This window comes from Tamandua tetradactyla, chromosome 6 (assembly GCF_023851605.1).
Source record: "Tamandua tetradactyla isolate mTamTet1 chromosome 6, mTamTet1.pri, whole genome shotgun sequence".
Taxonomy (NCBI): Eukaryota; Metazoa; Chordata; class Mammalia; order Pilosa; family Myrmecophagidae; genus Tamandua; species Tamandua tetradactyla.
In genome coordinates this window covers 142,916,111-142,988,199 of record NC_135332.1, presented here as the reverse complement: position 1 = coordinate 142,988,199, position 72,089 = coordinate 142,916,111, and the positions used below count along the sequence as shown (strand labels likewise).

The 72,089-nt window shown below is 39.9% G+C and overlaps 1 protein-coding gene and 2 long non-coding RNA genes across 7 annotated transcripts; 2 read left to right on the top strand and 1 right to left on the bottom strand.

Annotated features, from left to right (window-relative positions):
• Positions 1–21,315: 21,315 nt before the first annotated feature.
• LOC143686398 (uncharacterized) lies at positions 21,316–39,052 on the top strand. 2 transcript variants are annotated; one of them, XR_013177121.1, is made up of 4 exons: positions 21,316–21,812; positions 30,187–30,238; positions 31,750–31,887; positions 32,106–32,782. It is a non-coding gene; the product is annotated as an uncharacterized LOC143686398 (long non-coding RNA). The 2 variants fall into 2 exon arrangements; XR_013177120.1 differs by lacking the exon at positions 32,106–32,782 and adding an exon at positions 38,834–39,052 and having other exon boundaries at positions 21,323–21,812.
• Positions 39,053–42,687: 3,635 nt separating this feature from the next.
• Positions 42,688–50,178, bottom strand: OSR2 (odd-skipped related transciption factor 2). Of its 4 annotated transcripts, none has more exons than XM_077167314.1 (4): positions 49,812–50,178; positions 45,159–45,912; positions 44,009–44,108; positions 42,688–43,252 (listed from the first exon to the last, which is right to left on the bottom strand). In XM_077167314.1, the coding sequence occupies exons 2-4, from the start codon at positions 45,812–45,814 to the stop codon at positions 43,070–43,072; spliced, it is 939 nt and encodes a 312-aa protein (XP_077023429.1). In that variant the 5' UTR covers positions 45,815–45,912; positions 49,812–50,178; the 3' UTR covers positions 42,688–43,069. The 4 variants fall into 4 exon arrangements, with proteins under 4 accessions (XP_077023429.1, XP_077023428.1, XP_077023431.1 ...); XM_077167313.1 differs by lacking the exon at positions 49,812–50,178 and adding an exon at positions 46,218–46,294; XM_077167316.1 differs by lacking the exon at positions 49,812–50,178 and adding an exon at positions 46,218–46,294 and having other exon boundaries at positions 42,688–43,170.
• Positions 45,779–48,291, top strand: LOC143688893 (uncharacterized). The gene is made up of 3 exons (XR_013178352.1): positions 45,779–45,945; positions 46,693–46,778; positions 48,126–48,291. It is a non-coding gene; the product is annotated as an uncharacterized LOC143688893 (long non-coding RNA).
• Positions 50,179–72,089: the final 21,911 nt, after the last annotated feature.

The following is a 72,089-nucleotide window of genomic DNA, read 5'->3' as shown; positions in this document are numbered from 1 at the left end:
ATTCATTCATTCAACAAATGCTATTTAAGTACCATCTAATTGCTGATCACAGCACTAGCCCCTGGGGAATAAAAGGTAAATAGTACATAGTAACTGCCCTACAAAAGAGTTTAGCTCAAGTTTTTCAAACTGCAGGTTATGACCCATGGAGAGAGTTAAAAATCAATTTAGTGGGATTCTGACCAAAAATTTTAAAAGAATAAAATAGACTAGAACAGAATTTTAAAAACTCTTAGTGCATCATACATTTTAAAAGTAGGTATTGTTGCATGAAAGTTTTGTTTCAGTTATTTACCTATGCATATGTGTACTGGGTCACACTGTAAAACTTATTTTATACTGTGGGTCACAGTCAAAAGTCTGAAAAACCCTTCTTTAGAAATGTACCTAAAAGAAATTTTCACAAAACAGTCAATTCTATAAATAGGGTCACAAGTGGATAACTTCAAATATTCCTATCCAAATTAACTGACAAGACCGAGTAACTACAGAATAGGTAGTAAAGCACCAGCAATGTCTTTCTATTGAAAAATGTTATCTTTATTTATATCTCCTTTATTAAAATGTTCACCAGTCAATCACAATGCTATGCAGTTCCAACCAAATATTTTTACCATTAGTTAATGTAGCATAAAGTGAAATGAATTTGATTTCTTCTCACATGCTTGGGACTCAGAAAAAGAGAATTTAACATAAAGTTAAAATACTCATGATAACATTTGATTAGAAACATTATATTCTAAGTTGATTTGCAAAGGCTACAAATATTCTTCAAAGAGAGTAAATTACTTTTATATTAATCAAGAAGTACATGATATAAAAATATTTACATTACGAAATGCTAAGTTATTTAAACTGTTCCAACAAAAGGTTGAATAGCCAGTCATACCACACTTTCAGAGGCTGATTCATTCCAGCTAAACATATTTGAGATCCATAGAGCTTATGTCTGTTTACTTACTTTTTTTTAAATATTTGAAGTAAATTCTTACTAAATCCTAAACTACTTGAAGACAAAGAGCACATCTTCTTAAATGTTTTATATATACACAGAGAATGTTAAATAGTTATTGTTGCTATTAATTTATTTTGTGTTTTCATTTTATCATTTTACCAAAATATCTGGATCTACATTTCAGATATCTCTATATAGAGAGATATATTCCCTGAAAAAATACATAAATCCATATGACCTATAGTTTTTTAATCCTTAAATAACTTAAATCAATAAATATTAATGGCAATCAGTTTGTCTTAGTAAATACAGACACAGAACTAAATCTCAGGAGAGTTTCAAGGCCACTTGACCCTCCCCTTTTTACAAATGAAATTGGACCTCAAAGGGGTTCAGTGATTTGCACAACATTGTCCAGATAATGTGTACAGGGCTAGAACAAAAACCCAGGTGTTCCAATTCCCATTTATGGTCTTTCCATTATAATACACTATTTTTGGTCTGCCTCTACATCAACAATTTTTTTTCATTCTATATTACTGCCCTAGGTAATCTGGAGATTAAAAATTAAGACAGTCTTTGGCATCAAGGTACTTTAAAACAGGATATACAAAAAGATATGCAGAAATTTGTGGGGAATTAAGTCTTTGCAAAACTACAGTATTCCATTCAAATCTCATATCCTCTGAAAAGTCACTCCTGACCCAAATCTGTACTTTAAATCAAAGTCATCCATTTATGCACCACAGGGTTGCCCATCTAGTATCATTGTTTTTGGCATCTGGCCAGGACTCTTACCTTACATTTTTTTTCCTCCTCTTATTCCAGGATCTCCCTGGTTACTTTCTCAGGCCATCTCTTACCCCTTAACAACTGAACTCAATTTACCTTGTTTTGACCCTCAGCACTTTTTAAAGAACTTTATTCGTACAGACCCTCTGGCTCTTCCTAAGCCTGAACATGTCAGGAAAATACTCCAATCTCACCTACCTCTGACCTTTGGGATCCAAGACTGAACACCTGTACATCTGCAGGGACACCAACAAAGACATCATGACCCTTTAGGCAATTTTCCATGTATTGATTTTAGGTATTTCTATGATTACAATACTGGTTGCTATTTAAATATTTTATCATTTAACTTTTTATATACTTACAGGTTCACAATCCCCAAAACAATTAAGTCAGATGTATTTTGGAATTCAAAATTTTTATAAAGCACATATACCATGTAAAATGTAACACCACCATAATCAAAAGCATTAATATATCTGCAGTAAAACATATGAATATTCTCCTTAATTGGAATAAATGGATGATTATAAGTAGTTTGACACCAGTGCAGGTCATGTATTTCTGCCAGATGAATTAATCTCAGGTTATATTTTACTACCGAGTATGATAAAAAAATCAGTTTCAGAGATATTTGGATTTCAGAATTATACACAAAGGATTGTGGACCCTAATAAATAACGTGAACCTTAGTAGGATCGTCTTGTATCCCCAATTAGACTGCATATACCACAGGAACCACGTATTTTATTTCATGCCTCTGGAAAAGTGTCTTACACAACATTCAGCAAAAACAGTTGATATTTATTTGAAGAATTTTTCATTGAGTGTGTATCATATGCCAAACTATACTCAAAACTTGTAAGGCATTAAAAATGCTTACAACAAGCCCCTGGGAGCATTACAGTATAAAGGGGGACAAAGCATAAAACAAACATTAAAATGCAAGTCAGCAATTAAGTGCCAAAATTAGGATGTCAAATTGAGAACAGTAATTATAAGTGTAAAAATTATAATTTATTTTAAGAGTCAGGAACTTTCAATATGTCACAACTGCCAAAGTTGTCATACTGATTTATAGTTTGGAGAGGAAATAGTATGTGCTTCAGTAAATGAGTTCTATTAGTCATAAAAGGTTGTTGTGAAAATCGTTTAAACTTTTGCTCTAGATAGATGGTTTTTCAGGCAGAATTTCATTCACACTGATTCCAGTAATGGGCATTCATAGGAATGACTCTACGGACTTAAAAATGATAGAGTGTAAGACTGTGGAGAATCAGCACTACAGCACTACGCAGAATTGCCCTGGATGACAACCTAATTCTGTGCAAAGAAGACACTATTTTTGAAAAAATGAAGTTTCAGCTCAATTTTTTTTGTGGTCATTTAGACCTACTTTCAAAAGAGTGGTGGATTCTGGTCAAAGTTCATGTCTTCTTGAGCCAAGTACAAATAAGGGTTTTGGGGAAGACGGTGGAGTAGGGAGCTCCAGAACTCAGTCCTTCCACCAAATCAGCTATTAAGCAGGTAGAAACTGAAACAACTGTTTTGGGGCTTCAGAGGCCAGAGGAACACTGGACCATACCCAGGTAAGAAAAGGAGGAAGAGGCTGATAAATTATGGTAAAGATCAGTGTGTTGCTCTCTCTGTGTGGCAGCTACCAGTGACCATCCCTTACTCTTGCAGCAGTCCACCTTGGGGTCCAGTCATTGCCTAGATTGCTGGGGACATGAAGTAACACAAAAATTTTCTTTCCCAAGAACAGGGGTGGCCATGGCAGATCACTAATCATGGCTTTTTTGAGATTGCTGGGCCCTGGCTCTGAGCTAGTGTTTCAACCAATCCTGGGTAAAGGCTGCAGCAGCAATTGCTTCCACTCTACAAAGGACAGGTATAGAAGCACTGGAAATTTAGAGACACAATGTTTCCTCAGGGCTCTGGGTGATGATTAGCTGAAGGACTGCATTTGCTGAGTAGACCAGAAAAGCACAGATTTGGGGAGCTGTCAACAAGGCTTTTGGTGCCATTCTTGATCATCAACCCAGGGCACTCTAGAGCTGATCTGCACACCTTTCAAGTGTCCCTGGCTCTGTTTCGGCTGGGAATGACCAAATTGGGAAAATCTGACCCAAGGTGACCCTCGTCCCAGAATTTGCCCTCCACACAAAAGCAGCTAGAGACAATGAAAGGAGTATAAAAAGATAAAGAGGTAAAATTATGGCAAACAGAACAGATCAAGATTCCCAAAGAAGGAACAGAAAAAAGGAAGCTTTCTCCTGAAAGTGAAATAATTGCGCAAAAAGTGCAATCTTAAAAACTGTACCACATATACAGGGCAAGAATCAGATGAAAAATTCAATCAGTTAAACACATGCTGTTCTAAATATACAGATTAAGGTGGACTAAATGTCAAAGAAGAGTCTTAACACAAAGCTAATCAAGAATAAAACCTTAGAGGATAGAAGCTGATCTTTGCAGTAAACTCATCAAGATAATCACATGCCTAGACATCAGCAAGAAACCGAAAGTTATAGTAAGTAATGGGAAAACATGGCACAGTCAAGGGAACACATTGAAACTTCAGAGGAACCACCAAATTTGGAACAACTAATCAAACATGTTCAAAGAAATCTCCCAAATCAATTCAAGGAGATGAAGGAACATATGGTTAACAAGATAAACAATATTAAAAAGATAGAATGAATTTTAAAATATAAAAAGAAACCACAGAAATTATGGGGAAGAAAGGCACAATAGTAGAGATCAAAAATACAGCATCAAATTTAAACAGGCAGAAGGGTGGGCCACGGTGACTCAGCAGGCAGACTTCTTGCCTGCCCCACGGGAGATCTGGGTTCAATTTCAAGTGCCTGCCCACGCAAAAAAAAATAAAATAAAATTAAATTAAATTAAAGAGGCAGAAGAAGGTATTAGCAAAAGAGAAGATAAGACAAACAAAATCTTACAGACAGAAGAACAGATAGAAAAAAGACAGGGAAAAAATTGAGCAATGTCTCAGGGATTTGAATGCCAGCAAAGAAGATAAAAATGCACATATGGGTATCCCATTAGGAGAAGGGAAGGAAAAAGAGGCGGAAAGAATATTTGAGGAAATAATGCCCAAATATTTTCCAACTCTTATGAAAGACATAAATTTACATGTACAAGAAGCACAATGTACTCCAAACAGAATAAATCCTAGCAGACCTACTGTAAGACCCACATTAATCAGAATGTCAAATGCCAAAGACAGAGAATTCTGAAACCAGCAAGAGAATAAAGATTCATCACATACAAGGGATCCACAATAGGACTAAGTGCTAATTTCTCATCGGAAATTATGGAGGCAAGAAAGAAGTGATATGATATATTTAAGGTAATGAAAGAGAAAAACTGCCAGTCAAGAATTCTTTATCTGACAAAATTATCCTTCAGAAATGAGGAAGAGTTTTAAAAATTCACAGATAAACAGGAACTGAGGCAGATCATCAACACGAGATCTGCCCTACAAGAAAATACTAAAGGGAGTCCTGCAGGCCAAAAGGAAAAGACAGGAGAGTGAGGCTTGGAGTAGTGTAAAGAAATGAAGATTACCAGTAAGGGAAGCTAGAAGGGTAAAAGGAGGCACAAACACACATACACAAGATATGACATACAAAAACCAAAGGATAAAATAGCTGAAGTACTGTCTTTACAGTAATAACATGGAATATTAATGGATGAAACTCTCAATCAAAAGACACAGATTGACAGAATGTTTAAAAAACATGTTCCAACTATATGTAGTTTACCAGAGATTCACCTTAGACTCAAAGATACAAAGGGGTTGAAAGTGAAAGGTTGGAAAAAAGATATTCCAGGCAAATAGTAACCAAAGGACACCTGGGACAGCTATATGAAAATTGGACAAAGTAGACTTTAAATGCAAAACTGTTCAAAGAGACAAAGAAGGACACTAAATCTTAATAAAAGGGGGGACTCCACCAAGGAGAAATAGCAATAATAAATGTTTATGCACCTACCATGGTTACCCAAAATACATGATACACTGGCACAACTGTAGGAAGAAATAGATGTCACTACAATAATAGCGGGAAACTTCAATACACTCTTATCAATGGACAGAACATCCAGATAGGAGACCAATAAGGAAAGAGAGATCTTGAATAGCATGATAAATGAACTAGACCTAACAGACATATGCAGAGCACTGCACCCCAAAATAGTAGGATATATTTTCTTCTCAAGCACTCATAGATTGTTCTCCAGGATAGACTACAATGCTGGTTCACAACACAAGTCTCAATAAATTTTAAAAACCTGAAATCATACAAAGCACTTTCTCTGACTACAATGGAATGAAGCTGGAAATCAACAATTGGTGAAGAAATGGAAAATTCTCAAATATATGGAAGTTAAACAACATACTCTTAAATAAAGTGGGTCAAAGAAGAAATTGCCAGGGAAATCAACAAATATCTCAAGATGAATGAAAACAAGAACACAACATATCAAAACTTATGGGATGCAGTAAAGGCAGTGCTGAGATGGATACTGATAGTCCTAACCACTTACACTAAAAAAAAAAAAAAAAAAAAGAGTTAAAATCAAAGATCTTGGACACCTGGAGTAACTAGAAAAGTCACAGCAAACTAGTCTCAAAGCAAGCAGAGGGAAAGAAATAAAAAAGACTAGAGCAGAAATAAATGAAATATAGACTAAAAAGACAACAGAGAAAATTAACAAAACCAAAAGTTGGTTCTTTGAGATGATCAATAAAGTTGACAAACCCTTAGCTAGACTGACAAAGAAAAAGAGAGAAGATGCAAATGAATAAAATGTAAATGATAGGGGGGACATTACTACTGACTCCATACAAAGGATCATAAAAGTATACTATGATTAGAAGGACCCACCTAGCCCCCAGCATAAAATATGGCTCCTAGTCTTACTGAAATCACACTTATTTTCTGCCCAGGGTTTAAAACTCTTTAAAAATTTTTAAAAATAATACTATGAATATACTATAAATATATATATTATAGTATTATAAATAATACTATAAATATGCCAGCAATTTAGACAACTTCGATGAAATGGACAAATTCCTAGAAACACACAAACAACATTGACTCTAGAAGAAACGGAAGATCCCAACAGATCAATTAAAGGTAAAGAGATTGAATCAGTCATAAAAAAAAAAACTCTTAACAAAGAAAAGCATAGGTCCAAATGGCTTCACAGGTGAATCCTACCAATTAGTCCAAGGGAATTAATATTGTTACTGTTTAAACTCTTCAAAAAATAGAAGAGGAGGTATTGCCCTCCCCTCTATGTGGGACATGACATCCACGGATGAAAGTTTCCCTGGCAGCATGGGAGATAAACCCCAGGGATGAGCCTGGCCCTGGCACTGTGGGATCAACAATGCCATCCTGACCAAAAGGGGGAAAAGAAGTATAACAAATAAGGTATCAGTGGCTGAGAGAGTTTAAATAGAGTCAAGAGGCTACACTAGAGGTCACTCTTACCCATGCTTCAGTTAGACACTGCTACCTCTCATAACTTGCCAACCCCCAACCAAAACCATTCCTGCCAATACTGAAGAATATGAAGATTCTACAATGTTTCCATGCACTAGGGTATGGATCCATCTACAACCTCCAGATGGATCCCTGGACCAGATAAATCCTGAAATGCAGAGGGGCCAACTTTCCAGAACATCAACTAGCTCCATCCCCCTATGCCATATTATTGACAGCCCCTTCCAACATGAAAAAGTTAGGTGAGCCTAGCCCAAATACCCTTAAATAGTGGGAGAAAGATCAGAGGTGATGTGGAGTTATACAGAGAAGGCTGGGTTTAACATATGAGTATGAGTGCTGAATCATTATACTGATATTTCTTTTAGCCTCCAGTACCTTAGAGAAGCTAGAAATAAAAACCTAAAACTGTGGAATTGTAAACCATACCAAACTCTGAAATCTGTTCTACAATTATTGTTGCAATGTACTTTGAAATTTATTGATTTTATGTATATATGTTATTTAAATCGAAGGAGGAATATAACAGAGAAGATAGGATTTAACAAATGATTATGATTAATGAATCATTATATTGTATTTCTGTTGGTCTCCAGTGTCCTGGAGCAGCTAGAAGAAAAAAAAAAAAAAACCATGGAACTGTAACCGATACCAAACTTTAAAATCTGTCTTGTAAGTACTTGTTAAAATATACTTGAAATTTATTGCTTTTTAATATATATATGTTATATTTCACAATAAAAAAAATGAAGAGGAGGGAACACCACCTAACTCATTCTATGAGGCCAACATCACCCTAATACCAAAGAAGAAAAGAAAATTACAGACCAATTTCTCTTATGAATATAGATGCAAAAATCCTCAACGCAATACTTGCAAATAGAATCCAACAGCACATTAAAAGAATTATACAACATGACCAAGTAGGATTCATCCCAGATATGCAAGGATGGTTCAACATAAGAAAATCAATTAATATAATACAGCGTATTAACAAATCAAAGCAGAAAAACGAATGATCATCTCGATTGATGCAGAAAAGGCATTTGACAAAATTCAACATCCTTTCCTGTTGAAAACACTTCAAAGGATAGGAATAGAAGGGAACTTCCTTAACATGATAAAGGGAATATATGAAAAACCCACAGCTAACATCATCTTCAATGGGGAAAAAACTGAAAACTTTCCCCCTAAGATCAGAAACAAGATAAGGGTGTCTACTATCACCACTTTTATTCAACATTGTGTTGGAAGTTCTAGCCAGAGCAATTAGACAAGAAAAAGAAATGCAAGGCATCAAAATTGGAAAGGAAGAAGTAAAACTCTCACTATTTGCAGATGATACGATACTGTATGTCGAAAACTCTGAAAAATCCACAGCAAAGCTACTAGAGCTAATAAATGAGTACAGCAAAGAGGCAGGTTATAAGATCAACACTCAAAATCTGTAGTGCTTCTATTCACTAGTAATGAACAATCTGAGGGGGAAATCATGAAAAAAATTCCATTTACAATTGCAATCAAAAGAATAAAATATTTAGGAATAAATTTAACTAAAGGGACAAAAGACCTATATGGAGAAAACTATAATAAATTGCTAAAAAAAATCAAGGGAGACCTAAATAAATGGAAGGGAATACCATGTTCATGGATTGGAAGACTAAATATAGTTAAGATGTCAATTCTACCTAAATTGATTTATAGATCCAATGCAATACCAATTAAAATCCCCAAAACTTATTTTTCAGAAATAGAAAAACCAATAACCAAAATTATCTGGAAGGGCAGGGTGCCCCGAATAGCTAAAAGTATTCTGAGAAAGGAAAATGAAGTTGAAGGTCTCACATTACCTGACTTTAAAGTGTATTACTAAGCTACAATTAATTGATGATTAATTTTTCGTCAATTGTAACAACGGTAACTACTGTTAAAAAAAATACAGTTATTTTTAAAATGCTATAATTCAACTGTTCCACATCAATGCAAGGTGTCAAAACAAGTGGTCAAAACAGCATGGTACTGGCATAAAGATGATATACTGACCAATGGAATTGAATAGAGTGTTCAGATATAGACCCTCTCATCTATGGACAATTGATCTTTGATAAGGCAGTCCAGCCAACTCACCTGGGGCAGAACAGTCTCTTCAATAAATGGGTGTGCCTAGAGAACTGGATATCCACATGAAAAAGAATGAAAGAGGATCTGTATCTCTCACCCTATACAAAAATTAACTCAAAATGGATCAAAGACGTGAATATTAAATCTAAGACCATAAAACTGTTAGAAGAAAATGTAGGGAAATATCTTATAAATCTTATAATAGGAGGCGGTTTCCTAGACCTTACACCCAAAGCACGAGCACTGAAGAAATAAATAAATAAATGGGAACTCCTCAAAATTAAACACTTATGTGCATCAAAGAACTTCATCAAAAAAGTAAAAAGACAGCCTACACAATGGGAGACAATATTTGGAAATGATACAACAGATAAAGGTCTAGTATCCAGAATACATAAAGAGATTGCTCAACTCAACAACAAAAAGACAGCCAACCCAATTACAAAATGGGCAAAAGACTTGAACAGACACTTCTCAGAAGAGGAAATACAAAAAGCCAAAAGGCACATGAAAAGATGCTCAACTTCCTCTGGCTATTAGGGAAATGCGAATCAAAACCACAAAGCTATCATCTCATACCCACCCAGAACAGCCATTATCAATAAAACAGAAAATTACAAGTACTGGAGAGGATGTGGAGAAAGAGGCACACTTATCCACTGTTGGTGGCAATGTCAAATGGTATGACTGCTATGGAAGGCAGTTTGGTGGTTCCTCAGGAAGCTAAGTATAGAATTGCCATATGACCTGACAATACTATTGCTAGATATCTACTCAGAGAACAGGAGGGCAAAGACACAAACAGACATTTGCACACCAATGTTTTTAGCAGCATTATTTACAATTGCCAAGATATGGAAACAGCTCAAATGTCCGTCAACAGACGAGTGCCTAAACAAGCTATGGTATATACATACAATGGAATATCATGCAGAATTAAGACAGAATAAAGTTACGAAATATGTAACAACATGGATGGACCTTAAGGACATTATGCTGAGTGAGATTAGCCAGAAGCAAAAGGACAAATACTGTATGGTCTCACTGATGTGAACTAACATTAATGAATGAACTTGGATGATTTCAGTTAAGAACAGAGGTCATCAGGAGATAGAAATAGGGTAGATATTGGGTAATTGGAACGAAGGGATACACATTGGGCAGCGGGACGGATTGTAAAAATTCAGAAATGGATAGCACAATACTGCCTAACTGTAGTACAATAATGTTAGGACACTGAATGAAGCTGAATGTGAGAATGATAGAGGGAGGAGGCCTGCGGGCAGAAATCAGAAGGAAAGATATGCAATAAAGACTGAGATGGTATAATCCAGGAATGCCTAGAGTGTATAATGATAGTGACTAAATGTACAAATTAAAAAATGTTTCTGCCTGAGGAAGAACAAAGGAATGTCAATAATGCAGGGTGTTGAAAACAGATGGCAATTAATATTTTAAAACTTTAACTTAAATATGAGACTAAAGCAAAAAAAATGTTTATTTGGTACAAAATTTATATTTTGACTAGTGCATTTCCTATTATAACTTATGCGGACAGATTAATTGAACACCATAAGTACTTGGAAGCTTGAACAGGGCATGAGATTTTGTAAGTTTCTCCAGAGTGATGCCCCGATAAGATTCACAGTGATGTGAACAGTGAATAAAAAAGTATTTGCAAAGTCCCTTTGGGGGAATGGTGAGAAAGGGGGAAAATTCAACTTCCCCAAGAGAAGAATTCTTGATATTCTCACAAGCAGTGCGGACAACCAAAGCTATAGGCTGAGCCCTGAGTCTTGGCGTTTGTTCATATGAAACTTAACCCCGCAAAGGACAGACTAAGCCTACTTAAAATTAGGCTTAAGAGTCACCCCCAGGAGAACCTCTTTTGTTGAATGACAAGCAAACTCACTGCCTTCCCCCCTCTACATGGGACATGACTCCCAGGGGTGTGGACCTTCCTGGCAACGTGGGACAGAAATCCTAGAATGAGCTGAGACTCAGCATCAAGGGATTGAGAAAAACCCTAGAATGAGCTGAGACTCAACATCAAGGGATTGAGAAAACCTTCTCGACCAAAAGGGGGAAGAGTGAAATGAGATAAAGTGGCAATGGCTGAGAGATTCCAAACAGAGTCCAGAGGTTATCCTGGAAGTTATTCTTTCGCATTAAGTAGATATCACCTTGTTATTCAAGATGTAATGGAGAGGCTGGAGGGAACTGCCTGAAAATGTAGAGCTGTGTTCCAGTAGCCATGTTTCTTGATGATGATTGTATAATGATATAGCTTTCACAATGTGACTGTGTGATTGTGAAAACCTTGTGTCTGATGCTCCTTTTATCTACCTTGTCAACAGAGGAGTAGAACATATGGAATAAAAATAAATAATAGGGGGAACAAATGTTAAAATAAATTTAGTTTGAAATGCTAGTGATCAATGAAAGGGAGGGGTAAGGGGTATTGTATGATTAAATTTTTTTTTCGGTTTTCATTTTATTTCTTTTTCTGAATAGATGCAAATGTTCCAAAAAATGATCATGATGATGAATATGTAACTATGTGATGATATTGTGAATTACTGATTATATATGTAGAATGGAATGATCAAAATAAGAATGTTGGCGTTTGTTATGTTTTTTCATATTTAAAAAAATAATAAAAATTTTTTAAAAACTGAAGATTTCTTACTTCAATGGTCTTTGTCAAAAAGGTAAAAAGGCATACTAATCAATGGTACTAAACGTTTGGAAATCACATATCCAATAAGGGTTTAATATCCAGAATACACAAAAAAGGGTGCACAGATGGTCAGTGGTAGAATGCTCACCTTCCATATGGGAGAACTGGGTTGGATACCCAGACCATGCACTCCCCCCCCAAAAACACAAGGAAGCAAACAAAAGAATACATAAAGAAATCTTATATAACTCTACAATAAAAAGACAAGCAACACAATTAAAAATGGGCAAAGGGCTCGAATAGACATCTCTTGGAAGAAAATACACAAATGGCCAAAAAGCACATTTGAAAAGATGTTTGACATCAATAGTAATTAGGGAAATGCAAATCAAAACTACAAAATGAGATATTATTTCACACCCACTAGGATGGCCAGTATTAAAAAAACAGAAAACTACAAGTGTTGTAGAGGATGTGGACAAATAAGAACACTCATTCATTCCTGGTAGGAATGCAAAATAGTGCAGCTACTGTGTAAGAGTGTTTGGTAGTTTCTTAGGAATCTAAGTATAGATTTACCATAACATCTGCCAATTCAGCCATTAGATATATACCCAGAAGTGTTGAAAGCAGGAATTCGAACAGACATTTGCACACCAATGTTCATTGCGGTACTATTCACAATTGCCAAAAGATGGAAGCAACCCAAGAGCCCATCAACTGATGAATGGATAAACAAAATGTGGTATATACATGCAATGGAATATTATTCAGCCATAAAAAGGAATGAAGTCCTGATGCATGTGACAACATGAATAAATCTTGAGGACATGATGTTGAGTGAAATAAGGCAAACACGAGGGGACAAATATTATATGATCTCAGTGTTATGAACTAATTATAATAAGCAACTCAAAGTATTAGAATCTAGAATCTAGATTACCAGAAGATAGACTGGGATTAAAGAATGGAGAGTTGATGCTTAACTTGTACGGAATTTCTATTTAGGTTGATGGTAATGGTGTGGAAATGGATGGTGGTGATGTTAGCACATTATTGTGAGTGTAATCAACAGCAATGAACTACAGAGGTGAACATGATTAAAAGGGAACCTTTAGAAAGTATAAATTATTAGAATAAAAATTTAAAGATAAACATAAGATTTTACAACACAGTGAACCTTGCACAACACAGTGAATCTTATTGTAGACAATGGACTACAATTAATAGAACAAATATAAGAATGTTCTTTAATGATTTATAACAATAAATTAGCATAAAATACTAATACAAGGTGTTAATAACAGGGTAGCAAATGCGGAAAATGTTCACCTAATGTAAATTATGGATAATAGATAATAATATGATTTTAATAATTTTTCATCAATTGTAACAACGGTAACTACTGTTAAAAAAATAGTTATTTTTAAAATGCTACAATTCAACTGTTCCACATCAATGCAAGGTGTTGGGGGTGGAGTGGCATATGGGAGTCCTGTATTTTATGTATGATTGCTTTGTAAACCCACAACTTCTCTATTAAAAAAAAAAAGAACAAACTAGAGAGGGATAAGAACATTCACTTAGACTGCACATTATTTGACTGCTAAGCAACTTTAAAGGTAGAAGAAGTAATTTAATATTGGCTGATGAATGATTGATAACAGTGTATTTAATTTATTTTATGATGGAACTTATCTGGTATTCCATAAACCAAAATTTTAAATGTTCCTCAAAAGTGATATCATTATGCCTATTTTACAGATGAAAACCTTGATCCTGATGATACTGAAGGCTGAAGACCAATTAGATAATCAGTACATAATAATACGTTTTAAATATAAGAATCTTAACTCACTGAATTAACCACTTATCGTCAGTAACAAAACCTAGACAAAGCAATTTGAAGTTTTGATCTCTTCTCCCAAAGAATATTTGTAACTCCTTAAGTAGTCAAAAAAATCAAAATAATCAGACTGATTTGTTCATTAAAAAACTGCCTAAGCCTTACTTGTAAATTCTTTCCATCTCTGGAACATAAAGAACTGTGACTAGGAAAGTCATCAGACAAGAGGTAAAGTCCATTCTGTTCTTTCTTGTTACATCCTCCACATCATCCCACACATTAACATTCTAAGTATGAATTTATGAACCAAATAATAATCACCTGCTTTAGATAAACCATTAACTATAAGACAGCAAAATTATTTTTGCATTATGACCCTCTTAACGAAGCTGAATTCATAATGTAATATTAAGGGAATTGTGAAGTATTTTTAGATGAATTTTTTTTTCTCAAGTGAATAAGGACTAGGAGACATCCTAGCTGTATAAATGAGAAGAACAACCTGGAAAAGAGTATTACTGGTGAAAATAAAAGGAAGCCTATAAGTGATATCAGATGATATCTTCTACGGGTTTATTTTGGTGGTGATATCATCTGACATCTTCTATAGGTTTATTTGGAATGAGTGTGACATTTTCTTAATGAGAAGATTAGGAAGTTGCCCTAAAAGACCCTTATATAATATATAAGGCCAAGGAACATATGGATAAAGTGTTGCTGGAAAAGTGTAAATATGACTCTCGAAGTAGTAAATGAAGGTTAAACATAAACAGCTGGTGCAGGGGAAATGAAAAGGAAAGAAAAGTAAGCTGCCTGTGCTTTAGATTGGTGTCTCACTCAACAGTAAGTCATCTTTATCTGTTTTCTATTTCAAGTCACCTGGCCAAAATGTATTGCATTTCAAAGTTTAAGAAAATAAACTTTTAAAAGTTGCTTTCATTTAGAGTCAAATGAACCAAAAAAGACATTTTAGTATTGAGACCTTACATTTTGAGCTGCACAGAAGTTTTTATTCTCTGGAAGAAAAAAGTACTATTTTAGCTGTAAATTTATCTACCATATAAGTACAAATGTACTAAGTACTCACATTTTGCTCATTTATATATTAAATATTAGACAACTGGGACCATGCACCCCCAAAAAAACATATTAGGACACACACATACACACACCTGCCACACACATACCTACCACTTCAAAACTATATCTCAACTTAATTTCTGCAGTTTCTAGCTCAACATCCAAACACTTGGTTCAGGGACACCAAGTCTTCTATGGAATTTGAAAATCAACATAATATTACTGGTTGCTGGTTACTCCAGATGGTCAGCAGTAAACTGAATTAAATATAAGACTCAAAAATCCCAACAAACATACTACTGATTATTATTCTGAAGAGCCTGCATATAGTGCTCAACGTGGCAAGATAAGAAATAAATTTCAGTTATACAATTTATCTACCCTTGGTTCATTTCTTTCAAGTGGTAGCCATGTATATGTGAAATACTCAGTATGAAAAATAAGAATTTCCCATGAGACCAAATCATATCCTCCTATTGAGAACAAATTATATCCTATTTGGAAGCAGAACAAACGAAGGTGAGAAATTCTTCATGTCTCAAATTGCTTTAAAGGAAGTAAAAAAAAACGTTACTTATGACAGTATTTTTCATCTTGCCATTAAGCAGCTAATTTATTGCTAGAGTTAAAAAGAAAAAAAACTAATGCAATATCAGTGAATGTTAATCAGTCCTCCATCTCTGAAAGACATATGCAATGGTCTTGTTATAACACACATTTCTGCTCTTTATTATTTATGTTAAAAAAAAAGTTGCTGTAAATATAATGGTAAATGCTGGTTTTATTTCATGAAACAAAAAATTGCAGAAAATACTGAATGAAAATATTATGACCAATATTGAATGTATAAAGAATTTTTCTATTTACCATAACATGTATAAGTAAGTTATATAAATTTATATTGGATAGTACGTATTGACAATTTGGGTTTTCACTTTGTTAATATTAACTAAACAGAGTATGTGCAAGGCATTTTACAATGTAAGGTATCTACAAGAAGCATATAATCTGGAAGGCAAGATAAAACATGTACACAAATAATATTTATACAGTTGAAATTTGATGAATGCTCTGAATGAGAAACACAGACACACCATGAGAATTTAGAGGTGGAAGAGATCTGGGAAGGACTTCATGGAGGAGATAACATGTGAGTCAGGCCTTGAAGGACAGGTAGAATTTCCAAAAGAGATGGGGTAGAGGACGGTATGCACATCATTCATCTATGAACTATAAATTACACCCACAAAATTCCAAGCAGTACATGAGGAACTGAGAGAACAACTATTAACAAGATGTATAAAGCATATTCGCTGCACTCATGGAATTTATAGTCCAGTGGGATATGTACTCCAAATAGCAAATAAAAACAGTACTCCAACATATAAAACCAACAAAACACACAAATAGCAGGAGGGGTATTGCAGAATTATGCCTATTTAATATAGAGGGTATTTAAGTGTTGTTGGACTCAACCGTGTAAATTTGAATTTTTGCTACATTTTAATCATTCACACCTCCATACTGAAAACAGATTGTATAATTTGAGAGAGATCCTTTAGGAAGTTCAAAACCAGTTTTTAAAAATGAATCATGCAAAAGGACATAAAAATATACAAATACATAAAAGGAAAAATTTCTACCCATGTCTGGGGTTCAATCCTAGCACTACCACAAATTAGGTACATGAACTTGAATAAGACAAACCACTGTGAGTCTCAGTTCCCCAAACTATAAAACAAACATAAAGGTATCCACTTCAGAAGGTTTATTGTGAGAATTAAATAAAATAAATACATTTTAATAAAACTTTGTAAGTTATAAGATGCTACACAAATGCAAAGTAATATGATTATTATATATCTAACATCTCATATAATTTTATTCAATAAAACAGGCAATCCAATCTAAACTACCTGCATGTCTAACCTAATCCTTAGCAAATAAAAAGAACTATTCTATTTAACCAAGATTAACTTTTACCCACTTTGTGGTTAAACTGTTCAAAGAAAAGGTAGAATCCACTATCATAAATTTGTACAGCACGTTAAAACAAAAATGTGAAGGAGGGTTTCCAGGAAACTATTAGCCTCTGTTTAAACTAAACCATTCTCCCCACCCCACCCCCGATTCCTGTAGATTTTAAGTTTATTGTTCTGAGGTCCTGAAATAGGTACTTGTTAGGTTTAGAAAAGCATCACGTCCAATGCACACCACCACAAAAGGAAAGTCTTTTTTGAAAGAAAAGTTTTATTTGGAAATTAGTTCTTCATATATATATTAGACCAAACTTTAAGAGGATATAAAATGTCTCCATATATTTCAGTCGTTTTGCATTTATAATAATTGCTGAATAATTCTCCAAATTACATTTGAAAACCAGGTCCAGGAATGCAACTTCAACCATGAGGCCCATCTCTCTGAGGTCGAGACCACAGACGGAGGAAGCCCCACTTAATCCCTTCATAGCTCCAGCCATTCATACACAACTCAAGAGTTTAAATAGCCGATATGTACTGTTGGTTCTGGGATTTTCCTAGAATTCTGATGTTTTTCACATATATATATGTAATATGTGTATATATATATAATTTTCACCTATATGTATATATATATATATATATATTTGTTTCTACAGTTAAGGAATAAAACTTAAATAATACATGGCCTTTTTGCATAACTGCTCCAATCCCAGTGGATGCATTAATGATTCATAGGTCAGGGATGGATTCAGAAACTGTAGGATTTTTATAGTTCAACAGCGATAAGCAAGACCTTTATAAATACCTAAGAATTAGAATCTCTGCTTTACATGTTCCTTCTGAAATGCGAGGTAAGCAAATCTGAAATACTGTTTCCACTTTTCAACCTCTTTCCTTTCTGACTATCCCATCTCGCATGTTCGCCCGCTCGCTCCCACATTCATTTTAAAGAGAAAGAGGATGAGGTGGCGAGGAAGGAGGGGAAAGAAGACCCGAAAACCTAAGTCGCTGTTGGGGCTGACGAGCACGCTCACTCAACTGAAAGTGTAATAGGAATACTGTCGCTGGATGCGAAAACGTCACCCCTGAGATCTTGGCCTTTTAAAATTTATCCATGCAGCGCCTCCTGCCGGACCCAAAGGCCACCCCTCGCGGCCGGGTACAGGCCTGGGCCAAGTCCCCAGGGCGCGGAGAAGCGCGGCAGCCGCGGACTCCGCCGCCCGCCCAGACACCGCCCTCCTCCAACCGCGCAGCTAGGCGCGCTCGGGCCCGGGACTGCACGCGAGAGGCGGGAAAACGCTAGCGGCTTCGGTGCCGGCCGCTGGATGCCAAAAGGGAGAATCCGACGCTGAGCCCGGCGGTTTGGCTCTAACCTGGAGAGGGAGCAGGGGGCCCTCAACGCCCTTCTGGCACACAGTTATCCCGTCAGGCCTCTGCTGGGCCTCTGGCACGGATCCAAGGCGGGCAGCGGCCTCCGCGTGGCCTCAATTGCGCGTACCGACGTCAGGCTCCAGTCTTAGGGCCGCTTCTATCCGGTAGAGGTCAAACGCCTCGCTGAGGTTGCTCGGCGATCTGTCTGCTTGCGCCCACCGCCTGCGACCGGCGACCTTGCTCAGGGCCCCGGCGCTCCAGGCCTGCTGGGTGGGCCGCACGAACTGCGCTCCGCTGTGTGGAAGAGAGTCCCCACGCGCCACAGCCTGTCTCCTGCGTGGGGCGCGAACCCTGTCTCCCACGAGCTATCGATATTCCTGTTTTATCTCCTTTACTTAACCATAATTCCCCCCCCCCCCCCCCAGAGGGGAGGCACTGCCGGTCGCGTTCCCTTTTGAATCCCCCATTGCGCTTATCAACGTATGAACAGTTAACAGTGTTGACTGACAAGCTGTGGAGGAACGTGCTCCAGGGCCCTGTCTCGCAGGATAAGCCCTGACTTTGCGAACTCTGGGGCCCGCGCCGCGGTCGCCTCAGGCTTCTCTTCAGCCGGACCTGCGCCTTCCGCCGCCGCAGGAGCTTCCTTTCCCGGCCGTGTCGCGGCCCAGGCCGCGGGCCCCACAGCGTCACCCGCGACGTTGGGGTCCCCGAGCGGCGTTCCCGAGGAACGCGCCGAGCATCGCTCGGTCTCGCCCCCCTCCCTCCTGGGGTTTCCGCGCCAGTAGAGCGTTGTCCGGTAAAGCAGATTCGGTTTCGTTCAGGCAGGAGCCCGCCACGCCTCCAGCCTCGGCGAAGGCCCGGGAGCGGGAAGGCTCGGAGGCCGCAGTGTGGGGCGCTATCGGGGTGCTCTCCGGGGGTGTACTTGCGGGCTTGTAGAATTTCCTAATGGAATAGGGCGGTGATCCGCACAAACTTGGCCTCTCCCTCCCCTTCTCTATTTCCGCCTACTTCCCTCCACCAATCTCCTCACTATCCTTCCCCCTTCCCCCTCTAGCATTCTTGATCTTGCCCTCTCTTCTTCCCTGCTTCCATCTCTCCTCCCTCTTCGTCCTCCTCCCCTTCTCCTCTCTCTTTCTTCTGTCCGTCTTCTCTCCCCATCTCTCCCTACCTTCCCAACTCTTCTCCAGGCCCCTCCTCTGACTCTCCTTTCTCCTCTTCTCTCTAAATTCTCCCGCTTCTCTCCCCCCCACCCCCGCCATCCAACTCGTTTCTTCTGTTTCCCTTCTCTCTCCCCTCTCTTTCTCTCTTCTCCCTTGTCTCCCCGTCCCCTTCTTCTCCCTACTCTACTCGCTCTCTCCCCTCTTTCTTCCCCTCTCTTGGCTTGCTCTCCCACGCTCCTGCGTATCCCCAGGCACCCCGTACTTAGACTTACTTGAGCGCTGAGTACATTTTACCCTAATTTTTTCTTAGTTTATATGGAAATATACTGTCCTCAGAAATGAGGGCAATTTCGTCATTTTTACCCACAGTGCATAACGCAGTTTCTGGTACACAAAGGACGCCCCATAAATATCTAATAAACTGAAAAAGGAAAGAAAATGGATCTCCACACGCAGTAGTTTTCCTCTCTGTTGGTCAAGTCAGAGGTTCTCATTCGCCATTGGTGAAACAAGAGAGGATTATACATTGATTAGAAGACCATCCCTTCGCAGGATCTCTGGCTCCAGAACTGTCTCAGGCCGTAGAAATTCAAAGACAGGCAGGGAGCTGCCCCTTATAAAGCAGCAGTGAGAACCTGAAGGCGTCGGGCCGAGGCTGGTAAAACGGCCCCACCAGCCACGAAGGCGCGCAGGTGACCGGCTAGGCCAGTCTCTCCGTAGGGTCCGCTGCCTGTTTAGCCACACTCGTGTCCAGAGTCCGGTCCGAGCCCCGAATCTATGGCCCAGAATGCGAAGGGGCACCCGAAGGTGAGGTCAGCCCTGCTCGCTCGCTGCAAGACAATTCCTTCTAACCAGTTCCTGAAAGTTCTGCCACGGCAAGCAGAGGAGAACGCCTCCAGGTTACTGGGGCTGCCTGCTGCTGCCCCTGCAGACACCGCGCGGACTCTCCTCCTGATGTCACCTCTTTGGAGAAAGGCCTGATAGTAGCGGTGACTCTGTCCAGTCCTAGGCGCAAGGCAAGCTTAGAGTCCATTGGCAACCTTTCTGTAGAGAACCATGACTGACCCTTGAGCATCGACCACGTGGCCGCCTTCTGCTCTGGGTTTGTATGTTGAATATATATGTATTATATTACATATGTATATGCATTTATATTTGTTGATTACCTGGGCTTACATAGATAGAGATGTATTCAAGGTGGGCAAAAATAGAGAAAGTCTCCAAGGAAAAAGTTTGTAAAGACTGGAATTTGGGGGACTTATGACCTAAATTCAGCTCTCCTTTCTGCTGGTTAAGTGAGCTTCAGCAAGTCACTAGCTATCTCTTTCCCCTCATTTCCTTATATATTAAGTAAGATTGCTGGGTGTAGTATATGATTCCCAAAGTCTTTTCCAACTCAGAGACTGTCTCCCACAAGGAGGCTTTAGTAATTTTTTGAATAGCTTTTGAATTAGTTGATTTTGTTTTTCTTCTTTTTATCCCTCTTTATTTTCTATTACATTAAGAGGAGAGAAGGGAAAAGGCTTAAAATTAAGGCAAAAACTTTGACAAAAGTCTGGAAAATGGAAAAAGAGGAAGAAAGTGATCAATTACTGTAATGAAGAAATTATCCAATCTCCCCAGAGAAAATAAAACCAAACAGACCCCTTGAGAACTCAGCGTTTGGTTCAGGATTACACAGGAGCACTAAAGCTCATATTTGTAGAGGGCAGAGCATGTATTCACTTGGCAAGTCCCAGTCACACCAGCTCATCTCTCTAGGCTGCCAAATGGAATACTTTGAGACTTCATTGGTTGTTCCACAAGGTGTGTCTAAAAGCTGTTGTGTTTTTGATGTTCCTAAGGGGTGGTGGAACCTGGCCCTAAGTAAAGTGAGGAGAAAGGATTGGGTAAGAGAGAAATGACGTTTAAGGAATCTCCAGGCTTCATTCAAAGCCCTGCCTTTCTGCTAGCTTCTTAGTTTCAAACACAACACAGCCAAGGGTTAAAAACTCTCCTCTCGAATCCACTTCTTCGTTAGCCAGCAGTCTGCATCTGTTATGAGCTTGGCACTCAGGGTTACGTGCTAGGGACACTATATTCAATAAACTTGGGATCCAGTTTACAGGCTGATGAGAGAGCTGGGTAACATGAAAAGTCCTGTTACATAGCAACATATGGGTGTCACAGAAGCCCTAAGGAGGAGCATCAGAGTCAGTATCCAAGAAAAGCTCTCCAGAGGAATGCCCCTCAAGCTGAGCATTAAGGAAAGAATTTAAAGGGGGAAGTTGAAGTGGGGATGGGTGAGTACCCCAAAGGGCACACATGAAAGCTATAGCCTAAAAATAGCTTCCTTTGGAGAAGGACAAATAATCCTTTAAAGGAGACACTAATGGCACAAATTAAAAATAAAGGAATAGTGGAAAATATACCTTAAGAAAGGATTGTATCTTGAAAGGCCTTGTATGTATGCTGAGTTTAAAATTTGTCCTAACTAGTATGGGAAGCTTTTGAAGGCCTTGAACTGGGAAATGCATGATATGATTTGCTCTTTAGAAAGATTATTTTGACAGTAATATTCAGGACAAATAGGAGGGTTGGGTATATTGTAGAGAAACCAGTTAGGAGACTATTGCAGTAATATCTAATAGAATTGATGAGAATCTGAATTTAGGCAGTGATAGTGGCTGTAGAAATAAATTGAGGGGAAGGGAGGCAGAGAGATAATAAGAAGAGGGACTTGATAGGACCTGATAACTGAATGTAGGGGAAGAGTGAGAATGAACCATAGAGAAAGAGTCCCAGGCTTTTGGCTCGGGTATCTCTGAAGAGTCAATGAAGCCACTTACTGAGAGAAAAGCCAGAATTGGAACAGAGAATAGAGATGTCAGATGTTTGGGGAGCTGGGTGTGGAATTCAGCAGTGATTTGGACTGAAGGTTCAGATTTAGAAGTCACCAGCATAAAAAAAAGTAGTTGAAGTCCTGGATTTGGATAAAACCACCAGGGGAGAACTTTGTTAAAGAACGAATTTAGGAAACGCCAATATTTTACAGGCCCTCAGAGAAAGAGGAACCTTTGATGCATATTAAAAAGGAATGGATGGGGAAGGGGTATAGATTCTTTGCGGAAGAAAAGGAAATGTCTTCATATAAATTATGGTGGTGAAGGCATGTCTATTTACTTAGGTTGGATTGTATGATGTGCAAATAGAACTTTAAAAATGAACAGAGAGAAACAAGTGCTAGAGAAAACATGGAGAAAGAGATGTACCTATTCACTGTCAGTAGGGAAGCTGAGAGGTGTAGCCCCTCTGGAGGGTAGTGTGGTGGTTACACAGGAGGCTAGGGGTGGGATTGCCATATGATCCTGAAACTCCATTGCTCAGTATATACGTACAGGAACTGAGTGTGAGGACACAAATGGACATTTGCACACTGGTGTTTGTGGCAGCAATGTTTGTGATTCCCAATGGATGGAGGTGGCCTAAGGGTACAAGGACTGAGAAAGGGGGAACAATGGTGTATACATACAATGGACTACTGAGGACTGCAAAAAGGAATGAAGTTGTGAAGCATGCAACTAGGTGAATGAAATTTGAGGACAGTATGTTGAATGAAATGTCAGAAACAAAAAGACATGTTATCATGCCTCCCCCATATGGGCTAACTATAATATAAAAACTCGGAGAACTGAAGTTGAGAGCATGGGTTGTCAGGTTGCGGCCTATTGTAAAGGGTCCTAGATTGTAAGCTCCTACAGCTGTCACATCAATTCTGGAGTTGTAAGCGTTATTTCTAAATTCTGAGACTCTGAGCTATTTGTGTATAACCTGGTTGTTCCCAGAAACCTTGGGTATTTATGTGACATCTGAGACTCAGAGTTAGAGCTCTGAAGCTATGAAAGTCAGAATTACCCCATACAGGGACTGTTTAATAAGTTGAAGAAGTGATCAGGCTTCGACTAGAGATATGGATGAAGCTGAACTGGATAGGACCAAGGTAAATCAGAATACAGGATAAAGGATGATATCGTCCATATTTTAAAACTTCAACTTCTGTGTGAGAACAAAGGGAGAGATGTTTATTTGGTGCAAAATTTATATTTTGGGTAGTACATTACCTAATTTAACTTGTATGGTCAGTTTAGTTGAATACCATAAGTACATGGAATCTTGAATAGGGGCGCGAGATCTTGTTGGTTTGTACAGGTTAGTGTGATGCCCTGACACATCCCAGAGTCATTTGGTCATAGAATAAAAAAGTATTTGCAGAGTCTCCTTGAGGAACTGGGGAGAAAGGAGAAAAATATTAAGCTTCCCCATCTGGGGAATTCCTGATATTCTTGCAAGCAGTGGGGACAACCAAATCAATAGGCCAAGCCCTCGATCTTGGGGTTTGTCCCTATAAAACTTATTCCTAGAAAGGCTAGGCTAAGCCTACTTATAATTATGCCAAAGTGTCACCCCACCACCCACAAGAACCTCTTTTCTTGCTCAGATATAGCCTTTCTCTCTAAGCCAATCGGTAGGTGAACTCACAGCCCTCTCCCCATATGGGTCATGATTCCCAGGGGTGTAAATCCCCCTCATAATGTGGGACAGAAATCCCAGGATGAGCCAGGACCTGGCATCATGGGATTGAGAAAGGCTTCTTGACCAAAAGGGAGAAGAGAGAAATGAGGCAAAGTAAAGTTTCAGTGGCTGAGAGACTTCAAACAGGGTTGAGAGGTTATCCTGGAGGTTATTCTTATGCATTGTATAGATATCCCTTTTAAGTTTATGGTGTATTGGAATGGGTGTAGGGAAGTATCTGAAACTGCTGATCTGTGTTCTAGTAGCCTTGATTCTTGAAGACAAGTGTATAAAGATATAACGTTTACAATGTGACTGTGTGATTGTAAAAACTTTGTGTCTGATTGCTCCTTTTATCCAGGGTATAGACAGAGGAGTAAAAAAATGTGGATTAAAAAAATAAATAATAGCAGGGACAAAGGGTAAAATAAATTGAAGAGATGGAAATACTAGTAGTTAATGAGAGGGAGGGGTAAGGGCTATGATATGTATGAGTTTTTTTTTTTCTTTTTATTTATTTTTCTGGAGTGATGCAAATGTTCTAAAAAGTGATCATGGTGATTAACACACATCTATGTGATGATATTGTGAGCCACTAATTGTATACCATATATGAACTGTAAGTGTGGAAGAGTTCTCAATAAGGATATTTTAATAAAAGAAGGAATGGCCAGCTGTACATGTTTCCACAATAAAAAATTTTTAAAAAAAAGAAGTGGCCAGAAAGGTACAACACAAATATAAAGATAAACACCATTTTGGAAAGATCTGTTACCTTCTAGACAATGGGCCTGGATCTTTAAATACATTATTTCATTGAATCCTCACAGTAGCCCTAAAAGGTAGATATTTTCAAATAAAAAAATCAAGCTCTGAGAAGTTGAGTAATTTGACTAGATTATGTTCAGCTTCTGAAGTCAGATGAAGCGTGGGTTCATTCCTCTTCCCAATAGCCATGGGACTTGTGCAGATACTTATCTCTCTGAGTCTCAGTCTCCACATTGCAAAATGGGAACAATAGAACCTACCTCAGATGATTGATGTGAAGATTAGATGATAGCACATATGTAAAATGCGTGGCACAGAGGAGGCACTCAATAACTGATAGTTATTATTAGTAACTATAGTCATATATCATATATTAACATGCGTGGTTACTGTCTCTTCTTTAGCCCCCAAACCCAAACATGGACTCCAAATTCCTGCCTGAGGTATCTACTGCACAATTGAGACCTGAGCAATGCTATACTGATTAGCCTTTATAAAGACTTGGGCATAGCCAGATGGAATGAACACAGAGACCAACATAAAGCCATCACTTCAACTTAGGTAGTTTATCACTTCCTTCTTAGCAGCTGGGAGAAACCATCTTTTCATACCATCAGAGAGCATCTTCAAACAGTCTATATACCTAAAATTTAGTAAGAGCATCCCAGAGTGAGTCAGGAGTTCTCACCCAAGTCTAATACCCACCTTCCAAGAGCATTTTACCTGTTTGAGAACTGCCCCTTCCAGATAACTGATAACAGAAAAACCTACTTTTTTTCAGAAGGGATCATGTTTACCTCTAGGGGTGTAAGTAATAGACTCTCAGCAGAGTCTTATTAGGACACAACAAAATAAATTCAACATTCATGTAAGGGTTACTTAGTTTTCCTTATTCCTAGAAAGAATGAGGCATCTTGTATGAACTTTTCTTAACCTTTCATGACTCTAGGTCTCCTTCCACTCAAAAATTACCCTAAAATGTGAGTTTGGATAAGGGCAGAAATAGACTTCGTGCAAGTACAAGACATTACAGCAAAAGGGACCTACCAGACAGGTAAGAGAAAGAATTTATCAGTGTAATCAAGGAAAAAACCCACAATATTTTTTACATTAAATTATCTAAGTAGACATAGAAATTAATAAATTATTGATGAATACTCATTCATGTGTTTTTAATCCTCTAATATGATTAGGGATTTCAAAGTATAGAGACTTTTTTGATCATGGCTTCAATACAATACATAATAACAGTTCTTTTATTTTTTTCTTCACACTTTTTTCAAGGATTGTAGAAAACATATGCTCTAGGGCTTCAGTCTGTTCCTCTCTAAATTGATGATCCTATGGAGATTTTTTTGAGGATTAGACAAAGTTTCAGTAAGTAAGAGATTTTAAGTCATGACGTATTTTTCCCATTATAAAAGCCACTTCCATAAACCACTTTCATGATAATAGTTACCTGTGAAACACAGAAAAACTGAAACGTAATGTCAGGATTTACTTCATTGACCCACAGCGTATGTTTTTCATGGAAAATTATCCTCTTACAGTTACGAATTTTAATGGCATCTGTCAGGATGGCAATAGGTTTCCCCCCAACAACAACAAAAAAGTGTATGGTCAAGGATTTATGAAAAACTTTGGATTTTCCTTGTTAATCATTACTATAGGATTTCCCAGATACATTAATTGGCTAATATGCATTGTGAAATTTCAGATGTATTTGAGAACAAAACCCTTTTTGTCTCAAAGCATCTAAAGATACTTCTGGGTTATGCTTTAAGGAAAACTGCTATTTTCCATTATTATCTGATCATTACCAAGATAGCATACTTCTGTTGGAGAAAATAGTTTGAATGCTCTCTCACCACTGCCTCTCCAGTGAGTCTTCCTTATCTCCTCTCTTCTTCCAGTATTTCCAGGGGAACCTTCTACATACTTCTGTAGAAGCCCACACATACCTTTTTCATAATGTTCATTTTTTATTCATATTCTTCCTTTTATTTTTCTCTCATACTCAATTAATATATTACTTAACACATGGGACATGCTCAAATGTTTGTTGAATGACTATCAAATGAATGAGAAGTTTTTGGGAAAAAATAAAAATTTAATATGCCATAAGACCTCAGGTTGCAGAAAGATAAAAAAGTACACTCCCTTATTGGCACGCCCACTAGGCAAACACCTATTACATATTCTTTTGTCCAGGCAACTTTAATCACTACCAAGAGCTCCTGTGAGTGGAACCATGGCTATATAATTCCATTGGATTGTTTCCATAAGGTTTTAACTGAAGAGAGAAAACATGACTAGGGAAAAGGAATCCTTAATTATATCTTAAAAATATGATCAAAAGCAACATTTGAGAAAAGTGTTTCCAGGGAAGAGCTGAGGATGACACCCGGCTTCTAATAATTCATTTTTCCAAACCTCAGAGCATGTGATCAAAGCTGATATCCATTATCTCAGGCTTGGTACCAGGGCCACTCATTTTTTTCCTAGCTTTTCTTGAAGTTATTATTCAGATGAATAAATAGATGAGGATATGCCAAACCAGGTGTAGACTAACCAGGTATAGACTCTAAGAGCCCTGGTGCATGATCTATAATCATTTTCTTTTGTTTTTAATGAAGAAGTTGTGACCTTTGGCAGCTTGAGATACTGTCATGAAACTCAGGCCCTTTTAAATCAAGGTGGAAGCATAGCATGTTAGAACCTGCAAGAGGATGACAATGGAACCTCCTCATCAAAGGTGGAAGAAATTGTAATCAGATAAGTTATTACGCAAATCAGTGTGATACGAGTACTCTTGACAGCATTGTAGGCTCAGCACTGGGATCACTCAATTAATCTGGGCCAGGGATTTAAAACATTCTTAGCCAGTAAGGCTTCAGCTCTAACCAGTTAATCCTCCTTTCTATCATACCACCAGAGGAGGAAATAAGATTATGAAAAGTTGAAGCTTTTAATTCCTTCTTCCTCCTCCCACAAGGTGTGCTTACATTGATTCATTGGTAATGCTGGCGTATCTCCCATGAAGACAGAAAATTTACTAAATCCATTAATATATTTGGATGGAAGAGATGAAAACTTCCTAATCTAGAATCTAAATAAAGAGTAAGCAGTGTATTTTTCTGAAGACCTGACAGTGTGGTGACAGCACTCCCTAATGATTCTGAGCATTTCACAAGGTTCAGTGCAAATATCTGTTTATTTAAGAGGAGTTCTCCCTGTCCCCCAGTTTACAGCTAGAGAAAACTGAGGGTAGGACTGGGACCAATCACTGAATGCACAATAAGGTGGATTTTTAATTGAACAAAAGACTTTTCTAACACTTAGTTATCTAACAATGGGAACTATTGCTTCATAAAATAGTGAGATCTTCTTGTTACTAATCCTATATAAGGTATGGATACAGACCATTTAAAATTCCTGGCCAAAGACATTACTATTGTTGAAACATAATAAAGATCAAAACTGAAAATATGCTAGCTGTCCTAACTAGCAGACAAGTGCCCGGTCAATTCTGGACCTCACCTCCTTTTGATAAGTAATGAGTGTTTCCTTTATTGGTTCCAAGAATCTGAGAGGGAAATGAGATTGAAGCATAGAAAAAGCAAAACACCTCCTGTGAAAACAAAACCTATCTTAAACTACATATTCACTGTTTTATATTCAACAGAAAATTTTAAAGTTGCTCTATGGTTTCAAAAGGAGGAACCATGTTAGAATAAACTACGGTTTGATCACCATAATAGAAGAAAGCCGATTGAGAATCATTATGTGGCACCACAAAACAAATTTTCAACTTCTATTTAATCAGTATTCTAAGAAAGGCCTATTTTTAATCTGATATATTCCAATACTGTTATCTATCTAACAGCATATATTATTTCTGATGTCAAAGAATAAAATTAAAAAAAAAAAACTTAAATTGACTCCTGGCTGTTTTAGACACAGGCTAAATTCTTTTAGTCTTACAACCCTATATTAGTGCATATGGCTTTATCAATTGCATCTTAGCTTGTTTTGTTTCTTTAACATTCATTGAATACCTGTTATATGCTAGCTGTTGTGTCAGAATATTTCACTGAGTTTGCATTTGTATACTTAGTTTTATGACAATGAGTTAGCAGAGAAAATTAAATTATCAGTTTAAAGGAAGGCTTTAAAAAGTCTGTAAAACTAAATGGTGCATGTAATAGTAATTATAATGATGCATATCTAGGACGTATTTTACAGCTCATATTTTTCAAAACACTTTCAAATAAATTCCTTTGCTTATTCGTTATCTCTCTGTCTCAGTGTTTTCTGTTTTTTTTAATAACATCTTTATTGAGATATAATTCACATATCATAACCTTTTCTTGATTCTTTTTTTTTGGCTTGGGCAGGTTCTGGGAATCAAACTTGGATCTCTGGCATAGCAGGTGAGAATTCTGCTACTAAGCCACCATTGCCTGCCCTTGATTCTTTTTTTTTTTTTATATTTTTATTGAGAAATCTTCACACATGTACGGTTCATACATGGTATACAAACAATGGCTCACAATTTCATCACATAGCTGTGTATTTATCACCATGATCATTTTAGAACATTTGTATCACTCCAGAAAAAAAAAAAGAAGAAAAAACTCATACATCCCATATCCCTTACTTCTCCCTCTCATTGACCATCAGTCTTTCCTTGATTCTTTACCTTATTTAAGCAATAAGAGACAAAACAGTAAGAAATAAACTTGGTGCTAAAGAATGGAGAAAGCCTTACCTTTAAAAAAATAAGGAACTCTTCAAAATAAGAGTCCATATTTCCCAAAATACATAATATTTAAATATATTCTTAAGAACAGATTGACAAGAAGAAAATATTTTGAGGCAAAGTGAGGAAAAAACACAAAGTTTGTGGAGAAAATAAAGGCATTTGAGAAATAATATAAGAAAAGAAAGGTCGCTAATATACACTATATATATCATCTGGGTGGGGCAGCTTGAAGTCTGGAATCTATGTTTGGTTTTATGAATATCAAGAGGGGCCAGCAGGGTTTCTGAGTGAGGATAGGAAAGATTAAGAGAATAGCCAAGCTAATTTGAAAACAAGCCAAGTTCACATATAATAAGCTAAAGAACTGTCTGAGAAGATAGGTAATTCAAGAAGGTGGCCAAAGAAGGCTTGCTGAACAAGGAGCTATCAAAAGATAAAACAAAGTAGACTGATGCCTGCAGTTTAACTCAAGGGAAAAACTAACATGCATATATTCCTATGATATAAAACAAAGACAAGTGGCAGATAGCCTATTAATCAGATTCATGTGTGTTTCTGTATTCTATGTTTAGATTCCTATCTGAAGTGGATGATTCACCAGGAAGACCACATTGAAAAAATTTGGTTAGTTCAATGTATACTAAATAAATCTGTTTTTAAATCCAAATGTGATTATAGGATCCAGTTGAAACATTGAAATGATCATGATGATGAATATGCAACTATGTGATGATATTGTGAATTACTGATTATATATGTAGAACGGAATGATCAAAAGTTAAGAATGTTTGCGTTTGGTGTTTTTTGGTATTTAAAAATAAAAAAATTAATAAAAAAATGAAACATTCAACATTGTTTTAAAATCACACACATTGAAAAAAAATTCAACAAATGGTGCTGCAATATTCACATGCAAAACAATGAAATGTGACCCCCACAGCACAGCATGCAAAAGAAAAAAGTAAAATCATGTGCATTGAAGAAATAACCTATTTTATTTAAATGTAAAATATGACCTCTTAAGTTTTACCAAATGTTCCAAATATAAATGTAACTAGAATTATTGCAATGATGATTAGATCATTTGGTATTCATTTGAATTGTTACAAAACTTAAACATATCCAGTGGCTTTTTCACATCAGATTTTATTTCACTTATTGTCTCTTCAAAATGAAATTTGTTTTTACTCAAAGTGGATTTGAGTCACAATGTAAATTAGTTCACACCACTTTGCTATAATTAAAGCACAATTAATTAACCAAACAAATAGAAAGCTTCTTATTACTACTAAATACAATGGAAAATTTTCAAGTTGCTTTTTATTTTTTACCACTTTGTATCACCAATAAACATATTTGCACTGCCCAATCAAATTACTCTTTATATGTTATTCACTCCGAATAACTAGTTAAGTTATTTTCATTAAACCTCTGTGCTCAGAGTGTGTATGTAGGTAAATTCAGTTGTAACAGATTTCACGAATTACCAAATTTCTGGTTAGTTGTTAATATTTAAAAGTCAGTATACCTTAATAGAATTTTAAAGTTTATATATGCTTTCTTAATAAAAAAAGAAATTTAAAACTCTGCTCGCTCAGAAGCTGAAAATTTTAAGGTACATTATGTAGGTACATATGTAAGAAAATAAATCTACATTTCTTAACGTTTTTTGAATCACAGATGCCTTTGAAAATCTGATGAAAGTGCAGCTTCTCCATCCAAGAAATAAAATGAGTATATGCACATGAAATTTTGTTTACAATTTCACTGAATTTATGGACTCTCTGAAGTCCCATATGGACCCACTAGAGGTCCATGAACTCTGAGTTTAAAACCTCAGCAATAAACCTACACCTTGTTTTGGCGAGATGGAAAACTTACTAGTAGACAGTATGACTGTTTAAGCTTTTATTCTTTGGGGGCATATATCTGAGAGGAATATATACATATATATATTCCCTAAAAAACTTTGACTCAGTTATCCCTCCTGTTTAGCCTTAAAATGAGGACCAATTTCCTTTGGGTCAAACCCCAAACTCTTAGTGTCTTGACTTTCTAAATGCTTGACAACTATAGACACTTTAATGAAATCCAAATGGGTGAAATTCAACACTTCATTCTGATGCTCTTTACAGATGTTCTTAATAAGGACACTAAAAAAGTCCTTAGAAGCCCAGCTTCACACATCAACCAAGGAAAGAAAGAATTCATTGGAAAATGAAGATAGTAATTCTGTAGTGCTCCTATACCAGTCAATACTGAGCACTTACAAGGTAAACCTATAGTCAGCTTTGTAGAGAAGTATGTGGTGCATGGAAGCAGGCATGGGGGGATGGGGGGGTGGGGGGTGCTGATGGACTCCAGGCTAGCAATAGCATCAGAGCATGCTACCTTCTGATGTTGGATTTAAATTCTGCTTAGAATAATTTTTCCCCATTAGGACTTTATTTTGACATGTGACAAGTTCTTTTTTAATTTTTAATGAATGTAGGAAGAAGCTGAAACAATCACCTTCAGCTATCATAATATTAAGACAATTACTGTAACAGACAGAAATGAAGACAATTACTACAACAGAAACTTTATGAATGCTAAAATTTTATATGCAAAATGGATGTCATAACATTTTCTAAGTACATAAGGTTACCATAATCATTCTGTTCTACTCCCTTTACTTGCCAATAGTAGATTAACGCTCACCTGAAATATGTTTTCAAAGCTCTGAGTAGGACATTGCAGTTTGGGAAATTATTTCCCTGAAACATTCCTTGGGACCATCTGGAGAGAAGGATTTGCACACTCAGATGGACACAAAAGCTTACATTAAACAATTTTACCAATGAATTTACAACTTTGGTGGTGAAAACATATTCGATTTGTCTGACAAGATGTTAGTGCCTTTCCTTATGGTTTTCAAAGGAGTAGTGCTGTCTTTACAGAAAGTGTAAACGTGGGGCATATTATCCTGAAAGGGAAGATCAGAAAGAAAGTTACTCAAGATTTGCATTAGATTAGGGTTCTGAATTCTGATCCAAAACCTGTCACTCTTATTTCCCACAGAGCCTTAGGCAGTTTATTTCACCTCAGTTCTACTCTCTCATTCATCTCTTTCTTCACCCATGAAATAAAGGTGAAGCTGACCTATGAAATAAGGTTGTGTAAACTTAATGTCCTGTTCAAAATAAATTTAAAGCGGCTAAGTTTTAGCATTTGATAGATTTGTACCTTATGCCTTATATCTTAAGTAAGAGGTGGCTAGAAAACAATCAAGACGCTGAAAATGTGCTTGTGCCTAACCTCATCAATCATCAGAATAACCTCAAGTAAGGTGAGTGAGGAGGGGAAAACAGAAGTATGCGGGAAGGCAGAGATCAGAGTTCTAGAACTGCATTTCACATTGGGAAAATCACTTAATTTTTCTGCACCTCAATTTCCTTATCCTCAAATGAAATGCAATCTTCTGTGCAGTCTTTATTAATAACTGTTTTGTATATTTATATGTTTTTTTTATTCTTTATTTGGTCTTTCTCCAGTAAGCTCCAAAGATATAAAGACCTTGTCTCTCTGGGCCACCAGTATATCCCCAGCATCAAATAGTAACTGCTCCAGAAATAAGCGATCTTAGATGTTTCCTAAAGTCCCTTTCAGCTCCAAATCTAATTCTTTTTTTTTTTTTAAAATAAGGTTTATTATGAAAATTTCCAAGCATACAGAAAAGTATAGACACTAATATATGCATCACTCATTGTTTTGTCAAATCTTAACAATTTCTATATTTGCTTCAGATCTTTTATTTTAAGTAAAATATCATAAATACAATTGAAGCATCTCCTACCCTTATACCAGTTCCTAATCTCTTCCTTCTCTCTCTGCAAATCTAATCACTAATCATGAATATCAGATATTTATTATTTCCAAGAACATTTTTATACTTTTAGTATATATTTACATGAACCACAGATCATGTCTTTAAACTTTACATAACTGATACACACTTATTCTGCAACTTGCTTTTCTTCACATATTATGTGCTTGCAATTAATCCATGCTGATATGTGTAGTGCTAATGCAATCATTTTAACTGCAATATGGTATTCCATTATGTGAATATTCACAATTTACTTATCTATTGTCCTGTTGACATACATTTATATTCTTTCCAGTTTTTCTCTATTACAAACAATATTTCAGAGAATACTCTTGTTCATCTCTCTGCAAACATACAGGAGTTTATCTAGAGGGATATATATCTTTAATTTCACTAGTCTGGGCCGCAACGTTTGATTCCCTTTGCCTATATTCTTACTGAGATGGTCGATCAAGTCTCTCTCTCTCTTTTCTTTCTCTCCTTTGGCCTAGACAGAAAATGAAGCTGTTAACCAAACTCACAAGAGTGCCATCTTTCTATTTCTAATCTTTTCAATCTCTAAATAGAAAGATAGAAATGGGACAGAGTTCTTTTAGAAGTTAGGAAGATTAACATAAAGAAGGAGTCTTCGGATGGATCTAAATCAGACCACATAAAAACATGGCCATGTCCTGTCATCACATTATGATATTTACAACAAAGCACTGCCAATATGTGATGTTGCAAAAATATGGTGCTATATGGTAAATATTGCAGAGGCATGTGAGTGAGTCCCTCTGAGAGCTATGGCTCTTTTTGACCCAGTTCATATATGAAATAATTTTCAGGATAGGGAATCACTGCCTTTTTGACCTCAAAAAACTAATGGAAAAAGTTAAATTCTGACCCACAAACCAATTGGACTGCTATTTTAATGCTGTCCTTCAATAGGCAAAATGTCTGTTAATTTAACTTAGTGTTTCACATGCTGGATCTTGTGCAGGTCTTTTTAGTCTTATATTTCAGATGATCTGTTTGGAAAGGTAGGTACAAGAAAAAAATCTCAATGTCTGCAATAAAGTAGCTAGTGCATTTCAATAGGTTATTTCCTCGTTCAATAAAATTAAAATATAATAAAGATGAGAGCATTTGTATTATCTATTCAGCATAGTTTCTTTTTCCTGGTTAATTTTCTTGTTTAGATAAAAGATGTAGGGCAAGAATAGTAGTTTCACTGAGGAGTTTACCTTGGTAAAGAGTCAGGAGTTATTACATTCTATCTTGTCAATGATCCATGGATAATGGGTCACCAGGGGATTTAAGAACTGTATCTTTCAGTTCTTGCCAGAGAGGTATATCAGGGTGCATTGATGTGAATCTTAATATGACACACCTTGAAGAATCCTCAAAACCCTCCAGGCACTCTCTCAGCCACCTTCAGGAGGATACTTAGGAGACTAAAGGTTGTCAGTTAAGGATGGCTCATGGGAAATAATTTCAAAAGCAGAATGACTTTCCTATTTCTCTGCATTAAATTCTAAAAAATACGAATTAATCCTCCAATTTTGAGGTTTTTTTCCTCCCCATTACGTTAGAAACAGATCTTCTTATACTCGCATGGAAAAGATTCAATATAATTTTTTTATTGTTAAGTGGAAAATATTAAAGCAAGTTGTAAAACATTTTTATAGTATGATCTTATTTGTGTGTATAGATGTATACACTTAGATTTGCCTATCCAGAGCAAAATGTCTTAAAGGATATACCAAAAACCTTAATAACATCTACATGTGGGGAGCAGGATTAAGATTAGAGTTCATTAGTGAAAGAGGAATAAATAAAAGGCATACTTTTATACACGTCTATACCGTTTGAATTTTTTTTTTTACAATGAGCACGATTATCTTTATCATCTGAAAAATAATGGACAAATTTTCAGTGGAAAATCTCTACTTTCAAGCCACAATCTTCTTTAGAGTTTCTAAAATTTTAACAGTCGTAGAATAACAGATGATATGACAGTTTCAAGTAGGGGTCAATATGTAAACCCACATTTATTTTTACAGAATTTATAAGATTTTTCACGAGAGGAAGGAGATGTGATTTTTAAATATTTTCTAATTTTCGTGAAGTAAACAATATATATTTTTAATGCCCTTATGGTTTACCTCAATGAGAACCACAAAACTTAAAAGCTAGAGAGGACCTTATAAATTGTGTAGCACAAATTCTCATTTACAGGTGAGGAAACAGTCTCAGAGAGTTTAAATGACTTCCTCTTAAACAGTTCCAGAGCTTTTAAAATTAAACCTATTCTCTGACTTCATGTCCATGGCTTTTTCCATCACAAGAGAGCCTCCAACTTTGATATTTTAGTGGGATAATAATATAAATAATCTAAAAAGCAATTTAGTTTTGCCCTGTTCTTAAAGCCAACATATGCCCACATCTCAATATATACAACAAACAAATTAGTTTCTTTATACAGAAGCTGAAGCAACAAGTCATTTGGAGGCAATATTTCAATTAAAAATGGAAAAATTATTTTCACCACTCTTAACTTTTCCCATCTTAATCAATTACCACATTTCCTTTAAGAGAACAAAGAAGAACAAAGAAAATACTGAAGAAAATGACTATTAACATGAAAAGGAAAATTTGGGACTGCAACAATAGAAAAGAAGACTGGAGAGGACAACTGGTTTTTGACAAGGGTCAAAGACCACTCAATTAGGAATGAATAGTCTCTTGAACAAATGGAGCTGAGAAAATTGGATCTCTATTTGCTAAAGAATGGAGGACCCCTACCTTATACAAAAATCAACTCAAAAAGGATCAAAGACCTAAATATAAGAACCCGAATTATAAAACTCTTAAAAGAACACATAGGGAAGCATCTTCAAAAACAATGGTTTCCTAGACTTTATACCCAAAGCGCAATGAAAGAAAAAATTGATAAATGGGATCTCACCAAAATTAAAAGCTGTTTTGTTTCAAAGGACTTTATTACGAAAGTAAGAGGACAACACACATTGGGAGAAACTATTTGGAAACCACACATCTGATAAAGAAATCCTTCAACTTAACAATGAAAAGACAAACAACCAAATACAAAATGGACGAAAGACTTGAAATGTCAGAAATGGCCAGAAAGCACATGAAAAATGTAATCATCATTAGCCATAAGAGAAATGCAAACCACAATGAGATACCATTTTATACTCACTAGAATAGCTACTATTAAAAAGGCAGCAAGTTACAAATGTTAGAGAGGATGGAGAGAAATAGGAACACTGATTCATTGCTGGTGGCAATGTAAAATGGTACAGCTGCTGTGGAAGAGAGTTGGCAGTTCTTTAAAAATTAAGTATAAAATTCCCATATGCTTGGCAATCCCACATCTAGTTATATACCCCAAATAATTGAAAGCAGGGACTCGAACGGGTATATACACACCGATATTCATTGCGGCATAATTTACAGTTGCCAAAAAATGGAAACAACCCAAGTGTTCATCAACCAATGAATGGATAAACAAAATGAGGTCTATACACACACATATATACATACATATATATACATATATATATATATATATACACATATACATATACACACAAATATTATTCAGCCATAAGAAGGGATGAAGTTCTGATATATGTGGCATCAGGTTGAATGAGATAAGCCAGACAGGACAGATATTGCATGCTCTCTCTGATATAAAATAATTAGAATAAGCAAACTCAGAGTCAGCCTCTAGAATATATGCTACCAGGGAAAGGGGTGGGGATAGAGAATAGGGAATTAAGGTTTAAAATGTACAGAGGTACTATTTGGATGGAAATGTTTTTGTAATGGATGGTGGTGATGGTAGTACAACATTGTGAATGTAATTAACAGCACCGAAATATGTATCTGAATGTGCTTAATAGGGGAAATCTTAGGTTGTAAATGTGGTAATAAAATAAAGTTTTTTTTAAAAAAAGAAATCCATGGACATATACTGCACATAGTGAACCCTAAGTTAAACCATGGACCGCAGTAAATAGTACCATTATAAAACTGTGCTTTCAGCAATTGTAACAAATGTACCACACCGATGCAAGCTGTTAACAACAGGGTGCTATATGAAAATCCTGTATTTTATGCATGACTGATGTGTAAACCAACTCCTCTAATCAAAAATAAAAGAAAAAGAAAAAAGGGAAAAAGTCAATAGGAGAAACATTGGGAGAACAGTAAGAAACAAGCAGAAAAAATTCTGACAACCTCAAGGACATTAAGTAAATAAGTAAAGAAAAGTAGATTGAGATTTGTTTTATGATTATGGTAGGCACATAGTAAATGGCTAAAGGATAAGATAAAGGGAATGACGGTGTCAAAGGCTAAGTGACTAAGTCTAAGTCTCTAATATGCATAAGAACTACCTGAAGTGTTTGTTGAAAATACGGACTCTTGAGTCTTTATCACCAGAAATTCCAATTCACCCACTGGGTAATTCTAACATCACATATTGAAAAACTGGCTAGAATTACTGAGGCCCTTACAATGAAGAAAACACTGTACCAGGATACAGAAACCTGGATAAGAAAAGGAGATCTTAATAGAAAATAAATGAAGTAAGAAAGGAAGACTAGAAAGTAAAGATGTAACTAAATTAGAGAAATGGTTTAGAAAAAGCATGAGGGTACATGTTGGGGGGGGATGTGTGAAAAGATGGTCAGAGGCAATCAAGCAAGATGAAAAACAAAAATATTGAGCAAATGAAGGCTTTATCTTTGATTTTAAATATATATATTACCTTTTTCTTTTATAAAAGTAACACTTGGTCATTATGGAAGAGCTGAAGAATAAAATTTAAAAAAGAAGAAAATGTGCCTTTAGCTTGTCACTAATAAATAGCAGCTATTAATTTGGTATGTTTTCTAGTCTTTGTTTCTGTTTAGTTTTTTTAATGTTTTATTTGTTTTATATAGTTGGAATAATACTGTATATTGCATTTTATATCCTGTTCTTATAATATAAGCATCTTCTGAGATTAATCATGGAAATCTCATTTTTAATACCTACATAATATTCACAGTGGCCAGTTCTCCTTTTTTCCTTGCTAACAGAACTCATATTTGTTCAGGCACTTGAGGGCTTCAGGGAAGACTCATATCTAGAAGGTAAATTTGGGCTAGTCTAAATCAAGCATAATACAATTCTATTTTGTCAGTGATAAGCTTAGGAAGAGGCAAGTGACCCAATTCTGGCCAATGAGATATGAGGACAAGCCTCATTAGTATTTATGGGAGAGATTGTATTTATGGCAGAGATTTCTTAGCGCTTAAAAAGAGATACAAGGAAGAGATAATCCTTTTTTCTGTCAGAGGAAGATATTTGAGGAGAAAATGCCTGGAGCTGGTGCTTGAAGCAGCTGCAGCCATCTTGTGGCCATAAGGGAGCCAGTCTACACACTAAATATGAAAGAACAAAAAAGTGGGAAGAACTGCGCCCTAGATGACCTCGCCACTCCAATTAATTAAATGTCCCTGGACCCTGTCTTGTGACTTTTTGTTATGTAAGAAAATAAAACTCCCTATTGTTTATGCCCCTTTTGGTTGAGTTTTCCATTTCTTGTAGATGTAACAACATATATAACTATATAACTTACTCAACTATTTTGTAGGCTATTTTATTTTCCACTATTGTTTTTTGCCTTGGATAATTTCAAAGGAAAACATGCATAGCTTAGAAAATAAGGTCATTTGTGCTGAGGGGTTAAAAAAAAAACAACATGCAATAAAGAAAAAAACAGGAATGAACTTGAAATATCTCTGGTCATCAAAGCTGAATCATTCTAATTCTTCACTCACTTTATTGCTCATTGCTGTCAGCAGAGGTGGTTATCAGTGGCAAGTTACATTTCAGAAGAAAAATTTGGCAATACAGTCTCAATATTATACACTAAAAAAGGTGAACACAAATAGTCCTACAAAATACAGAAGCCATTCCTGTTTGCATATGTTGTATTACTTTGTCAACTTTTTCTCTTTCTCTATATAAAGATATTAAAATTACTTTGATGATGAGAAAAGCAGCCTATTATGCCGTTGTAACACCAGTATCATATTAAAATTTGCTGTAGATCACCAAGCTGATGGTATTCAAGAACTAAGGTTTTCCAAGTACCTTCTTGGGGTAGGCTGGCCATCCAGAATCAAAGTTATGGCTAGGGTACCTGATTGAACATTAAGTAAAGAGGGCCAATATCTATGCTAACATCTAACATATAAACAGTAGAAGAAATTCACATTAACTGCCTCTGATTTCATCACTAGTAGTAGTTGCACCTATTTATAATTTGGGATTTTAGATTTGTTGACTTCTAAAATATTAAATATTTAATTGTCCTACAGTGAAACTTTGCAAAGGTCCTGCTCAGGGCTGTGCCTGAGCAAAATAGTTATTTTGATTGCTCCAAATTTAAAGCAGTAGCACTATAACAACCTACTTTTCAAAATCAGTATCAATAAGTGCACCTAACATGTATTCATAAATGTACATTAACATTTTTAATGTTAATGAATTAACATTAATTCATTTTTAAAAAGAATTTTTAAAATCCCACACATAGCTTTTAAAACAAGATTCAAATCAGAGTTCAAAAGAAATACTTAACTGTTGTTCTTGAAGTTCTTCAGTACTGTGGTTATGACTCGTGATATTTCCCACTCCTGGTCCCTGGCCAGGACTATTGATTCATCAGTTGACTATGGCAGAGGGTGTAAGGAAAACACAGGCTAATCTAAAACTCAAATAATGATTCTTCTCTGAACCGAAAACCAAAAACAACACACACACACACACGCACACACACACACACACACCAGCAGATCAATGTTCTAAGATGCAAGACATCATTTTCCCCTATAATGTCTTATTGATTTTATTGTACATAAGATTCATTTCCTGCATAGTTGGACAATCTGAAGAAGATTGGGAAACAAGACCCAGAATTTGAAGGGGAACCCACTGCTCAAAAGTTCACCTGTGATCATTCAGAGGATGTGGAAAGAGTTAATTTTGACAGAGGTTAGACACTTTCTGATCTTAGATGGAGGTCATTTTTTAAGAGTCTAGATTGAGGGGAGTTATTAAATTAGGCTTTATCATAGATTTTTAAGCTATCTAAGTAGTCAAGCTTCAAAAAAGTGCCAATAGAAAAACAGAAACTGATCATGAACATCAGTGGAAACATGTACAGGGCTTGGCACATGGAAAGCACATAATAAGCACTTGTTAAACTAAGGAATAAATAAATTAATAAATTAACCTTGATTTTTGAAGTGCTTACGTGTGTATGGGAGGGGGAACTGTGCTTTATCCACTTTCTCATCTGTTCTTCTTGTTTCACGTATTCCCTGAACAAACTGATTAGTTTCATTCAACTCAAGAAAAATAAGCATTTTCTAGTTATATCTAACTATATATCCCTGTGACAGGGACCTCAAGGATATGCTGTAGTTTGATAGCGAGCAAGGGTCATTCCTTGATAATCAGACCTTGTGCAAAGTGACGCTTGGAGTCAGTCAGGGTGGGTTGGGCAGCGAGATTAACTATATGGAAAAAACCCTGTAGGATTAGGAGAGATCGAGGGACAGTCAATGTGTAACCCTGCCCTAATGTATTCAAAACTTCTGTGCCAAGGTGGGCAGGATCTGAAAGAGTAGGGGTAAGAAGGTCACGGCGTTAACTCTGTACAAACAAAAGAAAACAAACAATAGTTTCATTCCTCTAAATACCACACACCCATGCACCCCCATACTCCATTTCTCCTCCCTCTCCCCAGTGAAGTCTTCGGGCCCATCCCACATAGAGAAATGTGTTTGTGTACGTATTAGACACACAGGTTGGTGAGTAGATGAGTAGACACTTTGTTAGAGAGAGCTGATCTCCAGTGAGAAGTAGAAGCGACTTCCAGCCATTTACTCTGAGAACAGGGTTAGCAAATTCCAAAACACTTTTTGAGACTTCCTGGTAAGCAATGGTGTATAAGGCTCTGATAAGAAATGTTTAATCTAGTCCCACAAATCTCCACTCTTCTGGAAGATCCTAAGGTACAAACATAGGACAAATGGCCTGTTCTCCACCTGAAGGTGAAACATGCCATCATCATAGAAATACACACACACACACACACACACACACAAATCTGGAAAGTGCCTGTATTAATTCTGTTCAGTATTAAACAGTTTGTGAGAACCTACTGGTGCACTGGACCACAAGGATCCTCTTTAAATTCAATCATTTCCCTTCTAATCTCCACACAGTACTACTCCATCCAAAGCCTTCCACCCAAATCCTACTCTATAGCATGGGTTGTCGTTGTACTAGTGGCATATCCCTTAGGAAGTGTTTGGAAACAGTTGAAATGCATCAGAATGTGATTACATATTTGCGTGAGTTCCATCCATGGAGTAACCTGCACCTGGCATTTTTCCAGGGACAAGAGGTCAACCAGTGACGGAAGCCTCTCTAATGACATAATTCAGTTTGCTTTGCAGAGAAATTCTAACCTTCTAGAAGAAAGGATCTCCACCCTTGGAAAGAAATATTTTATGCAAACACAGCTAAGTAGTTTCTCCTTTCTCCTTTCCTCCCCCATCTTCTTGAAAGCTGTATCTTCCTGCAGTCTTCTGCAGGAAGATTTTAGACTTCTTCCCTGAAGGCAGGATAAAGTCTTTGTCTATAGTGATAAATCATAGTGTTCAAAGTCTAATGGTAAGAGAATCTACCCATAATAAATATTGACAACAGGTCAAGGACTTTTAAATAATGAAGGGTGAGATGCTCCTTTCTCTTCTTTTTCCTTTAGCTTCTTTCCACAGTGTGCTTTCAAGTGGGACAGACACTAAATTTGCACATGATTAAAGATTAATATTATTGCCTTGATCTGAAGGACTAATACACAAAGAATTAGAATAAAGAAAAGGGAATAAAATCTGAGTATCTTTTTAATATCTTTGAAAAAACAAAGAGTTGGCACACTTGTCTAATTCCAAAATACCACACTACAAAAGAGAAAGGCTGAAGTTTCTGTAGGAGAATTGTGAGAAGTCTTATTTTTTTTAACGTAGAGATAAAGAATACCCTTCAATATCAAATTTTTTAGAGGCAGACCACTCTTCCAGAATCCAGAGGAAAAAACAAGTTAAATAGCAAGACACTTTTTGCAGGAGGGTTAAAACAAACAAACAAATAAAAAAAGTTTTATTTTGAAATACAGTCTTTAAAGATAAAGTTGGCTTCCGTTTTCCATATCTAGATGCATCCAACAAAATACAGAACAACAACAAAACAAAGACCACATTATGTACAGAGCTCTAAAATGAGCCGTGAACATCTACAAGAAACTAGCGTATGCTCTTTGTGAAGGGATGTACGTGTGTGGCTTTCTACAATTCTCAGTCCTCCAGAAGAGTTAACTCCTTGGAGCTGCAGGTGCGGCTGCAGCAAGGGAAGAGCTGGGGTCAGTGGGGACTTGGGGGTTGAAACCCTGGGTGGGAGGCATGGAGAGGTGTCGGGGGAGGGGAGCGGCGGCACGGAACAGATCCTGGGCTTCTCTAGAAGTCCTGCCGCGGGGTGTGAGTCAGGCTGTGCCGCCGCAGATCACAGTTTCGCCTGAACACTTTGCCACACTGCTCGCAGCTGTAGGGCTTGATGTCTGTATGGGTGAGAAGGTGAGTTTTCAGATTACTTCTCTGATTAAAGGTTCTTCCACATGTGGGACATTTGTGTGGAGATTCCTGTTCAGATGTGAAGCAAGCAAAGGATTAATCCTTCACACCACCACTGCACCCTTCTCAATAGTTTCTGTCTTATCGGTATCACAGCGTTAACATAATAGGCGCATGACAACAAAAGAGGGGACCTGCAGGAACAAATCTGCACTCCTAATCCTTCAATCACGTAAACACACGCGCAGGCACACACAGAGTCCCGATTACACTGATAACTTGCGGAGGCAGATCCGCAGCCACGGAGGTGGGCTTTGTGATTTCCAGCTCCTTACATTTCATCACCATGTCATTGGCAGGAAAAGGGGGAAGGAAAAACTCTAATCCTCTCTTAAGGAACGACATTCTCCCGGGTAATAAGGCTCCTCTTTGCTGGAAAATTAAACTATTCCTCAATGTTCTGAAAGCTACAAATTATGAGCCCCCTGGGAAAGAGAACGTATGGGATTTCACCATGCCTCCATTATCAAAATTACCTTTATTTCCTCCCAAACACGAAAGCTTTAAATGCAGGGCAGATGGGATGAAAAAAAATTGTAAAATTAGGATTTAGAATAAAGAGAGTGGCCTGTTCTTTAAGAAAAATATAAGAATGTTTTGTTAAATTAAGATTAAATTTATGTATTAAAAATCAAGAATGCTGCTTTTCCCCACTTCAAGAACTAATCTAAGAGAACTTTTTAAGAGCCTCTACATTGAACACCTCTTGTAAAAATGATAAAAAGGAACAAGTCACTTTCTTTTTAAACAAGAAAACTAACTTACCTGCATGTGTAAAGTTTTGTGCACTGCTAGAGTTCTAGACTGACAAAATCCTTTCCCACACTCCTGACATTTGAATGGTTTTTCTTTGGAATGGATATACCTGAAAATAATATAAGGATTCATTGAAATGTCTTTCACCCAACTTTACCACCAGAATGAGTATTTTCTTTAGATAACTACCCAAAATGATGTCGTGAAAGGACAAAAAACAAAACTGAGTTTCCATTATTTATGTTTTTAGATTGCTAGTTTTGCTGTGTAAGTCGGCCTATGGTTAACCTAAATTATAAGACGCTTCAAAACATTGACTAGCAGTCCTCTACCCTAGATCTGGCATGTTCTGGAGCTGGAAATATTGCCAAATGAGCCCTTCTTGGGCCTTCATGGTTTTCTCTGGGATATAAACTGGCCAAATCAGAATGTGAGGCAATGCTGAGTTTAAGGGAACTGATTTGAGCGAATTTCTTAGCAGCCACGGAGGCTGGGTGCTGCTGCCTCACCTCAGGGAAGGTTTTTCCCCTCCCGTTCCTGGGGAGTTTTTACCCACTGAAAACACTTATAGTTTCTTGCTGTTTGTTACTGCAGAGTTTAGGGTTGAGGAGAAGAGATGGGAAACTGTTTCTAAATTCAGTGCCTCAAGAACCGCACAAACAAAGCTTAAAAATAACAGGTCACTGTGGCCAGTCTCTGAGGTGCACCTGGGAGTGGGGGTGATGTGGGAGGGAAAGAGAGGGAGCCCAGAGGAGACGGCCAGAGCAGATCTACAGAAATGGCCGGAAGGGAGCCAGGATCAGCCTGTACTATGGGGAGGTCTCCAGGATCCCTCAGCTTTTTCTGTACACTCCACCTCCCAGGACGACCGAGAGAAAACTGGGAAACCCAACCCAGGACTAAGACCAATCCACCAGATTGTTCCTGCCCAAGGATGGGGAAAGGCCCTGGCCACCCCAAACAAGAAAGCAGTAGGGTCGGACTGGGGGAAAAGCTGATGTTGGGGGTTAGCGAAAAAGTCCTGGGGAAGGCATTTGGGAATATATTCCAGCTCAATGGGAATTTTAATGGCACTCAATGTCAGGAACTGGGCCTTGTGGGCAAATTTGCGGTCCCTCCCTGGCCAACCCTCCCTGGCCAACCTTCTTTTCCACCTCACCTGTGATCCCGCAGGTGATCTTGCCTCCGGAAGGCCTTGTGGCAAATATCACACGTGTAGGGCCTCTCATCTGTGTGGGTCCTTTCGTGGATGAGCAAGTTGTAGGATTTAGTAAAATGTCTGCCGCAAAACTTGCAGATAAACTCTTTTTTCGTTTTGGAGGGCAGTCTCCCTCGGGAGGGCTTTCTGTCCGGAGTCAATTTACTGAGACCCGAAATGGGGCTGCTCAGCCCCGGGCTCAGCTTGGTCAAATCCCCCATCTTGGGAGGATCTTCTTGCGTGGCGGCTACTGCCAAATTGGCAAAGTCAAAACGAGGCCGGTCCTTGTGCAGGGCTGGGAGGACATGAGCAATGGCCCCCTGCTTGGGGTGGAAGAGGTGGGTGGTAAAGGGCAGAGCAGGGAAAGGAAAGCGCGCGTCTACCAGGCCCTGCGCCGCCGCCATCTCGGTGATGGTGGAGCGGGCAATCTCGTGCACGTTGGGGTACCCCAACGTCCAGTGGTTCATGTGCATGGTCTGCACCGCGCTGAGACCATACAGGCCCTGCAGGTGGTCCACAGCGGCGGGGAAGGTGTTCACGGCCTGCAGGAAGGAGTAATTGGTGAGTTGCAGCGACGGGTGGAGTGGGATGGGCGCCGGCAGGGCCTTGCTCCCCATCTTCCGTGGTGCTGCGGGGCGGAGAGAGCCGCCCCTTTCTTCCAGGACTCAGAGGCGGCAGGCGTGGGGCTGAGGCGAAACTCAGGTAATCGAAAGCCCTAGAAAATGACAAAGGAAGAGAGGGAGAGACAGTGAGTATTGTCTCAACTAGTTCTGTCTGTCCCTTGGCACCAGTGCGGGTTATCACACCTTCCTTCTAAGTCCCCTTCCTACTCCATGGCCCTCAAAACGGGACGCGAGGGGGACGGTGCGGCTCCTGCCCAGCGAGCCTGGCGCCCCCGGAGGCCCTTCTGGGAGCCCACAGGAAGGTCGGATTCCGGGCACGCACGGAGCAGGGCCCCGGGAGGAAAAAGGCGGACAGGGAGACTCCGGCGGCGGTGATGCCCAGCCCAGCCCTCCCTACCTAGTCCGGTGAAGCTCGGCCAACCGCAACGGCCCGCGACGCCAAAGCCCACAGACTTCAGAACTCCCGGGCTCGGCTCCCGGACTGCGGCTCCTCGCGCTGCGCTCGCCGCGGGCCGCCACGCCCCGCAGCAGCCTTTCCCGCGCTTACCCCGGCCATGCTAGTGGTGCCTGCGCACGACCCGGCGCGCTTGGTCCTCCCGGCCTGGAAGGCCGTCGAAGGCGCGCGCTCGCCCCGCGCTGACCTCGGAGGTTTTCTTTTTCCTTCCTCCGCCGCGTCCCATTTATCAGCGGTGACGGGCCGCAGGAAAGAAAAGTGACACCTCGGGGGCTGGGTTCGGCCTAGAAGCGCCCCCTCCCCCCTCCTAGGGGCTGCCTCCTCCCCATTCAAGATCCCTTCCAGATGGTTCAGGCTCCCGGGGGTGACGTGCGGTGGGGGGAGACGTTCCTGAGGCCAGTCCGACCCCCTCTCCCAGTGTGAGCGCCAAACTCACGGGAGGCCGGAACGACTTCCCTGCTTGGCACGAAGAGCTGCCCCTGCACCTGGAAGGCTCTTAAAGAGGTAAGGGAGAGGAGAAGACTTCCTGGGGAGGGAAATGGGAGCCCCAGGGGGCCGGGTGCAGTGCGGCCCTGCTGGCCTGGAAGAACCTTACTTATCGTCCAGGACGTGTGTGCCTCCTGCACTACTGCTGCTAGGAAGCCGGCACCCGCCGCGCTCTGCGGCCTGGGCCTAAGCAGCGCACGCACACTCTCCACTCCCTGAGCCCTCAGTGGCCACACTGGAGTCTGATTTCAGACCTAGGTGCCCCAGGGCACCTCACCGGCCTTCCCCTCTGCCATCATCCTATCCCACTGCCATTGCCTTTTCAGCAGAGGGTTCTTGCAACTCGGCGGACCTGGGCTCCGGGACCCACTACTTAGAGCTCTCCTTGGAGAGGAGCAGGCAGGCCAGCCCCACCAACCGACTCACCTAGTTTTTGAACCCAGCAGAAAGGTGGAGAGTCTGTCAATCCTTCCCTCCCCATCTGTTACTGCGCCTGAATTTTCTTCACCTAGCCCATTGTGAAGCGTTGCCTGTGACTCTGAGGGCAGAATTAGGGGACTGTGCTAACAACACTATGCTCTAGCAAAGCAACATCATGACTGCCTTGGTAGGGCCCACATCTTCCCTCCCTCTTCTGCTTGGAACGTTTTGAAGACAGGGATTTATTAGTGAACTGCTTCTGCCTGGTGGTATGCGGTCTGGGAGTTCAGGCTGGGAGTAAATGAGAGGTGTGTGACAGTCTTGGTCAGACCATTCAACCGAAACGGTAAACCCCCATTAGTTATAAACTTTCCCACCACTAATCAGGAGTCATTTTTATTTAAGAGGCAACTCTCAAGCCCTCTCTTAGAGAGGTAGGAAAAAGAGATTCTATTCACCCCTGGTAATCTGATTATTTCCCCTCTGATTAAAAATAATAAAATGCAGGTTTATTTTCTTCTCTTTGAGCAATGAGGATTTTCCACTGATAGAAAAATATTACTTTTTCTCTAAGTGCTGATAAGCTGCGAGCTCTTCTCCATAGAGAGTAAACAGGAATTATTATTTGGGTATATCTCTGGACTAGATTGCTTAGAAATAAACACTAAAACAATGTACAACTCCCAACACCTTCCTTGGGGGCTGGGGCTGGTGTGGAGGGGGAGGCACATTTTCGACTGAGAGAATACCATGACTGTGATTTCCATTCCAAATGCAGGAAGTAAATTGCCATAAAGGTTACATGTTAATTCTGTCCCCAGAAAGTTGAGTGCCATCTTCCTCCCTTTTCTTTACATTTATAACACTGAAATTAATTTATTATAATTCATCCTCATGGTGGCATAAAAGTGCTGTTTCATAGTATGTGTTCATTTTAATTTGCAGAACAGATAGTTTCTTCACAGAGGAAGAGAAAACCACTGGTGCCTTCTGAAGCCCTTTTACAAGCAGAACTCCAAATAGCCACTAAACACTTTTGCCATAAATAAAGAGTTTAGATTTTTATTCTGCTGAGTTGCTGAAAATAAAAGACAAAAGATATTTTAAGTCAATGCGGAGATGATCTAAAGTACTTTCGTTTTGTCTAGAGCTGAGCCTTACAGTCCTCACACTCTGTTACAGACAATAACAGAAATGTTGTCATTTCTCCACTATTGGAGAATGTTGTCATTTCAGACTATTAGTTACTTTTAATTTTTCAAGGAAAGAAATGTAAACCAATGAAGAGGCATAACTATTTTGGTGGAGCTATTTAGTTGTCTTTCATCAGTCTCTTAAGAAGGAATTTCCAGGCAAGCACAGAAGTTTTATAAAATTTAGTTCACTGGCTGTCAACAAGTGAGATGTGTACATACTAATTTCAGTTCAGTGAAGCTTTCAACACATTGGAGAAAGAAAAGGTACATAGTAATTTGATAAGAAGTCTCGCTTTCTGGTAATGCTGTTATTACAATGAAGTATCTAAAAATAATATATAGTCATGGGTCATCTGCTAAAACCCTGTGTGTTAGTATCTCAGAGAAATGACTGATACATCAATAGGCTTGCTGAATTTCAGCCCAAGTCACAATAGGAGTTTACACAAATCAGAGAGTTATCATCTAAAAGGATCTTTGGAGACCATTTTATTAAAAATATATATATGTGTATATAATATGGCCAGACTGGATCAGGTGAATAGAGAAAAACGGCTGCGAAATTCCTGCCCCTTTGCAGCGCCTCAGACTTCCCAAGGAGTTAATTAAATTAAGATGCCTTCCGCATAATCTGGGTTCTGTTTCTCTCTGCTCCCTCTGCTTGAGTAATTTTCTTGTTCCTGCTCAGGACTGCTGTTCGTTTAGAGAGAAAGTAGCTGTCTGCGCCGTTTCGCTCTGGGAAACGCCAGCCCTCTTTTGTTCTCTGCTTACAGGTAGGCAGAAAGATCCAGGGCTCTCTCCACACTCTCCTCTCCCTTCTTCCCACAACTGCAACTCCTTTCTGTGCTGCTAGTTCTCATGAATCCAAGGGAGTACCCCGGGGGAGTTTGCCTTCTGCACCCTCTGCTAGGACTGGAAGCTGGGGAGGAAAATCAAAGGACAAGCACTGGGCTGGAGAATTACCTAAGACTGAACTATTTTCCTCTTCAAACATGCCCTCGGCGGCGCTGGCTGGGCAGGCACTGAATGTCCTGGCCGGTCCGCGCGGCGCTGCCACGGCTGCCCTGGGACGGGTCAACCTGGACTTTTCTAGTACAGAGGCTTCTAGAAACACTATGGGGTTGAGGGATTTTATCTCAGCGCACGTTGGCCAGCATTTACAAGAAGCCTTGCTGAATGCTTAGATAAAAAGTCCTAAAACACAGTATAAAAAACTGTGTGCGTGGTTGACTGTTCGCTAGGAGTCGCGTGCAGGGATCCAAAGAAATGAGAAACACAATGCCCCAGATTGCATCCATATGATTTCTTTTCGCAGTATCTGAACTTGTGGCATGCCGGACCGAAAATGTGCGCGCCCCTGCACCCCCAAACCTTTCTAGCCACGGGCGATCCTTCCTTAGGGCGGCTGCCGCCCCTTCCCAGAGCGGACACTCACCTTACGCAGAAAGGTCCGCCTGGGCAAGCGCGGCTCAGACCAGGTCCAGACAACCAGTCGCGCAGCTAGGCAGGGTCATAGGGTCCACGCAAGGCAAACTCCTTTTTCCACGCGGAGTCCAAGGAGCTGTGGACATGATCTGGAGGACAGTGGGCAGCGAAAGCTAGTGCGGATCCTCGCCCGTTTCGGAGTGTGTGGACGCGGAAGTGCAAAGACCGGGGGTGCTTGGAGACGACGCTCAGAGTTCTCCCGGAACCCCGCGCTTCAGCGAGCCTCTCGACGCCGACTCGGGATGAGGTCGGAGCCCGCAGACTCGCGAGGCCATCACCCTTGAGCAGTGAGAGCACCGAGCTCTGTCCCCGCCTGCGTCCCTCCCCAGGCTGCCCAGGGCCGGGAGTCAGGGGCTTTAGTAGCGGCCCCGCCTCTCCTCCGGGCGGGCGGCCCGCCGCCGCGCGCGGCCCTCAGCGCCCTGGCTCCGCCTCCGCGCCCGGAGCCCGCTAATGGTCCCGGAGCCCGCTAATGGTCCAGTCTGTTTACTTGTGTTTGGATAGCAACTGAGTCTTAAAGGCATAGGTTTGCTCGAGATTTCCCAGCTACAGAGACAGAGCCCAAGGTGACTCGATTCAAAACTCACACAAACATAATGCCCACCCTCTTCCTTCTCGGTGCCACTCTTCCCTAGAGTATTAAAAACTCTGCAGTTGGTTCTCTGCCTCCCGAAGACCCCGCAGAGCAACCCAAAGGACATTTTGTAGGTTAACGTGACGCGCTAGCCGGTTAATTTCTACATCATAACGTGTTTGACAAAACCCTCTTCTTCGTAGGGTAAAAACAGTCCGTTCTAGATTATATTTCCCAGCTTATATCACTCTTACTCTAATTTTAAATACAGTTTTGTACATACTTTTGATCACCTATGACCAAAATATTGTCTGCTTGCACCTACTGTTTTCAAAATAAAGTTTGTTTAGAGAGGCGACAATTGATTAATATCGTAATTACTGCACAGACCTATGTAGAATGTCCCAGGAGAAATTTCTTCCAATAATTAAGCTTTAATCAGCCAATGTACATTTCATAAGCAGTTTAACTTGTTAAAGGGGTGGGCATCTGCAATCCATTGGCAAACAATAAGAATACATCTGGAATGGGTGAAGAACAATCATTTTAAAATTCGAAGAAAAGACTGTTCTAGCTTTTCAAACCATGTACGTCTTCACAGAGTTTATTGTTCTGTCACCAGGAAATTTAATAGAATTTGAGGTGCAGTGATAAGTTTTTCAGGTTCCTCTAAAGAACTAGTCTTGTGTGTGTGTACAGAACGCACTTAAGCCGCTCTGGAAATCGGGTGACCAAATGACAGAAAAGGAATAACACACACCATTTTAAATAGACTCTTTTCAGTTGAGATATGCGTGAGCGACACCGAGCAAACGGCTCTTCGCCCCAGACGAGTCGCCAGACGGGCTTTGCCTTAGCCCACTGCAAACCCGTGTTTGGAGGCACATAGATCCTCTGCTGTGCAGTTCAAAAGTGTTCCGCCAAAAGATAATTTTGAATAAGCCACCCTAAAAGGACAATTAAATCATCACAGTCGTGTAGGGGAAATGGGCAAATATAAGCAGAAGTGTAAAAACTGTCAAAAGGTTAACCTGCGATTGGGAAGCTAGGCACAAGCTCTAAGATAATTATTTCATTAAGATAAGACCCCTTATATTTTATTTATACCGAGGTGGATAGAAATTTTCGTTCCTTTTGTAAAGCATAAGTTAGGGATAGCAATTTTTTTTTCTTTATAATATAAATTCGCAAAGATTAAAAAAGTGAGCTTGGAACGGAGACCCGAGTGTTTAATATCCAGCAGTATTGCTTCAATGTAAATTTAACAAACAGCATGGAAATAGCAGAATGCCTAAGAGTTCAGAGGCTTTTAAAAAAAATAGAGAACATTTTCCCTAGTGGGTTCAATAGGGGTGCTTTCATTTTAGCGCTAAGTCCTGGGCCCCAGCTGCGGGGATGCCTGCGGTCCCCTCTCTCCAACCGCCTCATTCCTTCCGCAGCTTTTCTCAATTTGGGAGATTTGAAGGGAACTTTCTCTTCTTTCAGAAGCCCCAGGACGCACTCTCACGGGGAGACCTGAAGGGTGTTCCTCCGTATTTCCTTTTCAGCAGAAAGGAGGCAACTCTCCTGCCGCGGGCTTCACACCTTTCCCTCCCGGTGGGTGTGTACGTTGCGTGCGGAACCTCCTGCTTATCTTGCCGGGTGGGCAGACTCTCCAACCACTTACAAGCTGCGCCCTCTTTTCACAAACCTTCTGAGTCTGGGTTTTTCCATAACGTGTTTACCTCGTTCCCCCAGCTTACGAAGTTCCAAAATGGAGTCTGGACCCACGGCGGCCCGAGCACTGCGGTGGTTGAAAGGTAGGGAAGAGTTGGCGAGCTCCGGACTTTGGGGGGGAAGCAGCACGTCTCGGTAGTGCCTTGGCAGCAGCCAGGCTGGACAGCGGCGGTGGGCAGGTGCGCCCCAGGCGGGGAGTGAGCCGAAGTCCTGAGCGCTGTGCGGCGTTGCGCACTGGGCGTCCACCGGCCACCCTGCGCGGGGTCTCGAGTTTCTCCGCCTTCAGCTCCCCCCGAGCCCCTAGCGGGGGCCGGCAGCTACAGCGCACACATTGCGGAAGCCCACCCACGAGCAGCTTCACCCGCTGGATTCCCGGGCCACAGCGCCTGGCGCAGAGTGGAGGTCACCCGGCCCACGGGCGGGAAATAGGACCCCCGCGCGCGGAGGAGAGGGAGCTCCGGATCTGGAGCAGCCAGCTGCGCTCCGAAGACTAAGTCTCGGCGCAGCGGTCCCGCTCTGCCTACTCCCTCCCCGAGCTGCCCTGCGGGTTCACTCAGACATTTCTGCCAACCCGGTCATCTACTGTCCTCGCAGCTCTGCGCTTTCGACACCCAAGGACGCTTCCAGAGAAATGGCTAACTGACTAGGGGCGCACGAGCAGTTGCTGTCCGAACTCGAACCGCTGCATGTTATTCCTCTAGAAGAATGGGAGAAGGTCTGGGAGAGGAAACGCTGACGAGATGGAGGAGCCAAGCACGCAACGCAGGCCCCTTCTCCCCGGCCCACCCAGGGGCTCTGCCAGCTAAGCAGCAAACAGGTGTCAGACCTAGAATTTCTTGAAATTGACTCCGAGCTTCTCCCGCTCTGACCTTGCGCTGCAGACAACATAAACGTTTAGCATTTAAGAAACTAATTATAGAAACCGCATCTTTTCCCAGGGATCCCAGATACAACCACCTCTGCGGGGCGGAGACATTTTGCATTTGAACTTCCCGCACTATTTGCCGCCTTTCACGGATGCCCAGAGGAATTGGGAGCCCAGCTGGGCATGAGCACTCCAGCCCCGCAGTGGACATAGTGAGGAGGTCGGTGGGAACACAGGGAGCATCGCGGGTACTTCGCTCAGTGTTGAGAGTCTGTAGGGACCAAAAGACTAAGAATTTTATCTGTTTTAAAAAGCAAGTCCAAGTCCTTGCTCTCAACAGGGATGGGGAAGGAGCCGCTTTTGAGAGCTCACGACCAGCGGGAAGAGCCGCAGCTCCCCCTGGAGGCGCTGTCCGCTCACTGCGTGGCGCGGGTGCTGGGGGCGTCCCCTCCATTTGCCAGCTCGAGGGGTCAGTGTGCTGCAGCCAGCGCCCGCACCCGCCCATCAGTTCCCTTCACCTGGACTCAGGCCTCTTTGCTACGAACGGAGGGTCGTGTGCGCGGCAAGAATGCTGGGTAGAGGGCCTGCGCCTGTTGTCAGGGCCAGTAAGCCGCTATACACCTACCCAGGGGTGGGGGTGGTTGTGGGGCCCCCCGCGTGGTATCCCCCACTCCCAGCGCCTCCTCTGCTGGCGGGCTTCTAAAATGAACCTTCGGACCCACGACGCCGCTAGGGACAGCCCTGAATTCCCAGGGCAGGGGAATACATTAGTTCTGACCCCAGCGCGGGGAGCGCGCAGGAGGTCGCTGAGAATCAGCTCAGATTCTAGCAGATTGAAGGCCCCAGACATTGTTCCTGGAGAAAGAGGCAAAATGGGTTTTTCAGGAGATCACATCCGGAAAGACCGTTCCACTCTGGGCGACTTACCCCTCAGCCACCCCTGGAGGTATGGATCCGGTAGCGCCAGAGCTGGCAGAAGCGCGTTGCTAGCCGCGCTTCGCAAGCGAGTCTGTACTGGGTCGCGACGCCTAAGGACCGCTCTCCGCTCCCAGTAGGCCAGGCCTTCCCTCTCAGCCACCCAGGGTCTGTCCTACCCCGCCAAAGGGGTGAGGAAGACTTGTTGGGTCCATGGGCGTTCTTTTTGTGCCTGCGCCCGGCGCTCAGCTTCTTTCCGCGGGAGGAGGTGGTGGGCGCCTTCCCGACCCCAGCACTGCGGGGCGCCGAGTAACTGAGAAGGGAGAGTTAACGGGCCGTAGCTGGGAGTGGGCAAGTCTGGGGTCAGAGCCCTCCGTGAACCCGTGTCTAGTCCGGGTTTGAATTTTCCGGGGGAGGCCCGCCGCGGCGGCGAGGCCCAGAGTCTGTTTGAGGCTGCCTGGGGTCGGGTGGTGGGGGTGGGGGTGTGAACCGAAAGCTAGCCGCCGGGTGCAGAAGCGGCACTAGAAGGTAGAGCGTAGCCCCGCCCCTAGAACCCCACGAGTTCGTGGGAGGAGGATGTGGCGGGCTGGCTTGGGCACGTGCCGGGCTCCGCAGTGTAGAGGCTCGCGGCGTCCTGCGACACCAGGTCTCAGGCATGTAGAGATGGGACGCGCTTTCCCTTTCCGGCGCCCCCAGGAAGGCGAATCTCTTGCAGTTTGCATCGCCAGAGAAAGCCATCATCTCCTGTACTCCCAGGTTAAAGGACTTTTAAATTCATGGCATTTTTATAACGGAGTCGGTCGCGAGGAGACCAGGCTTACAGACGACAACGACAGCGGAGAGCAAAACCGAGACGCCTATCGGGAGGGAGCGCCCAGTGAATGGAGCCCCACCTGCCCAGTGTGGGACATACCTGCATGCGCTCCGAAAGATCATCCTCAGAAAAGGCTGGGGCACAGTCTGCAAACCTGTATTTTTATTAGCCTTTTACTTAAAAACAAAGCAATTTAGTTGCCAACTCTTAAAATTGGGTTAATTCAAACGAAAATCTTAATTTCCATTGAACCCCATACCTAGGTGGCAGTGAACTTACTGGAGTTAGCTGAGCAGCTCTGCTCTCCGATCGCCACAGTTTGTTTAAAAACTTCCAACCCTCGAATACCTTGGAATTTCCAACTCTAGCTGCAGGAGTCGTTTCTCTGGAGCTCTGGGATCGGTCCAAAGTTTCTCTGGAGCTCTGGGATCGGTCCAAAGTTACCGTCTAGAGTAGGGACCGTCTAGGTTCTCTAAAGTGTGGTCCATCAGTATCGGCATCGTCTGTAACATGTTAGGAATGCAAATTCTCGGGTCCATCTACTGAATCAGAAACTCTGGGAGTGGGCCCAATAATCTGTGTTTGAGAAAGCTCTCCAGGTGTTTTTGCTGCACGCTAAAGTGTTGAGAACCACTGAACTAAATCTAGTTGACATTTGGGGGCAATCGCTGACGCGCATGCCTCTCTTTCCTTCCCTTCTCTTCTCTTCCTTCCTCCACCTCCTGCGTTTCTTCTTTCCCACTAGAAAACACACGCAAACATCTGGTCTAGGGCAGTTTATTCATTCATCCACCCATTCATTCATTCGCTCACTCATTCGTTCATTTAACTTTACAGAGGCACCTCCCTAGTCCTGGGAAACATACTGAAGATTCTTAGATGAATGTGGCAAGATCCCTCCCAGCAAGAAGTTGAGTCTGATGTGTGAGGAGGAGCGTGGGAGAGGAAGCAATCGCAGTTATTTTGGCCAGCTTTTGTTGATTATTATACTCTAATACGAGGTTCCATTTGATTTCATGAACTGTTTCTGTAGGGATCATTTTGCAGTTTCTGACCTTTGGGGACCCTCCCCTCCCATCCGCTGCCAGGTTGACATTCTTCTATTTCCATCAAGTTTTAGGGATTCTATGTGTTGGCTGCACACACGTCTACATACCTTGACCCTCCCTACCTGCCCTCCCTCCCTCGGGTGGGGGTGCGCGGCGCGGTGGGTGAGGAAGTGGCACACCCGGCTAAACCATGTAGAGCAAGGTTTAGCGCGGTTTCTTACCCTGACCACGAGCCTCTGTGCCCACTGGTTTGCCCGAAGGTGCCTGCGGTGGAGGCTCTCAGGACAACTGAAACTGACACGCGTGTTCAGCTCACCGACGTTGTCCGCGCTGGCCCCCACCGTGGGTTTCCTGTGTTCTAACGCAACTGCCCAGATCATCGCGGCCACTTTTACCTGGGCGTTGACGCCACGATTCCCAACCCCATTGGTTTGTCCTCTTGAGACTGGGTAGTACTTACTTCTTCCCTTTCGTTTCCTTTGGGAGCATAAGCACAGACCCACTCCCACTGCTCCCACCACTCCCACCTAAAATCCGAATGAAACTCGCACTTTCTGGTCTTCTTTTACCTAATTAACTTCTTTAAAAGTTCATTCTGCATTTTCGCCCTAAGACCTTGAGACGAATTTCTGTCCTCAGTCAGTTGAAGAGCTGCCTCTAATTGGGCCATTTGTTTCCCTCTGAAATTTTTTATTTGTGGGCAATGACAGCAAGTAGAAGGGGCTCTTGTACACAGTGGCCAGTCCCTCAAAAATCGGGTCCAACTTGAAAGCCTCTTGTCTCTTTTCACATTCAGGATAAAAAGGTTTCATTTTAGTGAGTCAATGCAGGGGCAGGGAAGTCACTGAAAATGTGCACAAGACAAAAATGAGTTTCAAATTAACTATAGTTATAAATTATATAAAAGTATTCAGCTCCTGAAGGGATACAGATTGTGCAACAGAATTGAATATAAAAACTAAGAAATGGACAGCACAATACTACCTAACTGAAATACAATTATGTTAAAACACTGAATGAAGCTGAATGTGAGAATGATAGAGGGAAGAGGGCTGGGGACATAAATGAAATCACAAAGAAAGATAGACGATAAAGATTGAGATGGTATAACTAGGAATGCCTAGAGTATATAATAATAGTGACTAAATGTACAAATTTAAAAAATGTTTTTGCATGAGGAAGAACAAAGGAATGTCATTACTGCAGGGTGCTGAAAATAGAAGGTAATTAACATTTTAAAATTTCAACTTATGTGTGAGACAAAAGCAAAAAATGTTTATTTGGTACAAAATTTATATTTTGACTAGTGCATCTCCTGATATAACTTATGTAGATAGTGGGTTGAACACCATAAGTACATGGAACCTTGGGTAGGACATGAGATTTTGTTGGTTTGTCCAGAGCGATGCCCCGATGAACCCCCGAGTGATTTGATCAGTGAGTGGAAAAGTATTTGCAAAGTCTTAGTGAGAACGGGGAAAATTCAACCTCCCCAAGTTGAATTCTTGATGTTCTTGCAAGTAGTGTGAACAACCAAAGCTATAGGCTGAGCCCCCAGTCTTGGGGTTTGTTCATATGAAACTGAACCCCACAAAGGATAGGTCAAGTCTACTTAAAATTTAGGCCTAAGAGTCAACCCCAAGAAAACCTCTTTTGTTGCTCAGATGTAGCCTCTCTCTCCAGACAACACAATAAGCAAACTCACCATTCTACCCCTGTCTACGTGGGACATGACTCCCAGGGGTGTGGACCTTCCTGGCAATGTGGGACAGAGATCCTAGAATGAGCTGAGAATCAGCATCAAGGGATTGAGAAAAACTCTAGAATGAGCTGAGAACCAGCATCAAGGGATTGAGAAAACCTTCTCGACCAAAAGGGGGAAGAGGGAAATGAGACAAAGTGTCAATGGCTGAGAGATCCCAAACAGAGTCGAGAGGTTATCCTGGAGGTTATTCTTACGCATTAAGCAGATACCACCTTGTTATCCAAGATGTAATGGAGAGGCTGGAGGGAACTACCTGAAAATGTAGAGCTGTGTTCCAGTAGCCATGTTCCTAGATGATGATTATATAATGATATAGCTTTCACAATGTGCCTGTGTGATTGTGAAAACCTTGTGTCTGATGCTCCTTTTATCTACCTTGTCAACAGATGAGTAGAACATATGGAATAAAAATAAATAATAGGGGGAACAAATGTTAAAATAAATTTAATTTGAAATGCTAGTGATCAGTGAAAGGGAGGGGTAAGGGGTATGGTATGTATAATTTTTTTTCTCTGCTTTTGTTTTATTTTTCTGTTGTCTTTTTATTTCTTTTTCTGAATTGATGCAAATGTTCTAAGAAATGATCATGATGATGAGTATGCAACTATGTGATGATATTGTGAATTACTGATTATATATGTAGAATGGAATGAGCATATCTTAAGAATGTTTGTGTCTCTTTCTTGTAATATATATTTTTTAATTAATAAAAAAAGTATTCAGCTCCACTTTGACAGAATTGCTATTTTAAATTGACCTTTTCTTATGGGGATTTTCAAAATATAAAATGTATAATGGTCAGAAACATGATAATCTCTTTACAACCAGTGATCATATTTCTTAACAGGATTTTGCTTCCCAGTGCAGATGGTTTGACATAGTAACATTCAAAGCAGTCAGTGCTGAGTTAGGAAATGCCAAGGCCAATATTTGAATGCAGATACAAGTTTTAACAAAGGAAAATGTGTATCCCCATAGCTGTTTGCATGTGAATATTCTCCAGAGGATTAATACACAATTCTTGAATCCAATCCAAGTCAACCAACTCTTTAAAAACGGTGCCAATTCACAAGGCTCATGCAATCCCTTGTCAACAAATATTTTTGAGTGTCTACTATATACCAGGTACTAGGCAATTGTATTATTGTTTGAGATCCTGAGTTTTTGTTCTGACTTGGGGGTGGGAGCGAGGGCATGGAAAATGGGATTTTAAGATTGGTTTCCCAAGTTTTGTTAAATTGTTAAAGTATTTGTATATAATAGCAATCTTTAAAACATTTATTGAACTCTCTCTTACATTTTTAGGTCATTCTTTACACAGGGTTGAGGAGAGAAAGTTAGGCTATTATTAGCCAGCTCATTTATTGTAAAGCGAAGGCCAGCACGAGCTTAACTTTTGGCTTTCCAACTGGAAGGCCTTAATATCATGACAACATTTTACAATAATGTTATTTCCATCATGCCAGGTGATAATTTAGGGGTAGATTTTTTATGATTGGTGACCATAGCTCACTCAAAAATCTATAAAGAGACACGGAAGGTAAAAAAAAAATCACTTTTTCCTTTGACATCTTAGCTAGAGGGAGGTAGATAGTAAAGGAAGTGGCAGATAGCTAGGCTGGCTTCATCCTTATGTTTCTTGGGAGAATTCGGAGTAAGACAAAGCTCAGACTCTAGCTTCAAGGAATCCAGGTCTTATAAGATGTAAAGAGCTTTATTATTCTTCCTTGCCTTCAAGTCCAAAACACAGATAACTTCAACGGCCTTATAACCATACTGCTACGAGAGGCTAAGAGGCTCCATTCTGCTCATATCTCATATTCTATCATAATGCCTGGTTTCACTGCATGTCTCAGCCACATGCTCCATTTGACAGCTCCCTGACCCCTTTCCCCATGTCTTCTCCTCTTACACCCTCCTCTACCCTTGCTTGGCAAGTGGGCCTGCCTCCAGGAATCAGACTGTGTGGATGTTATGGTGTCAGGACACCCGGCAGCAGTGTTTCTGACATGTGCTAGAGCACATTTGCCCTTTCCTTTCCTTGGAAAAGTACACAAAGTTCAAGTTTCTCCCAAGCCATGAGGCACACATCCAAATGCCCTACGTGGTAGGCCCGCCCAGGCCCAGGAGAGCATGGAGGAGAACACAAGTGTGTCATATGGGTGTGTTCTCCCGTCCTGTTCCCCTCATCTTTGACCACATTCCTTTGACAGACTATATGGCCTGGGAGTGACCTGGAATATATAAAGATCATTAGTTTATAGAGACTTACAGAACAAGAGAGCAATGGCAGAGTGGGATTTTGGATTTGTTCATTTAGTCAACATATATTTATTGAGAATGTTCAGTACGGTAGGCCCTGTGGTGGGTGTTACGAATACAAATGAACAAGGAGCTATGCTGTAGTGGAAAGACGGACAAATAAATAAGCTATTGTGATACAGTATGAATCAGAAAACCTGGAGCCAAGGGTCCCCAATCAACAGCGCTATTCTCTTGAGCAAGTTGCACCTCTTGTGGAAGCCTCAATTTTTAAATTGGCAAATTAAGGATATTCTGGGGCTTATATGTCATGGATACATATAGATACTACTAGTAGTTATGATTCTCTTTCACTCCTTAGCATGAAGTGACCATGTCAGCACATAATTATTCTTCCCGTTCCTACAAGGATTTGGAATGGAGACTGAAGGGAAGAAATGTGACATGGCCTAGTATCTAGATTTCAGGGGTAGACAAATTAAATCACTGCAACAAGTATTTTTAGAGAAAAAGTCATCTGCTTTGACAGTAAGACTTTTGTCAGAAGAAATTGTTTTCATTCTCATTGTTTACTGAAAAATAGGACAGTGTTGTACTCTGTTGTTTCATTTTATTGCAATTAGAGAATACGTATGACTTCAAAGTCTTAATTTTGGATGGCCCTTTCCTAGGATACAATAAAGCAATTAATTCTAGGATGTTGATATATGAGGCATTAAGGGGCAGGATATTGTATTAGAATATGAGTGAGCTGTGCATATCAGAAAATTCACAGTAATATGGGCTTACATAAAAAGAAGTTGATTTCTCTCTCACATAAACATAGGTAAGCTAGAGTCAATATGGTGAATGACTTCTCGATTATCAGGTACTCATGCTCCTGTCTTGTTGCTGCACCAAGTTCAAGATATGTCTTTCGCTTTATGGTCCAGCCAGCAGGAAGGAGGGAGGCCTGAAGAAATTTCCTTAAACAGACCCCGCAGAAACCAGACTTAATCACATAGCCATCCTAGCTACAATGAGACTGGCAAATGGTCACCATGTACCCAGCTAAAATTCAGGTTTCTATTATTATAGAAGAAAAGAATGGATATTGGGGGACAACCAGCAGTCTTTCCCGTAGATGTCTAGGCCTGATGCTTGGTTCTGTTTATTTGCTATTTCATAGGTGTTAACACCATACTCACGGTCATTGATTCTGGACAACTTCCAATGTCCCCCTTGCTGCTTTTTATGGGTTTTAAGCATTATATGGGGTGGCAGGATCAGAATTCTGTCATGGGACCCCTGAGCATATTGCCAACATTTGCCTTTTCCTTGCTCACTCTTTTTGTTGTGGCATGTGACTTTCTGCTTACAGTGAGAAGGTGTGTCAGGCTGGAAGAGTAGAGGTGTCAGGAGCCTGGCTGGAGATGCTTTCATGGTGGATTGTGGGAGGTGCCACTCATACCATGTGGCAGCACTCCCTTTGTGGGGCACGTCCTGTGGTGTCTGACGCGCCGAGTGAATGCTCTTCTGCAGCAGTACTTCTTCTTTCCTTGGATGAGAAACAAGGTAGTACATATTAGTGGAAAATTCCCTGTATTGAAGGCCAGCAGGCTTGGTGGACAATTGCAGAAGTGGAGAACTGCCTTCTTAGAGCCTCACAGCTCAGGTTACCCTGAGGGGCAGAGTTGAAACTGCAAACAGACCCCCCACATGGCCGGCTTCAGCTGGAGCCCAAGGACAACCTCCAAAGATAAGTGTGGAGATACTTAATTACCATTTCAAGTTGTCCTGACCTGACCTCTCTGTCTGGTGGGTTAACTTTGCTTCTGAGCCTTATCCTGTGTTAATGCTTACAGGGCTAATTCTCCCCTCCAAGACTAGGAGGATACTTAGTAACAAGACTTTCCCAGTGTAGAGGGAGAGGTGGTGGGTGTGTGGGTGTGTCAGGGGTGGCGTGGGCAGAAGGGCCCACAGCTCCCCAGTTTCACCTGGGGTAACTCTTCCAGCTAAGCATGGAGGTTACATGTAGGTCATTAATGCCAGTACACAGGGATGAGGACCCTTTCCTTCAGAAACATCTGGAGTGACACTGAGAACATACTTATACACATTTCCACAAGCCCCGGGGGAATCCCATGCCTGAGAGAACTAGCTGGATAGTTCCTATTACACATTTATTTCCTCAAAAGAGTTATTTTATATTCTACCCTGTAATTCAATTCTTTTGGCTCCCCACCCTGATATAAAGGAAAAGAACATGCAGTCCAAACAATTTTTGAAACGAAGTTTTTTCCTCCAAAAACTAAATGTGCACAATTTGTGCAGATTTTACACACATCTGTAAGCTATGACTTGTTTACACCAGTGCTTACAATATTTTAAAAATAAAGTATAATGTTTTTTAGTCTGTATACACCAGCATTTTCTTTTATCAACCCCCCACATACAAATGTATTTTCTCGTTTTAAGGTGTAATTATATGTCTAAATAGTAATGTATACAATCAATGGATGGGAAGGACATGTGTGTTTTACAGCAAAAATACTGAAAGGATATAAAATACTCATACTGATTCTTTAAAATACAGTAACTAATAACCTGTAAAGTTAGAAAAGGCCACCTAAGTAGGTCTGACCCTATTCTATGTGCTGGGGGTTAGAGGATGAGAAAGAACATTGGAGATGACACAATTGAGTCCTCTCATTTTAACTATGTGGCCACAGTGGCTCAAGGAGGAAAGCAATTTTCTTAAACTAGTTGACTTTTCCACAGCTACTTGGCACAGAGCTAGGACTTCTGGTTTCAGGTGAGGGCTCTTTTCTGTTTCGTCTCACAGCCTCATCTAGATTCAACCTGGAATTTGGTTCCAGGAAAACATGTTGACTTGATCCCAACAGCCTGCTGTACCACACTGAGAGTCTTCTAGCTCCTGAGATCCAGCCTCAGCTGCTGGATCTTCCAGTGCTTTGCTTTTCAAAATGTGGTTTGAGGACTAGCAGTATTGGCCTCAACTGATGGCTGGTTAGAATCTCAGGCTCCCTCATAGATTTACCAAATAAGAATCTGAATTTTAACAAGGTCCCAGGTGATTCTCATGTAGATTGAATTTGGGAAGAACTGCTCCAAGCCCTGTGCCTCTACTACCAGATTGTTTTCTTAAAGACCTGTTAATCATTTTGTTCTGATGCCTTAAGAATCCACAATGGCTCCCAATGCCCACCTGTTCCTATAGGAATGTTTTGAAAGTCCAGTCCCAGTCTATCCACTAAACCTAGGGAGTAGTTTCACTGGTCACATACTACACTTTCTCTGTATATGGACCAAGGAAGCTGGATATTTAAGACCTCCATAGTGGCTAACTTTCATGGATCCTTAAATTGGCTGTTTGAACACTATTGATCCAAAATGCTGCTTCGGAATAATTAAGATTAGGTAAACTTTGACAAACAGAACTCCCTCCTGCTGCCTTGTTTTTCTCAGGTGTCATATCACTAAAGTTGTTTTTCTACTAACTATATTTTCTTTTTTATTTCTTCACATTTCATTGGCTTCTCATTAGCTCTCAAATTGAGAAGATAACTTTGCATTATTGCTAAATTTCCTCTTCTGCTCCGCCCTCTTAATCATTATTTCCTAAAGGAATAAGCTATCTGAGACACCTATTAAGATCAGTGGGAAATCTGGGCATGAGGTTGATGTGGCTGCAATATCTGCCTTTATACTGATCACCAGGATTGATTTGCTAAATTGGTTTGCCTACTGCAAATCTCCACCTACCAAAAAAGTCCCTCCTAAAGTTTGGAAGCTTTGTTCAAAGAAAACAACCTACCCAGACAGAAAACCATTAGTCATGGTAAAATCAGTTAATGAGCTCCACTTTTTTTTTTTTTAAGTAAAAGCAAGAGTACTTGACCATTGTTCTCAGCTCTCAATTATTGAGCCAACAGATTGCAGGAAAGGGGATTGTCTACCAGAAAGTAGTCTAGTTCAGCAGCATGGTTTTTGTTCTGAGTGGCCCCCCCAGTTAGAAAGCAAAGATTTAGCACAGGGCCAGTCATCAAGTTTTTTTTTTTGTATGTAGAAAAGGCTGTTCCCAAGTGCTGGTGTCTCTCCTGGCTGTTCAGTGTTACCTTATTACAGCAGTGATGTTATCTGCTGAGTATCTATCTGGGTTTACCACTGACCACAGCAGAGGTCTGGGCATTATTTGCTCTCCTGATTTTCTTCTCCTTTTTTTTTATAAGTTAAATATGTGCAAATGGATTTGGCGTTCTGGGTGGGGGCAGGGGGGAGGGTAGGGGTGGTTACTCCACCAATTACAATGTATACTTTTTCAGCATTGTAGTACTTCCATAATGTAGACTTTTTTGATCTGTATGCTTGCATTTTTGTTTTCTGGCTTATTGTTCTCTATCCTACAATTGTTCTATTAATTTGATAGTGTATGGTTTCAGCCAAACATTTGTTCCAAATTCTGCCAGATTGAGGGGGAAGTTTCCGACAAAACCCTGCCAGCAGAACTTCTCCCACTCATGCCAGGGCCTCTGCACCATCTCCTCAGGGGCCTTCAGGGGCTAAACTCAATCATTAAGTAGACCCCAGTTCAGCTCCCTTCAAGGATCCCTCCACATTCTGTGACAAGGGACATCTACAGGCAATTCTGGGACCAGCTCCTAGGCAGCAGCATGGATCAAACAGAAGCACTGGGTTAGGAACCTGATCTGAGTGTTGAGAAAGTACAGAAGCCTGGGGGGTTCAGCTCCATTCTTCTTGGGCTAAGCGTTTTCCTTCAGGCGCTGCACAGGCCGATTCACCCCAGCATGACTTTCACATTCCACTCGAGTAGTCTGCTTTTGTAATTCCCTGGGGAATCTCATGAGTATAGAGGTCACTGTCTCTGAAAGTTAAGCTTTAAAGTTAATTCCCAAGATAAATAGAGCAAATTGACACCACTTTGGTTGTAATTTTTTCTTGCTTCCAACTCTAGAAGACAAGAGTGAACCAGCTGCTCGACGGGGTTCCTGGAAATTCAAGAAATATTGGCCTTTTACTTTTTACCTTTCTAAATGAAGCAATTTGGGGCCATCAGAAACAACAAAATCCATGTAAACATCTACAATTTTGCTTGCATTTCAAGAGGACAGACAACCACTGTTTCCATTTTTTTAAAAAGCTATCTAAGCAGTGGTTTCTTTTTAAACTGGAATGGTAGAAGGTTGTTATCTTTTTAATTCAGACCTTATAGCAGAAAAGCTGGGTTTCCTTGAGAGCTGTATTATTCAGTAAACATACTTTGCATGGAATAGGGAAAGTAAATAACTGAACACATATTTTATATTACATGAGGGTTCGGGGGACTCGAAGCTGTAGCTCTGGGAATGGAGTTTGGGGCCTGGGGTGGCAGCTGCAGTTTCTGGCTTTCTCCTCTCACATTGAGAGCATGGGAGAGAACAGGAACCTAGAGATCCCAGCAGGAACCCAGATACTGAGAGGAGTTGAGGTGCACTGAGCACAAAATGAAGGCTCTGTTATTTTGGGCCTCAGCTAGCAGAAACACAATTAAGATTTATAGAATAAAATGTGAGCCCCACCCGCCCCCCAGAAAAAAAAAAGCGAGCCCATGTAGGGGCCCTAGAGATCTACTCCATGGTTTCCTAGATGATGTTCAGGACACCTCAAGATTTTAATAAATTTGCTGAGGAAAAGAGATTTGAAATTCAAATAAGTTTGAGAAAGCTTGTATACTATATCCCCTACTGGAGAATCAAAAAGTGCATTAGCTTTGAGAAATCCTATGGTAAGGAAATCTTTTTAGTACAATCTTCCCCGCTCCTTTTTGATATTAAGAGTTCCTTCCAGCCACAAAGTTCTACAGGTTTTTGCTGCCCAAGCACTTTCTGCTTTTCAAGCTAGTTCATTTGGTGACAGAGAAAATTGTGATAATTAATTTAGATTAAAAAATTGGTTTATAACACATGCAAAACTATTTGAATTTATTTTCCCTGAAGATCAGGAACAAGACAAGGATGGCTACTGTCACCACTATTATTCAACATTGTACGAGAAGTTCTAGCCAGAGCAATCAAGCAAAAGAAAGAAATAAAAAGCATCCAAATTGGAAAGGAGGAAATAAAATTATCCCTATTTGTAGATGACGTGATCCTATAAATAGGAAATCCCACAGAATCCACGCAAAAGCTACTAGAGCTAATAAATGAATTCAGCAACGTTGCAGGGTACAAGATAAACATGCAGAAGTCAGTTGGGTTTCTATATAACAGTAATGAACATCTGAAAAGAAAAATAAAACAGTAGCATCTAATAAGAATAAAATACTTAGGAATACATTTAACCAAGGAAGTGAAAGACTTGTACAGTGAAAACTGTAAAACACTACTTAAAGAAATTAAAGACGACCCAAATAAACAGAAAGATATTCCATGTTCACAGATTCAAGAACTTAATATTGTTAAGATGTCAATACTACTTAAAGTGATATTCAAATGCAGTGCAATCCCTATTGAAATTCCAGCACCTTTTTTGCAGAAATAGAAAAGCTGATATTCAAATTCATACAGAATTGCAAGGGACCCCAAATAACCAAACAATCTTGAAAAAGAAGAACGAGGTCAGAGAATTCACACTTCCTGAGTTCAAAACTTACTACAAAGCTGCAATGATTAAAACTATGGTACTGACATAATGATAGACAGATAGACCAATTGAATTGAATTTGAGAATCCAAAGTTAAATCCACACATCTAAGGCTAGTTGATGTTTAACAAGGGTGCCCAGTCCATCAATGGGGAAAATAATTGTCTTTCCAACAAATGTTGATACAGCTGGAAATCCTCATGCAAAAGAATGAATGTGGACCCTTACCCCTCACCTTATACACAAGTCAATTAAAAATGGATCAACAACCTAAATATAGGAGTGAATACTATAAAACTCTTATAAGAAAACATAGGAAAATATCTTCAGGACCTTGTTGTAGACAATTAAATTTTAGACTTTACTCCAAAGCAAAAGAAAAAAATAGATAAAATGGACTTCATCAAAATAAAAAACTTCCTTGCATCAAAGGACATTGTCACAAAAGTAAAAAAAAAAAGCAATCTACAGAATGGAAAACATATTTATAAACCAAATATCTGATAAGCATTTCATATCCAGAATGTATTAAAAAAAACTTTCACAATTCAACAAAAAGACAGTCCAATTAAAAAATAGGCCAAGGATTGAATAGACATTTTCCCAAACAAGATATTGAATGGCCAATAAGCATATGAGAAGATGCTCAACATTATTAGCCATTGGAGAAATGCAAACAAGCTATGATGAGATACTCCTCGTACCCACAAGGTTGGATAGTATTTAAAAAATTGAAGATAAGTTTTGAAGGATACAGAGAAATAGGAACCCTCACACATTGTTGTTGGGAGTATAAAATAGTGCAGCCACTGTGGAAAACATGTTGGTGGTTCCTTAGAAAGTTAAACGTAGAATTAAACATATGACCTGGCAATTCTACTCCTAGATATATACCCAAGAATTGAAAGCAGAGACTCGGACAGTTTTTGTAGACCAATGTTCTTCACAGCATTATTCACAACAGCCAGAGGGTGGCGGCAACCCAAGTGTCCATCAATAGATAAATGGATAAATAAAATGTGGTATATCCATACAATGGAATATTATTCAGCCATAAAAAGAAGTAAGATACTGGTACATACTACAGTGTGGATAATCCTTGAAGATATGTGTTTTAGTTTGCTAGTCTAATCAAAGCAGATACCATGAAATGGGTTAGCTTTAAACAATGGGTATTTATTACCTTATAGTTTGAGGCCATGAGAATGTCCGAATCAAGGCAATGCTTTCTTCCCGAAGACCAGCTGCTGTTGGTGCTCGGCTCCTTTGCTACATGGCAGCATCTGCTGGTGTCTCCCTTCTCTTTTGGGTTTCTTTGATTTTAGCTTCTTGCTCCAGTGGCTTTATCTTTCTCTATTTCTCTCTCTCCCTTCCTCATTCTCTGTATTCATCCTGCATATAAAGGACTCCAGTAAGAGGATAGAGACTCACTCTGGGTCATGCTTTAACTGAAGTAACCTCATCAAAAGGTCCTGTGTACATTAGGTTTAAACGCACAAGAATGGATTAGCTGTTAAGTACACGATTTTCTGGGGATACATACAGTTCCAAGCCACCACAATATCTTGTTGAGTGAAATAAGTCAGATATAAAGGGACAAATACAGTATGATTTCTCTTATATAAAATATTGAGAATGAGCAAATTCACAGAGACAGAAGGCAAAAGGGTCATTAATAGGGGTTGGGGAGAGGGGAATGGAGAGTTATTACTAAATAAGTATGGGTTTTGGTTTGAGATGATGAAAATAGTCTAGACATAGTGGTGAAAATTATATGGTGATGTCAATGTGCTTAATGTCCAAGAATTGTCCACCTAAAATGGTTAAAATAATTTCAATGTTATATATATATATACCTTTTTTTTTTTGCACAGGCAGACGCCAGGTTTCAAACCTCGGTCTCCGGCATGGTAGGCAAGAACTCTGCCTGTGTTACATATATTTTACAACTAAAAATAACTAATTTTTAAAAAGAAGTGTAGGAATTTATTCTCATTGTTTGTCAATGCAGAGTTAGAGACTTACACAATTTAATTGTACTAGCCTGATCTTTTAATTGCAACACAGTTACTTATCAGCTGTGTGACCTTGGGTATTCATTTGGCCTTGGCCATTAAATTCAAAATCCTTTCACCCTAATACTTATTCATGTGTAGGAATATTAATTGGAGATTCTTCCTGTAGTTCTTCCATTTGTTGAACCCTTCCCTATTCCCACCATGGAATCTGTTAGTAGGTTTGGAAATTGTCCTCTGGCCCATCAAGTCAGGTTTTATGGGGAACAATTTCCAAGTAGAGAGATTTTATTTCCTCTTGGGATTGTCAGCAATTTATTATAATTTTATTTTTTAATTAGAAAAGTAATACTAGTATTACAGAATCATTGGAAAACCAAGAAGAGAAGAAAAGAATGGTGTTTGGCTAATGAGCACTTATTAGATGCCAGACTCTGTTCTAAGAGCTTCATTTGTATTAATCCCAAGTCTAAGCTACACCAAACCCCTCTGCTCTGCAGCCCTGGAACCTAAGATAGACACTTTTAACTAGTTATGGTAGAAAAGTATTAAATCTACTTAGCTATTCCTGAGGGACCAACCAACAAACCATCAACTAATCAACCACACTTTTTGTTTACCTTTTTTTAGTGTAAACATAACTTTTTTATTGTATAGTATAACATATATACAAAGCAAAGAAATAAAAAGCAATAGTTTTCAAAGCAGTCTTCAAAAAGTGGTTACAGGATAGATCCCAGAGTTTGTCGTGGGCTACCATACAATCCTCTCATATTTTTCCTTCTAGCTGCTCCAGAATATAAGAGGCTAGAGGGCTTAAATACTTTTTTTATGATCACAATCAACTTTTTTTCCTTCTTTTTTTGTGAACAATAACACATATACAAAAAATCTATACCTTTCAAAGCACAGCACCGCAATTAGTTGTAGAACATATTTCAGACTTTGATATGGGTTACAATTTCACAATTTTACGTTTTTACTTCCAGCTACTCTAAAATACTGGAGACTAAAATAGCAATTTAATGATTCAGCATTCATATTCATTTGTTAAATCTTAACTTCTATGTATAATTCCACCATCACCTTTGATCTTTCCGTACCTCTCTTTGGGGTTGTTTGGGCTATGGTAATTTTAAATTTTTGCTATTGGAAGGGTCTGTTAATCAGCCAAACTTTTACAGGAGGCGTGTAGGTGTATTTCAAGTACAAGCATTGCAATTATCTTGTGTCTCAGTTTCACAGGTGTGGCCTTGTTGTGCTCAGCCAACATTCTACAGGTTATTTGTAGTGTGCTATAAACCCAGGCATTGATAAGGCAGATCAAACATTTTCTCCTGGTGAGGTGATAGCCTTGAATTGCTTTAACTTCAGACTTCCCTCCAAGGGCTAGTAGGCTGTGATGTGGAGGGACAGTAGTGTGTTGTTCACAGACCATCATAGAGGCAGGGCACGTTGATAATGTGAGGACAACAGGAGCTGTGGAATGCCATGACAATTGTATGCATCCTGAAGTATACCAACCTGTTTTTGACACACCCTGGCTTATTTCTTCTGCTCTCATCTTCCCCAGTCCCCACAGTGTGTACTAAAGCACTTTACAAACAAGCCTAAATTAGTCAGGATTTTTGTTTGCAAGTGACAAAAACCCACCTCTAACTAGCTTAAGCAATAAAGGGAATTTTCTAGTGTAACTGAAAAGTCCGTGGGTTGAGTGGCTTCAGGCACATCTACATCCAGGAACTAAGACAATATCATGGAGATCTCTCCATCTTCCCTCCCTCTTGCCTGCATCCCTCCCCTACTGTGGATAATTCCCACCCCATGTCCTGGGAAGTTGGCCCCTTATAGCTCCAACTTGCATTATCCTTCTAGCTTACAATTGCAGAGAAAGCAAGTGTGTCTTTCTTGATGGTGGTATACAAATTAATAACAGTGCAGGTTCTGAAATGAGCCTGTCTAATTATAGAGACTGTTTGTACCACCTGCTAATTGTGTGATCTTGGACAGTTACTCAATATGTCTTTGTCTGATTTCCTCCATTTATACAATAGAAAGAATTGTTCTAAGGACTAATGTGTTTGAAGCATTTAGAGCCATTCCTGGCACATGTTAAGCACTCAATAATTGTAGTAGTAGTAGCAGTAGCAGTAGAAGACATACAAAAGAATAGTTGGCTCAGTTTGTGTGATATGCCTATTGCTGGATAAATAACTATGGGACAGGGAGCAGAATAATCTAATGGCCAGGCTAGAGAGAAGTTTCCACACCTGTGTACCAGGAGGACAATGCCCTAACCACAGTCAACACAGAGAAGTCATTCCCAAAGGAAGGACTGTTGAGTAGACAAATGATATGTTTCCACTACTACAAGGCCAACACCTGGTCCAATCCTGACCATGAGAGTAAGGAGATAAGTAGTCTCAGTGTCTTCCTGTGTGATCTGGAACGAAGCTGGATTGCCAGCATGATCTGATACTCAGAGACTGAGCCCTGGGTTAATGCAATGTTAAAGTGGAAGCATCACCACTTTCACCCTCTCAGGACTGGGCCCATCTAGAGGTTTTGATTCCAGCTTGATACTGTTTGGTTACCCAGCCTAGAACTCTAGTTCTATATGTAGCTGGGACACAGTGTGAACCTCATTTTGCTTGATGTGGCCTTACATAGCCTGGACTGTATTTTGGTCCCAGAGCCCCTGCAGTTCTAACTGACATTATTGACCTAAGCTACTGCCTGGAAGCACTCAACAAGTTACCTTACTCACTGGTTTGGACCAGCTGGTATTGAATCATACCTAAGCTTTCAGTGTTCTGAGACACTGTGTCTTAGATATCCCGGGGTCAATTTCCTGGGGGGGTTCATCTCACCCCTGACCTACCTTCCCCTTGTATTGTCCAAGATCCAATGTTTCTTGGTCACATTTTTTTTTTTAATTTATGAACCATATCCACATACAAACACAAACATTCTTACTATATGATCATTCCATTCTTGTTATATAATCAATAACTCACAATATCATCACATAGTTGTTTATTCATCATGATCATTTCTTAGAATATTTGCATCAATTCAGAAAAAGAAATAAAAAGAAAACAGAAAAAAATTCATACATACCAGATCCCTTACCCCTCCCTTTCATTGATCACTAGCATTTCAATCTACTAAATTTATTTTTAACATTTGTTCCCCCATTATCTATTGATTTTTAATCCATATGTTTTACTCGTCTGTAGATAAGGTAGATAAAAGGAGCATCAGACACAAGGTTTTCACAATCACACAGTCACATTGTGAAAGGTACATCATTATACAATCATCTTCAAGAAACGTGGCTACTGGAACACAGCTCTACATTTTCAGGCAGTTCCCTCCAGCCTCTCCATTATACCTTAACTAAAAAGGTGATATCTGTTTAATGTGTAAGAATAACCTCCAGGATAACCTCTCAACTCCGTTTGGAATCTCTCAGCCATTGACACTTTATTTTGTCTCATTTCTCTCTTTCCCCTTTCGATCGAGAAGGTTTTCTCAATCCCTTGGTGCTGAGTCCCAGCTCATTCTAGGATTTGTGTCCCACATTGCCAGGAAGGTCCACACCCCTGGGAGTC

Coding starts and splice junctions, on each gene's coding strand:
- OSR2 (XM_077167314.1), bottom strand. CDS start 45,814: ATGGGGAGCAAGGCCCTGCCGGCGCCCATCCCACTCCACCCGTCGCTG. Junction 44,109..45,158: donor GATCACCTGCGGGATCACAG/GTGAGGTGGAAA, acceptor TATTATTTTCAG/GTATATCCATTCCAAAGAAA. Junction 43,253..44,008: donor ACAAAACTTTACACATGCAG/GTAAGTTAGTTT, acceptor ACATCTGAACAG/GAATCTCCACACAAATGTCC.